This window comes from Dermacentor silvarum, chromosome 1 (assembly GCF_013339745.2).
Source record: "Dermacentor silvarum isolate Dsil-2018 chromosome 1, BIME_Dsil_1.4, whole genome shotgun sequence".
Classification (NCBI taxonomy): Eukaryota; Metazoa; Arthropoda; class Arachnida; order Ixodida; family Ixodidae; genus Dermacentor; species Dermacentor silvarum.
The window spans coordinates 267,911,875-267,983,963 of record NC_051154.1 but is presented as its reverse complement, the minus strand read 5'-3'; the positions used below and the strand labels follow the sequence as shown (position 1 = coordinate 267,983,963).

General features: G+C 48.0%; 1 protein-coding gene across 1 annotated transcript; it reads right to left on the bottom strand.

Moving 5' to 3' along the window:
- Window positions 1–21,843: 21,843 nt before the first annotated feature.
- LOC119440185 (homeobox protein B-H1) lies at window positions 21,844–56,652 on the bottom strand. Its single transcript, XM_049661031.1, has 3 exons — window positions 56,521–56,652; window positions 23,974–24,089; window positions 21,844–22,281 (listed from the first exon to the last, which is right to left on the bottom strand). Exons 1-3 carry the CDS (start codon window positions 56,650–56,652, stop codon window positions 21,861–21,863), a joined length of 669 nt encoding a protein of 222 aa, XP_049516988.1. The 3' UTR covers window positions 21,844–21,860.
- Window positions 56,653–72,089: the final 15,437 nt, after the last annotated feature.

The following is a 72,089-nucleotide window of genomic DNA, read 5'->3' as shown; positions in this document are numbered from 1 at the left end:
ACCCCTAACAATTGGTGTTTTGCATGAAGAAACACCATTATTGATGGTGGAATCCATACCATAACACTCTTAGCAACGTCAGATTTTCATGGGTGTAACTATAAAATTACGTCCTTCAGGCAGCAATGAAAATATATTTCACCGAGGTCGTAAACAAACTATCCAATCTGTGTAAATAAACTACCTTCTGCCTAAACATTTACTAAACAATAAAATAAAAAATAATTCTCGACGAAATTTGCATTCTTGCGCGAGCTCATCATAAGGATAACTAATTCAACATACGGTAACTATACCTCACAGCGCACACATGACCGCAAGCGCGGGACAAGTATCAGTCCCATTCGCGAGACATGCAAGCTAGCGTCAAGCAGATGGCAAGTAGCACAAGTTGTAGCCTACATGGTAAGAGCTACCTAATCGGTATGTATAGCCGCACATTCGATTGCACCAATCGGAACAATGAGCGTCTGTGTGTTTTGCATAATTACGAGGCCATCTGCGTACATTTGTCAAGCCTATAGTGCATACTGTTGTGTATTAGTGAGCTACATATATTTATCAATTGAGCAGTGTTCAAAGAAATATATTCGCAGAAGTAATTTTGTAGGGTCATCATCAGCTTAGCCTGCATGGCCAAAATAAAGCACCCGTAGGAACTTACATCCTGAAAGACTTAACCTGCAAAATATGCCCTTCGTACATTCTTGAGTGTCTCAAGGGTAAGGTATAGGTTTTTCCGTCAGAGTTAGGCCCTACTTTAAAAAAAAAGGTGTGTCAAGGGCTTTTTGTACGGCATTCTACCATTAAGGATGTGAAGAGCGGGTGTTTTTTATGTGTAGCCCTATGGTTCTAACAGTGAAGCGCTGCCTTACCACTCTTACTTTTTGTACAACGTGCTATTGTTGCATATAAAAATGGGGCTAATTACTGAAATAGTGCGAAAGTCAGCTTCACGCATCCAGAGTTGGAAGGGCGGAGAGCGCGTCGAAGGGTGTTGCTCCTTGACAAGAAACGTCTTATATTATTTCTACGTTTGACGCGGCAGTGTTGTACACGAGCGCACAGTGCGAGAACAGGTAGGAAATCTTGCTGGCAAGGTGGGAAAGGAAAGCGACGCATTTGCTATTGTCTTGCAATACCTCTGCGTCTACGCGTCACTCATTGCAAAAGCCTAGTATTCTTACGGCCAGCCGTGTCGAACCTCTGGATACACAAGTGATGCTCACTTCTAGCGTTCTTCTTTCGGGTTCGCTTCACCTCACGTTCACTTGATTAGCGGGCAAGCGAACTACATTGACAGCCTGCGTTTGCACACCACCTCGCAAGGCCCCTTGCTCCATGTATATAGATCTACCGCTGCAGCTGTGATATTTGCTTACCTCCCGCCTGTCTTGGGCCGCCCGGGGCTATCAGTCGCGCCCTCCTCTCCCATTCGTCGAATCCTCAACGTCGAATTGCGTGCGCCACGACCGATTTCGTCCGCCGGGGGCAAACCAGGGAAGTCGAGTGCGCCGGCGCCGCCTTTTGTGCCGACGTCTTATTCATGCCGATCGGCTTTGGCGGCGCCTCGCTTCCTTCTATATACGTACTTGCTTCTACGGGATGCACGCGCAGCGAAGAGACAGAGGAAGGGGGCGGCGAACGTTCAATTTCCCGCGTCTGAGAGCACAGCGAATAAGAAAAAAAAAGAAAAGTGCTTCATTCTCTGCGTTTATTTTTAAAAATCTTAATAACCTAAGGGTACTGAGTGGTGTTGGTATCTGTATACACGGGGCCGGCCCACTATTCTGAGGTGATCCCACTGTCCGGCAGCGTTAGAAGACTTGACAAGGTTCGACAACTTTAGAGGTTGCTCGTGTGTCGTTGGCAGGAGAGCGGAAACGCTTATGGGCTCTGAAATATGGTGAAAGCAGATTAGATCAGACTGATTGAGTCGGAATATATATGACCTAGATTGACTGAGTAAGCGACCAATGCTCCTCGCAGGTGTTATACTACATACGTACGCTCAGCAAAATGAATTTTGCGAACGCAAACGCCTTATGTCGTACTGAGCAGGACCTGCATTCACGATATAATTGTCTTACCTAACTGTCGTCTGCTATTTGGACACGGCCGTGGCGATCGTCTTGTTCTGACGCCGATCGCTATTCAGTGAGTGGTGGGCACCCGCGCACTGACCATTGAGGAAACGCTCTTAAAGGGCCACTAATGGCAAATGCTAAGTTGACTTGGACTGTTGAAATAGCATTCCATAAACCTCGCAGCGCTTTCGTGTGCCGAGGAAAGACTTAGTTTAAGAGGAAATTGCATCTGAAGAGTCCGCGTACCTTTAGCGTAATTCAAATCGCCCACCCACGAGTGGGGGAGTGGTGACGTTGTATACACCATCACCGCCCTTTACCGCCATCGGCGAGTAAAACGGCGCCCGGCGGACGGCGCTACGGTATTCAGCGCAAACCAGACGCGCGGCCATGGAGGCCATGGGGATACCGCGCCAAGACAGAGCGTTGGATTCACTGCGGCAGCTGCTCTTGGTCAAGTGGCGTGGAGCGTCCAGGAATCCCGCGACATCCCACGGACGTGACATTCTCTGCCACTTGCAGTTTGTGTGAGTCTCGCGAGCCAGCAAAACCAGCGCAGCACTATGTGATAACGAAACTAGTGAAACTCGAAAGCGCAGGCGGCGTTTGGTGGAGAAAACGAAAACGTTGTCAAGGCTAAGGTCAATGAGTTCTTTTTTCTTAAACCCAAATAGAAGTAGACTAGTAGCATTTTATATCGTGTTAAAACGCAAAAACAATTATATTTTTATCACGAGAGGCTGAGTAGTAGTGACAGAATTACAATGAGGAGTGCCTTCGTCATCGAGCTAGTACTTGAATGTCCCGGGGTAGTCTCTAATCGTGCCCTGCATTTACCTCAACTTATCGATTAATAAAGCTCTCTTCGCGATAATAATGACGCCTTAGACGTTCTTGAGCACTAATCTTTCACTTTAGCTTGACTTAATATTTGCCTTTAGTGTGCCTTTAATGCAGGTACCGATGTTTTGTTTTTTGTTTCTGGTAATTAAGGCCACAAAGATGTTCCGGGTGTGTTCCAGTGACTCACATGTGATTCCAACTGTTTTTTCAATCCAAATGACCCCTACTCAATATGACAATGTTCTGTTTAGAAGAGGCGTTAAGCCTTTCGGTGAACGCGCTCGACGAATGCTTGTACGCCAGTAGTTGTGCGTCTCGACGCGATCGGGCTCATCGCGCTCTCCTTACTTGTCTAGAAGTAACGCACTTAGTTTCACGTTTGCAGGTTATTTGTGTTTTCAAGTGACAAGACCTCAGACACTTTTTCTTTGTGTGTGTGCGCGCGCGCGTGCGCGCGTGCGTGCGTGCGTGCGTGTGTGCGTGCGTGCGTGCGTGTTCTTTCTTTCCTCTTCCCCCCCCCCCCCCCCTTCTCCATATCTTCCATTTATATGTTTCTGTCTCCTCCTTTCTGTTGAGTAGGCAGGCGTTGTGCCCCTTCCGGTGGAAGTTGCCAGCCTGCTTCTCGATTTCTTCACTTCACTTTATTACCTTCAAGACACCTGACTTGGGGGTTTTGCATAAGGGGGGGGGGGGGGGTGTACATGTACAAGTAATCGCTTATACAAAAAGAAGTTATTGATTAAATATGGCAGTTATACAATCAGAAAATGTATATGAGCAGGTGGTTGCAGTGACGTCGTGTGGAAGGCCATTCCAGTCTATGGCTCAGCGAGGAAAGAATGATGCAGCAAATGTTGTAGTGTGAGCACGTGGACAGGCAACTTGCAGGGGATGACCAGTGCGGAGTGAAATGCGTACCGGAGGGCTGATGTATTGGGCGGAATAAGAAGTGAGCTGAAAGAGAACTTATGGAACAAGCACATACTGGCGATTCGACGACGACAAGCAAGATTTGTTAGGCCGGACTTCGCTTTTAAAGCTGCTATGCTGGTATACGGCATGAATAGCTCGAGGGGGAATGAATCTAAGGGCTCGATTTTGTAGTGATGCCAGTGAAGTTATCAGATAGATTTGGTAAGGGCTCCAGATAGGGGATGCGTATTCAAGTTTTGTTCGTACCAGGGATCTGTATGCAAGAAGTTTTACATTTGGTGGTGCGTGGCGCAAGTGCCGTTTTAAAAAAAAAACCAGGGGTTCTGTTAGCTGATGATAGGATGTTTGTGACATGCGCATTCCAGGTTAATTCTTCGCACAAGGTTACGCCCAGGTATTTGTAAGAACTGGTTAATTCTACTGTGTTAATTTCCTTTCCTGTCAGTGTATATATGTTTTCAAATCAAATGATAAATAATAATAACCTTTCGGTGAATCTGAGTCGATGATTCCGGCGAATCTGAATGATTGCAAGTGAGTATGAATCCGTGAACCTGCGAGGCTGAGTGAGGCTGTCGGATCTGATTTAATTTTGGCAACCTTGAGTCTGATTAAGTATCAAAGTGAGTGAATTTGGGCAAGTTTGAGCCCTACGCAAAGTGCCTCGAGCGGCCAGTTACGCGGTAATCTTGCGTGTATTCGCGGGCTTCTTTCACGCTCGGAAAAACACTTTTATGTAGCCCGTGTTGAGCAACAGAAAGCTGTATCGAGAGTTTTTCATGTTGCTCTACAATTATCTCACTGATACTTTTCGTCTAATTATAATATTTGAGAAGTTGATTAATTATTTAAGAGTAATTATGTAATTAGGCCGAGTACAAAAATAATCTGAGTGCGACGGCAAATAACATTACCTTGGTTTTGTCCAGCTACGTGGCATTTGCATATTTTTAAATCTTGGTGCATGATAGTTGGGACACCCTTTATACTTAATCGTATATGCCGTTGGGCAAACTTTACCCAACAGGATGCCAAGGCATACTGCAGCGGGGTAGTCTTGAAGGGACACCAACGAGAAACCATGATTCAGTTTAGACTGGTAAAACATGCTTTCAGAATTGCATTTTAATTCATTTGGACAGAAAAAGATTTGGTTCTTACTGAAGAAAATGAAGGTGAAGCTTCGTAGTTTTCAAAATTTCGCGCTGGAGCCAGTGTGCTGGTACTTACTGCGACCGATCACAGATTTCTAAGTATTTTCTCGCCTTTGGGTCGTTTATAGGCGCAGCTGCAAAAGTTCTCTGAATTCGCTTGGTCGAGTCGTTGGTTCTTCCCGAATATACTATACACTACTTTACATATAGACTAACCCGACTAGGTGCTGTCAAAACGACACGGCAAGGTGGTGCTAGAACTTCGGGGTGGCATCGGTCTTTCGTTTTCTGTCACCGAAATATAGCTGATCAAGCCTGCTATCCCGTTAACAGTGGCTGTCTTGCTGCCGCAGAAGCTTTATTTAGAGGTACAGATTACTGAAAGAGCCCTCAATAAGCCTTTTGGAAATTTTTGTTATACATGATGATGATGATGACGACGACGACGACGACGACGATGATGATGATGATTTATTAGGATCCCCTTTGAAACTGGGCGGTCATAAATAGTCATCTAGCCTACTTGAGCTAGTAGTAGAAGTAGAAGTAGTAGTAGTAGTAGAAGTAGAAGTAGTAGTAGTAGTAGTAGTAGTAGTAGTAGTAGTAGTAGTAGTAGTAGTAGTAGTAGTAGTAGTAGTAGTAGTAGTAGTAGTAGTAGTAGTAAACTTTATCACACCTTCCAGAAGGTAAGGGGTCGGGGGGAAAACGCGCTTTTCACCTGCCGGTGAGCAGTCTCCTCAGTCCAGAAGCAGCAGGTGGAGCGGGCGCAACGGATCTGGCAAGCTCGAAGCTCGAATTCGATAGTTCTGCTTCTCACTGGTCTAGGTATATATAGGATTAGGAAGGGGCTGTAGGTTGGGAGTGTTTTGGCATGGTTCGCACTGTTCACCGTCACTGTTCACCGTCAGCGTTGTGGTGTTTAAAACAACCTGAAGTGGGCCTTTCCTTTACAGGAATAAAAAAGAAGACTGACCTGCCTACCTTGGCCTTGAAGCAAGCAGCTCTAGATTGCTTTCAGACCTTCTACTTTGACCGAGTCCACATATATACGGATGGCTCTTCCACTCAGACCAGCTTCACCGGCGCAGTGGTCATACCATCACGATCAGTTAGCATCAGATACAAGATTTCTCATGTCACATCATCGACCGCTTAGGAGCTTGTTGCCCTCCGAGGTGTCGTTGATTATATTGTTACGCGAACGAAGGATTGAGTACTGGAGACTATTTACAAAATATATTTACACAGGATAGCTGCAGCGCTGGCCAGTTCAGCCGACAGCTCGAGAGCAAAGCGCAATTCGTCTTCTTCGTCTGGGCGCCCGCGCGCATCGTCCATAAGAAACACGCAATATGCATGTATCATTATCCCCGGCGGCAGAAGCACCGTCCCGGTGCATCTAAATGTCAGTGGGTACAGGAGGGTAATATGGTTTTAGGCGTGCGACATGCACAACGTCAGTGGAAGTCGGGGCAGATGGGGCACTGGTACTGACTGGGGCGATTTCATACGTAACTGGAGTCACGGCACGCAGCACTCGATATGGGCCTGTGTACCGAGACAGGAGTTTTTCAGACAGGCCAACGTGACGAGTCGGTGACCACAGGAGTACCAGAGATCCAGGCGAAAAGTGAACGTCTCTGTGATGTCGATCGTACAAACGCCGCTGGTTCGCTTGGGAGGTCAGGAGGCGAGCGCGGGCAATTTCGCGAGCTTGGGCAGCCCTGGTGATGGCGTCAAGTGCATATTCGCTGGTCTCTGCTGCGGCGGTTGGAAGGGATGTGTCCAGTGGCAATGTGGGTTCTCGGCCAAACAACAGAAAGAACGGGGAATAGCCGGCAGTGTCGTGGCGCGAAGAGTTATATGCAAATGTGACATACGGTAGGACGAGGTCCCAATCAGTATGGTCAGACGAGACATACTTTGCAAGCATGTCTGTCAGGGTTCGATTGAGACGCTCCGTGAGACCATTGGTCTGTGGATGGTAAGACGTAGTCAGCTTGTGCCTGGTTGAGCAGGACTGCAGTATGTCGGTGATGACTTTTGAAAGGAATGTCCGACCACGGTCAGTGAGCAGTTGGTGTGGAGCTCCATGCTGCAGAATCACGTCGCGTAAAAGAAAATCGGCGACATCTGTGGCACAGCTTGTTGGAAGCGCTCTGGTGATGGCGTAGCGCGTGGCGTAATCTGTCGCCACAGCGACCCACTTGTTGCCAGACGTTGATAGAGGGAAAGGGCCAAGTAAGTCCAAGCCAACGCGAAAGAACGGCTCCAAAGGAATGTCGAGCGGTTGAAGGCACCCGGCAGGGAGCGTCGATGGTGTTTTCCGCCGCTGGCATTTATCACACGCCGCAACGTATTTCCGTACGGAGCGGGCGAGGCCTGGCCAAAAGAAGCGTCGACGAATCCGGTCGTAGGTGCGGGAGACGCCGAGGTGACCTGCCGTTGGAAAGTCATGAAGTTCTTGGAGAACAGCTGACCGGAGGTGCCGAGGAATGACGAGGAGTAGGGCAGGACCGTCGGGGCGGACGTTGTGGCGGTATAATACACCATCCCGGAGAACAAACAAATGAAGGGACGAATCAGAAGGCGAAGATTCCAAACGATCAATGATGGCGCGCAAGGTGGCATCACGGCGTTGCTCGTCGGCGACTTGTGGCAGCCGAGAAACCGAGAAAACGCAAGCGTCGGCATCGGTGTCAGGGTCGGCGGGTGGTTCGTCCACTAGATAGCGTGATAAGCAGTCTGCGTCTTGATGTAGGCGGCCCGACTTGTAGACTACCGCATAGGAAAATTCTTGTAGCCGCAGAGCCCAGCGACCAAGCCGGCCGGTAGGATCCTTGAGTGAGGAAAGCCAGCAGAGCGCGTGGTGGTCCGTGATTACAGAGAAATGCGTGCCATACAAGTACGGGCGGAATTTAGAAACCGCCCAGACGAGGGCCAGGCATTCACGCTCTGTAATCGAATAGTTGCGCTCCGCTGCTGTGAGGAGGCGGCTAGCGTAGGCGATAACACGATCGCGTCCCTGTTGGCGTTGGGCTAAGACGGCTCCGATACCGTGACCACTGGCATCGGTACGGACCTCTGTAGGGCAGGACGGGTCAAAGTGGGCCAGAATAGGCGGCGTGGTGAGAATGTTGGTCAGGTGGGAAAACGCGGCAGTTTGAGCGGGACCCCAGGTAAACGGCACGTCCTTCTTCAGAAGATCCATAAGTGGTCGGGCAATCGCTGCGAAGTCTTTAATGAACCGTCGGAAGTAGGAGCAGAGTCCTACAAAACTTCGGACGTCTTTGACAGACTGAGGTACAGGAAAAGACGTGACAGCACGAATTTTCTCCGGATCTGGTTGAATACCGGAAGCGTCGACGAGGTGGCCCAGCACTGTAATCTGCCGACGACCAAAGTGACACTTCGAGGAATTTAGTTGGAGCCCAGCCTCGCGAAAGACTTGAAGAACAGCTGATAAGCGCTCGAGGTGTGTCTCAAACGTAGGTGAAAATACGAGAACGTCGTCTAGGTAGCAAAGGCATGTTGTCCATTTGAACCCTTGAAGCAAAGAGTCCATCATACGCTCGAATGTGGCTGGGGCGTTGCACAGACCGAATGGCATAACTTTGAATTGATAAAGACCATCAGGGGTGACAAATGCGGTCTTCTCTCAGTCCCTTTCATCCACAGAAATTTGCCAATAACCAGACCGAAGGTCTATTGATGAGAAGTAGTTGGCACCGTGGAGACAATCGAGGGCATCGTCAATGCGAGGCAAGGGATAGACGTCTTTTTTAGTAATTCGGTTTAGATGACGATAATCTACGCAGAAGCGCCACGTGCCATCTTTCTTTTTAACAAGCACAACGGGCGACGCCCAAGGGCTCGACGAGGGTTCAACAATGCCTTTGGCAAGCATCTTGTGCACTTCATCTTGAATAACCTTACGCTCTGAAAGAGAAACTCGATATGGCCGGCGATGAATAGGACTGGCATCACCAGTATTTATGTGGTGCTTAACATTTGAAGTCTGGCCCAACTGCCGATTGTTGAGGTCGAAGATGTCTTGGTACGAAACCAAAAGGCGACACAGAGCTGCTGCTTGCTCAGGCAATAGGTCCGCAGCAATCATGGGACTAAAGGTTTCGTCACGGCAAATAGCATCCTGTGGACATGGTGAAGACTCGGAGCAGCCGTCTACGGAAAACGCCGTGACGTGGTCATCTCCTATAGCGCGCAGCGTTGCAACCGATATGCCTTGGGGTAGAACTTGCTTTGTTAGTCCAAAATTGACGACGGGAAGGCATGTCCGGTTATCGACGACGGTTACGACGGAGTGGGGCACAGTGATATCGCGCAGCAAAAGGACATCAGGAACAGGAGTAGCGACGTAATCACCATCGGGCAGAGGGAAAGATGATAGCAATTCGACGAAAGTCAAGGTTTTAGGCGGCAGGCGGACGAAGGCGGTCGGACTAAAGTTGTTCAGCACGAATATGCGCGAGTAGAGGAAGTTCGAGGCAAAGGGTACCGGTAGAACAGTCGATCAAAGCTGAATGCGCCGTAAGGAAGTCTAGTCCGAAGATTAGGTCATGGGGACAATTGGTCAGCACTGTAAAAAGAACTGGAATGTGGCGGTCGGCGATACTGATCCGGGAAGTACACATTCCAGTGACGGCAACAGTGCTGCCATCGGCGACGCGTACAGCTCGTGTAATAGCAGGCGTGAGAACCTTTTTCAATCGACGACGGAGGTTATTACTCATTATGGACACCTGGGCTCCAGTATCTATTAACGCCGTCAAAGGGACACCGTCGACGTGGACATCAAGTAAGTTCTGGTTCGTTGGGAGCGTCAATGGGGGATTTTGACACGAGGAAGATAATGCAGCGCTACCCCCAGGAGCTGCATGGTCTAGTTTTCCGTCCGGGAAGACCCATAATTGGTCGGCGACGAATAGCGGCGTGGCTGGGGCGACGGGGACCGACGGCGCAGAGGTGATGGTGAGCGAGCGGGACGACTGTCATCGATGGATACGTCAGAGGTAGAAGGCATACGGCGAGGCGAGTAGCGGCGAGGGTCGGCATATGGGCGCGGAGACGGGGAGGAGTAGCTCGAATACGGCGATATCCAGGAGGTGCGGCAGTGGCGAGCGACGTGGCCAATGCGGTGACAACGGAAGCAAATGGGCTTGTCATCCGAAGTTCTCCACTCTGTAGGGTTGCGGTATCTGGGAGGGGAATGCAGATTGGTGCTAGGCGCAGCTGTCGGCACCAGTCGGGCGTCAGGTCGCGAGACGGAGCAGGCAGCAGGAAAACCGAGGTTGGCAAATTCTTGCCGCACAACTTCCTGAATGAGGGAGATCGCCGGGGCTGGTTGGTCAATGGTGGGGTCAACTGGGCGTGGATGGAACGGGGCAGGACTTACAGCCTCGAGCTCGCGGCGAACAATACGTGTGACGGTCTCATTGGACGGGGGTGAAGCGGTAATGGCGACGCAGGAGGACGTCGCAGCCGTGTTAGGGAGCCGGGAGAACTGCGGAATGACGCGGCGGCTTTTGGCGAGCTCAAAGCGGCGACATTCCTTGATAATGACGTCGATGGTGGACACATTGTTGAATATCAACAAGTTGAACGCATCGTCCGCGATCCCTTTGAGAACGTGGCCTACCTTGTCAACTTCGACCATGTTCGCGTCGACTTTTCGGCAAAGAGCGAGCACGTCCTGTATGTACGAGACATACGATTCAGTAGAAGACTGCACTCGAGTAGCAAGCTCTTTCTTTGCAGCCAGCTGCCGACCGGTCGGATTTCCAAAAAGGTCGCGGAGCTTCTCCTTGAAAGTATCCCAGCTAGAGATCTCCTCCTCGTGTGTCCGGAACCAGACACGAGGTGTTCCGTCCAAGTAGAAGAGGACGTTCGCGAGCATAATGGTAGGGTCCCAGTGGTTGTTGCGGCTAACAAGCTCATACATGCCGAGCCAGTCATCAACGTCGACATTATCTTGGCCGGAGAATATGCCAGGATCGCGGGGAGTGCCAACCGTGACGTACGTTGTGGTTGGAGTCGGAGTAGTAGGAGCAGACGAGGTCTCGTCAGCGGGAGCCATGGTGGAAAGCTGGACGGTGCGGCCGCTGCGGAGCTCCGTGGCGAGGACGGGGAACGGCACGCTCCACCAAAATGTTACGCGAACGAAGGATTGAGTACTGGAGACTATTTACAAAATATATTTACACAGGATAGCTGCAGCGCTGGCCAGTTCAGCCGACAGCTCGAGAGCAAAGCGCAATTCGTCTTCTTCGTCTGGGCGCCCGCGCGCATCGTCCATAAGAAACACGCAATATGCATGTATCAATATCAACAACCAACTGGATAATCGGTGAGCAATATTCTGTGACTCAAAGGCGGCCCTACAATGTCTTTTGTCAGTTCTTCGTCGCGGGTACTGTGAACAACTCGTTTCGGAGATACGGGAAATGCACCATCATATGATCGCGAAAGGACACGACGTCGTGTTTCAGTGGGTGTCGGGTCATTGCGGTATCTCCGGCAACAACCTAGCCCACCTAGCCGACGAAGCAGCTAGGAAAGCACACGAAGGAGCAAACCTTGTTTTTGTGCCTTTAACGAGGACTGACGCAACCCAACACTTTAGCGCACCGTATGACATGGAGAAGTGGCACATACCTGAATTCACCCAGCATCGGTTGCATTCTCTCGACTCATCTACGCAACTGCGGCTGTTACCTGGACTTCCGCGAAGTGAGGAAACAATGCTGTGCCGCTTACGCTTGGGCGTTGCATTCACCAATGCATATACGTGTTTGATTGGAATGGCTGATAGCGCCGAGTGTAATGCCTGCGGTGTCGAGGTGGCTATACTGTGCCCATATTTTGAAAAAGAAAGATATGACCTCTGCACAGCTCTAAATAAGCTGCATAGAAGACCATTCACCTTGAACAAGATCTTGGGACCATGGTCTCGCATATTGCAGCTACAAAATGCCACAAAAGCGCTGCTGCGATTTTTAAAAAGTACAGGATTAAGTGACCGTCTTTGATCCGGACTGAGGAACTGTCAGTGATATAGAGCAGAAAAATGTTACCACGTCAACGATATCCACAGTGGACTTCCTCTTCTTCTCCTAATCTTTCCCTCCCCTTTTCCCTCCCACCAGTGTAGGGTAGCAAGCCGGGCTCAGTCCTGGTTAATCTTCCTGCCTTTCATTTATAATTTTCTCTCTCTCTCTCTCTCTCTGCACTGAACGCTATAGGGAGGCGAATTCATTGCAGTGTGGGCATTTGTATGGGTAGACGGCAGGATGAAGGGTAGAATAGTAAGGCGAAGGTAGGATGGAGGGTAGGGAAATTAAGGACAGGTAGATAAAATTCTAGACTGAGTAGCATGTATACCATACCTCGAGCAGGACCCAATGCATCCTGGTTGAGCTAATCAGGCGTGCTATACATGCTTTTCTGTCTAGCATTTTATCTACCTCTCCTTAATCTTTTTCCTCTTCCTTAAAGCTTCTATATCTGCCTTAATTTTGCCGTTAGCTATGCCTGTAACGTATCCAGTAATATCAATCTATCCCCTGCTTTCTTCCACACCAATACTCTAAACGTCTCTTGCTTATCTCGACTGCTGACCGGTTTAATGCTTCGTTCCACTTTAAATCCCAGCGCTCTTCGAAGGCGTATCTTTACCTACGGGTCTCACTGGGTGAATACCTCCGCATTCCATTAGGATGTACTGAGTTGTCTTCGGAGTTGTGCTGCAGGATGACACATGCCCCATCCTGTTGCGAATACTTACTCTGGTATGATCTCGTCCTTTGGAAACCAGCTCGAGCCTCAAATGCTCTCAGACGGCAGCTGAAAAGGGCACTGCCCCTTTTTGTGTTATCATACTGACTTTCCCTTCTAATTCTTTCTTGCCATTCTTGTAAATATCCATGGTCCTTTTTGTTTCCATTCTTTGCATCCAATTCACTGACTCTATTTCTCTAACTTTCTGATGACTCCTGGTTGTCTATTTACAGTTTGAATTATCCTGTACTTGGTTGCCAACTTTCTTGACCTATCCTTCATTCGGTGCCCACGCTTTCGAGAGAAGAGAATAAAACATTTATTCGTGAAAATTAATAGTCGTTTTGTGGTCGGACCTCCTAGTCCGGAAGACCATTGGCTTTTGCCGCCGTCCGGGCTCGGTTGACCAGGGCTTGTTGCTGTTCTGGGTCCGAGCTGGACAGGGTTGCCTCCCACTCGACTATCGTCGGATTATGCTTGGCCGATATTTTCGGATTCTGTTGGCACGCCCAGACCATGTGATACAACGTGGCTGTCTGCGGACAGAATTTACATTACAAATTGTACGTCGTTGGATCTATCTTTGATAATGCATAAGGATTTGGAAAAGACAATGTTTGTAAGCGTCTCCATGCTACCTGCGTTGCCTTATCTAATTTGGGATCAGGCGGGGGTAAAGTGCGTCTACTGAGCCGGAGGTGCTGTAGGATCTCAGAATATGGAAGGAGAGGCTGGGGATCGTCCTGGTCAGCGCACGAGGCACAGATGTTTGTGCACTTTAGCCGCCCATTTAGTTTCAACAAGCTGGTGCGCTCTTCGCGCCACCCAGTGAACGGAGCAACTACTTATTCTTCTAAACAGCCTGCCCCGCGCAAATTACAGTGTCTGAAAGCTGATGAACTTCCAAGTGGTAGAGGGGCTTGTTAGGCCGTTGTAGCTGCGTTGTGTCTGCAAATCTTATGGTGCGTGATGTTATTTTTGCATCTCGGCCAGCGTGTACCTCTGTCACACTGATGGTTGCAGGGTGCCTTCAAGAAGCCCGACATCTCCAGTCTTTACTTATGAAGTTGCCTTTTGCTGACGGGATGATAGCATTTCCGGAATATATTAAGCGTTCGCATTAGGAGTGTCAAACTGGAAGAATCCAAGTATATGTGTGTGAAGTGTGCGAAGCCAGTCACATGGTAGAGGTGATGGGGGAGCTTAAAGAGCGTATATATATATATATATATATATATATATATATATATATATATATATATATATATTAATCGTGACCATATAAAGCCAACAGACGGTGAATCTAAGGAAAGCATCAGGTAGATAAATTAGCTGTGGTGGAAACTGAAATAGAGAAAATAATGAAGAAAAGGGAAATGAAAGTGGACGAAAGATAACTTTGCAGCCGGTGGGAGCCGAACCCCCGACCTCCGCATTGCGCGTGCGTTGCACTACCAATTGTGCTATGACGACGGCTATCAATCTGTCCACTAACACAGCTGATTTCCCCGATGCTTTCCTTGGATTCACTGTCCGTTGGCTTTATATGGCCATGATTAACAAAAATCAAGCCCCTCGATTTCAAGTAATCATGCATGTGCCCGTAAACAATGTCTCATTTTTTTTTTGTCTCTTCCCTGCCTTTTACTCGTTTACCTCTTCCATCGTGTGTGACCTGTACTGCGTGCTCTACTTTATTCTCTGAGATTTTTCATCTCGCTCTTTCTTTCCTCTTTCCTTCCCTCGTTCCTATCTTCCATTTTTAGGTTTCTGTCTCCTCCTTCCTGAAGAGTAGGCAGGCGTTGTGCCCCTTTCGGTGGCAGTTGCCAGCCTTGCTCCTCGCTTTCCCTTTCCTGTGTGTACGTTTTCATATCAAATAATAATAATAATAATAATAATAATAATAATAATAATAATAATAATAATAATAATAATAATAATAATAATAATAATAATAATAATAATAATAATAATTCCATCGTACAGGGTAGCCAAACAGGCGTTGACATGGTTACACTGCTTATCTCTATTTATTCATTCTTCTACACGCATGCAGTACATGGTAACTATGGGTGCTATAACATAAAATGATTCCAAACTCCTGACGTCAAATTTACGTAACTACCGACGCAAACATCGGGCGGTGACCCGCAGCGTTGTCTGAACAACCCAATCAAACACTCTCCTCGTTTATAGGAGGTCATCTTTGTTCGCTTTCAAAGCCAATAACATTGTCTACACTCAGCGGTCTTTCTTATCTAATTGGCTGACAAGAGGCGAGCAGCATGCTCTAGTGGAGAGGGTTTCGATGATGCTGAGCCAGCACAGTGAAAATAGATAACCGCATGAAGAGAGTGGTGTCGGCTTCTCCCATTGGTCCGCTTCGCCTTACTTAGCTTGCGTTGGCTGGTCGAAAATCGCTGCGGCGTGCACCGGACGGATAAGAATGCCCCTAAAACGGATCCTCAGCAAAAAAGAGTTGGCAGAGCGATGTCGTATACGTGCCGAAAGGGCTCGATAACGTGTTACTGCCACGCAAAAAGATTTATCATGCGCAAATAAATACATGCTCACTGGCAGGTGCGAGTAGCGAGGGCCTGAGCGATCGGCGCGCAGTCATCTTCTATTCCTTTCGGAACTTGGCAGTCCGTGGCTATTTAGAAAAATTTTCAGTTTTGTTCGGCAGATTAATGAATTTTTTTTCGCGTACACGTCACTTTGACGTGTGAGTTTTCGCGGTTTTGTGAGGTTGCGTGACAGACACGCGAAGTGGGCGTAGCCAGAAAACATTGGACCAATAGCAGAGGGCTAATGGTGAAAAGGCGTCGAATCAGGAATGATTCTTTTTCTTTTGTGCGGTTTGATCATGCATAATCAGTGTGTACACGTTATATCAGATGGGTAGCGATCGCGGTTTTCGTGACGTCGCGTGACTGACAGGCGAAGTTGGTAGTGGCCCGAAAATGTTTTGACCAATCGTGGAGGCTGATTGCAGAAATTGGAATAAAAACAGTTTGGGGAATCATTTTACGTTATAGCGCCCTATTAGTCAATTAAGCTTTTAGCTCTATATATTACCCTATTATACAGCGCAAGACAGGGGTAATTGGAGATCGCAGGGAGAGGCCTTCGTCCTGCAGTGGACATAAATATAGGCTGCTCATGATGATGATTACCCTTTATCCCTCTTACCCTGTGTATGGTAGCCAAGCGGACTTTCAACTGGTTAAACTACTTACTTTTACTTACTTTTTGTCTCTCACCTGGACAAACCAATGAATAGTCGAATGTCACTATAACGAAGCGGTGACGCGGAGGGACGGGTTGGTAGTGGGGCGCTGCTGGCTAACATGCCCGTTCCCTTTCTTGGAACATAAAAAAAAGCCCTTATTTTGGCTAATGACTGCAGTCTTTCTGGATATATCAAATGTACTTTGGACAATGGTTATGATTATTCAATTTTAAGTTTCCCTTAGAGGGCTGCAGTGGTCGGACTGAGAAACCGGACAATCTGGTGAAGGCTGGTGACCCGGAAGATGCATACCCTGGATATAGTGCGAGAGAAAGAATAATTTATTTAAACGATAGCTCGAGGCGTACTTAGAAAAGTGGGTAAGGTGAAGGGAGCCCCCCAGACCTTGTTTAATTTTATTCTAATGTGTCTTGTTTAACAACTTCCCAACGCACTCTCGATCTCGGCATACGTTCAAGATGACATCAAGCCTAAGTCGTCGTCTGATTCCTCGAGGTATCAGATGTGAAAGCTTCGAGTTCTTCTGAAACCTTTTTTTTTCAATATTAAAAGGCCATTTTGATTGCGACAACCAATTAAAGGTAGTTTCATGCCTAATATTACGACTGTGTGCACATACTAAGCCCAAAGAAGTCAATGCCGACGAAGTGGCTATGAGATGCAAGATACAGATAAATGCAGCCTGTCATTTCCTCCGAAGACCTTCTGGAGACTCGGGAGTAGACGTACTCGACGTGACAGCTCTTTCTGAAGGTTGCTGGCCAGCCTGTCTTTCACAATTGCCGATCATGCACAGTGGAGTTTCGACTCACCGCGATTACTTTCGCTATTGCCACCGTTCCAATTAAGTCCCGATATAGCGGTATACTGGAGAAGAATAGTCTGGTGTGCACTCTTTTTGATGAAATGTTATGTGTGCCATCTTCATGACCATCGTAACTAGAGAACGCACATGCTGATCAACGACTGCAGAGCTTCACGCAACACTTCTCGCCACAGATTATTCTTTAGCGCCAGCTGGAACCTGCCTTATGGGGCATTTTAACTGCTTGAAAATCAGTTCTCGCATAATTGCGCTGTTTTGCCACGTATGCCCCTAAAGCCATGTTGGTTTATATGAAATCGCAGAGAACAGAGCTAATTAAAGCGTAATCGTCAGGACATTAATTGGACCAAACTACAATCCATACCTGAACATGTCGGTATCCCTCGAAACAATGGGGCGCGCAGATATGGATAGATATGGTTTATTTTACAGAATTAATGAAGGCAGACGTAAAAGTGATGGGTACTGTTATGATCGGCAAGGAATTCGACAGGTCAAGTGGGGAAAACATCGCCGCGCGCGTTCCCATGACGAGAGGCGGTTATCGTCTTCCTGGAAACTCGGCTCCCGCAAGTGTGCAAATCATGCCCGCGCGTTTTCCCGTGACGAGAAAATGGCCTTCATCCCCGAGAAAGCGTCGCCCCTTTTACGCTCTGAGCAGACGCAAAGGCGAACACCCAAGGGAGAAGGCACGAAGGGGAAGAGGTCGTCGACTTGACAACGTGTCAAAGGCACTGATTCCACAAGTTCACGTCCACAAGGGGGACATCCGCTACTACAAGACCGCGAGTGGTTATTTAAGGCCGTCCTTTCCCCCATGTTAGGCAGAACCGCTCGAGACTCGGATAGAGTCAAAACCATGTACCAATGAAGTGAATACAGTCTTTTCTATTTTTTTTTTCATCCTCACGATGCCCACCTTCATCGCCGTCTCCTGATTCTTGCGGTGACGACCCACCTCACCCGGTCGAGATTGTATCAGTACTGCAATTCGGAAAGCCTTTGCGTAAAGTGTAATACTTTCATGAAACGTCAGTGAACAGTCTTTTATACAGAGGGCATGTGCATCTACGTTCCTCGAAATATATAAATGATGATCGTGACATAGGATTCTTTGATTCATTGGCTAACTGACAGAAATGGACATATACAGGCAGTGATCCTTACCGTGTACTCGTGCACCTTGACCTCGTTGCGAATGTGTTCACTCATGGGAAACCGTCGAGAACCTTCTGATAAGTTCTCCTCGATGCGGTTCACAGAGAAGTGTTTTGAAAACAGCAACAAACCGACACGATGGCCCATCTTTTATTATACAGAAAAGCTTTTTGCACCGTGGAATGACGCATCAGCGCAACCACCTGCTCTGAAGGGTTTTAGTAGTGTTCCTAAGCGGTAGTGACACGTTTCTGATTACATTATGTACAGCGAGCTTTAGTCTTCATTCTTTGGTCGTTTCTTAAATGACTGTTTATTTTTGCGCTTCATGAGCGTGCAAAGAAGGAAGGGAGCACTTTTTATGTTGTAGGTTCTTTATTTTTGTGGCTCCCAATTGATTTTGACCGCCTGGGGTTCTTTAACCAGCGCCACATGCACTGTACACGAGCGTTTTCTTGCCTAGCTGTCCCCATCGGAATGTGGCCGCCGGCAGCTGGGATCGAGCCAGCAACCTCCGAGCTCCGCAGGCTCGAATTGAAACCGTATGGTCCTTGGTTCGATCCCAGGTACACTGGCTCAGTCACCCGCTCACGTTCGCGCCGGCCCGTATATCTTGGGCCGAATTCCCAGCGCTTTTCGTTCGCAAGAGCTATTTACCACTGGCCAGCCGCCTTCGGTGATCACACGTCCGACGTTCCGATTGGCTTTCATCCGCTCTTGCGAGCAGTTCTAGCGCAGCAGCGCTGTTGTTAATGCGGGCCCTGATCTGCATGTCTTAACCGATGAGTGGCGGGCGAAGGTGGCGTATGTGATCGGCTCATTTAGAAGCCCTCATGATGGCTGCTCGCAGTAGAACTGCTAGTCGCTTTGGCGGAATTGTGTTGAAATAGCGACACGGAATTCTATACGCATACATACGCGACCATGTGCAAGCAACCTCACAACGAGTGGAGTGCAATAGCAACCCCGTGGCATATGGTAAACGAAGCAAGTGACACGCATAGCAGCTGAAAGGTGACCTGTGGTCACCTTGCTGGCGGCTAAGATGCAAATGTAGCCTGACACCGTTATAATGCCGGCCCGCAGCTGCTGTGTCCTGGAACGTATTCACGACCTTGTGCCGAGTGCGAGGTCATCCCTTAAATCGCTGAGATGGGACTATACAAATGACCTCTAGTGGTCGGCTTGCATCGAAAAATAAAACGGAGTGGTGAAGGTGCAATCGGTAATAATCAGCACGTGATTTGGTCAAAGCTGAATTTCCTTGAAGCCTGGGCACATAGCCTCGAATTCAGTTTCGGTGCGTAGTAGCCTTTGCGACCTACGCAGTGATTAATTAAATTAGCAGTACCATGTCTTACGAGAGCAGAAATTAACATTCGCCGTAAAACTAGTGTCCCGTAAACTTTTGTGGCTTTCTAAACACGAGAAGGTGAGAAACTAACTGCAGTGGGAGCACAGTGCTTTCTGGATACAGCGAACACTGCGGTACTTTCGTAACGTTTGACTTTGGCATACACATAAAGCAAACCTAAGGAGTGAAACAAAAACGCACTGCAGGTGTTTTTACACACGGGTCTTATTAAAACCCATCTACTACCAGTCTAACACGACGTACTTTTTTCAGCGTCGCAATGGCTTATCTGACATTGTAAATCTCAAACTATAGCTGCTGATTGGTCAGCATATTGAGTCGTTAGGGCTATTTAAAAGAATAAACAGTGGTTAAAAATTGTCCGAGTTCCCTTTTAACAGTGAGTGTTTCTACATTGCACTACCAAGCACCACCTTAGAGCTGCGCTCAACTTACGTAGTACGCGGTGTACTCATGTTTTCATGCTCGAAGCGAACGTCTGGTCGGTAAAAGTAGACACGGGAGCTGTTTGCTAATGTATTCTTCAAGTCATCAACATTTAATAATAATCTGTAATTGTTGGTTTATCTTTCCTCTAGACTTAAAATAACATCATTAGTGAGCGCTGTGATCATTCAAAACAAATGCTTTTCAAAAAAGTCTGCAGCATTTGGCTCTTTAAGCGAGTTGTCAATTTTATTATTGCAACTTTTTTTTTGCACAAGTTTCGCCAACAGTAGAAACCTTCTTTCACTTTATTGACAGCAGCAGTACGTCGCAGCATTTTTATTCTACACGAGAAAAAGAAATCGAAACAAAAACAATCACGGTGAAATATTGCCTAGAATATTGATGTTTTGCTTACTGAACTCACAAATGTCACATGCAGAGCGGCGGGCTTCGAAATACAAGGCGGGACGTTGAGATCTTTAAATGTTTGAGTTTGCTTGCCTTCAATAACACCATTGGTAACTGATCAGCACGAACCGATACTTGGTCTGACACCGTATAAATAAAAACAATGAAACAAGTGACAACTCATCGGAACTCTGAGAACCTCGCGAATGACAGTGGTGCCTTCTTATATCCATCGAACTTTCCCGGTTCAGTAAGTTATGCACAAACCATCGCCTGCTATACACTCGCCGTATTTCAGATTCACGAAAACGTACATGAAACACAGTAGACAAGCACTCATGCACGCATGGGTAAAAATAAAAATGACCGAAAATTGTGTACAATGCAGCACGAGGCGATGCAAGTGTGGGGATAGTTTTAAACCACACACGTGACATGCATCGTAGGAAAATGAAGACACTGAAAAGCATGGAATCCTTATTGCGCGGCTGGCTGGATCTTCCGTGAATATTTGCGCCCCTGCCGCGTTCTCGGTCTCTCTGTCGGTTTTGTCCGCGTGTCCACAAGATCGAAACAGTGGAACAGTCGTCTGTAGGAGGTGCACAGCTGCATTCGCCGGGTGTGTGACGGTAAAAAGTAGACAGCACAGCAGCGCGCGGCTCGTCGCGCCTGTCACAGCTCATGCCACCACTGTCGGGACACACCGCGGGCGGCATAGAGTGGCCAGCCACACCGCGACCAAAGACGCGGACGCTGCGGAAACTCGTGCGAACAGGAGAGTGTATAGGAGAGTTCTTTCAGGAAGACACAAACTGCACTGTAATGCAGTAGCGCATGCTGAGAGACAAAGCAGAGTCTGCTATCTCGTTGGTGTTCGATCCGAGAAGAGGGCCCGCGCTTTTTTCTGTGTCCTGTGTCCAATGAGGTTACGAGTTACGCGAACGCACTGCTCCCACACACACGCACAAGAACGACCCTGTAAGAAAAGTATGCTTATTACGCCGCCTCTATACAAGAGAAAATGGGCGGGCAAAGCCTGCTACAGGATGCGACGCTGCTTTCTCCTGCGTGTCGCCGTGGGAGAAATACCGAAATGTGTCAACACCAGGTTGAATAAACGGGTTCCATCCGTTAAGATTAATGTTTTGTGTCGGATACGGTCTCACCACGGAAAATTTAGGTCGGATTAGGTCGTACATAGTCAAATGAAAGTACCGGTCCGGTGTTTCTCGGCAATAACATTGCTGATTAAAATAAGACATCAGCGTAGAGCTGTTGGTTAAGGGCAAGGAGAGCAGGCATGGGGCCGCAGATGTAATATTTTTGGTGCGCTTTCTAAAGGGTATGCAGTGCGAACGCCAGAGCACACAAATATACGCCAGGGGCACTATACATGCGTTACTGGTCGCAATACCGAACCACCAAGCACGTCCTTGGACTGTCACTTTAGGTCGATGAAATAAGATCACACGCCCCAGTCAACGAGCGAAATGGAGCTTCGTGGTGGGTCCAAGTACATCGGTGTCGTAGCACAACTTCGGAAGCCGTGGTCCGACACACTGTAGAGAGAGAGTTTCGCAGAATGCTAAAACGTGTGTCACTGCTTCTGCTCGTTGCGGAGCTCGGCGTCGGCCTTGGACGAGCCAATCACTATGGACCCGCTGTTGTTGCTGATGTTGGCGGCGACGGCTGGCCGAAGCTGAGATTCGGCCCCGAGGAACGCTTGTGCTCCTCTCTGCTGGTAGAGGTCCAGGGCTCGCTGAAGGCTCTCCATGTTCCCGCCGACGGCTGCGCCGCTGACCGAAGACACCGGGAAGCCTCGGCCCATGGCCGCGGCGGCCGCTGCGGCGGCAGCGGCGGCGTTGAAGTAACCGCCGTACGGGTAAGGCCAGAAGGCTGCCGGAAATCCAGAGCCGAGGCCGGCCGCACTGGCGGGCCATAGGCCAGCAGCGGAAACGGCACCGTGCATTCCCGGGAGCAGCTCGATGCCGACCATAGCTTGCCTCTTCCATTTTGTCCTGCGATTGGGTTGCGCATGTACGAAACTGGTGACCGCGCCTCTTCAGAACCTCTAGCAGATTACAATTTGCACGCGCTTTACTCACAAATACTGCACCGTCAGTGTGATGTATGGCGGTGATTTTGTGTATGCGCATGTGCGCAGTAATAGCGCAAGGAGACGTCAGTAATCACGTGTGCGCTTACATTGCAAAGCAGCATGACCGCTCTTAACAAAACGCACAAGCTACAGTACAGTAGAGGTCTCGAGTATGATTTTAACAAGCGAAAGCAGTAAGCTGGAGGCCAAGGAGCGATAGACCATGGCGTATACAGTGTATACACATAGCAGTCAGCAAATTTTACACGATAAGGAAAAGCGTCAACAGCGTCCTCTAATGGCGAATGGTAGGCTTGACACAAAGGGAAACTTAAACGCGTTTAACTAACTTCTGTTGAAAATGAGTTTTAGAGCTGTATTCGATCCAGGCACGCAAGTGAGTCGTAAGAAGTAACTTGATGGGAAAATTAGCATCGGGTGTTTCTGAACGTACTCTAGGAATTTTAGAATAAAACTTGTGATAACAAATAAATATTTAAACATTGAATTATTGGAAATAACTAATTAGATAAATATGAACATTATAATTGCTGAGATTTACCCTATAGGTGAGCGAAAAGAAAAGCTATCACCTCTGAAATGCTATCACAGATAGTCATCAGATATGAATACTGCCACACTCTTCGATCCTGCTCTGCGATCTCTTCTGCCAACCCGCCGTGGTGGTGTGGTTGCTTTGGCGTCGCGCTGCTAAACCCGAGGGCGCGGGATCGAATCCCGGACGCGGAGGCCGCATTTCGATGAGGGCGAAATGCGAAAACCCCCGTGTACCGTACTACATTGGAGGCACGTTAAAGAAACCCTGGTGGTCAAAATTAACCTGGAGCCCCCGACTACAGCGTGCCTCATAATCAGATCGTGGTTCTGGCACGTAGAGCCCCAGAATTTAATTTTAATTTATTATCTTCCGCCGGGGGTAGGTGCGCTTCCACTTTGGATCCATTGGAACTATGGAGGCGGCTTGCAGTTTATATTGCGCATGTGATGATATACAATGAACACGCCGTGAGAACATGCGCTATTTCGCTTAACACATTCGATGATCCGACCACGAAACTGCACAGGTCTGCTTTAGCGGTACAAATTAAAGCCAATTGAACACTGGCTTCAATTCCACAATAACAGCATGATGCATAAAGGCAATAATAAAAGGCAATTGATGAGCTTAAAATAATGAAAGACTTTGTTGATGATCAGAGCACATTTCTCGACTACACCGGGCTAATAAAGACACTCAGACGTGAGCCATTTCGGCCGTTATAGACATGAAGTAAAAGGCTACGATCCCGCTGCGCGCATGTCCAGAAAACTGGCACCCTGGGCGCTGCTATAGGTTGTCACGCCAAAGCCACGCGTGTCACACAAAGCCCTCCATCGCCATATGCAAAACACAGCGCGCGTGCGTAACCCGCCAAGTTGCGTTCGGCCGCACGCGCACTTTCGACTGGTCAAGGTTTATATATAAAACTCTCTATAGTGTGCACATGTGTTTATCTCAATGCGCTGTTTGTAAGAATTGCCTAAAAAAGTATTCGTTAAACAGCAGTACGTGCTCGGCCAACCACTTCCGACTCGCTGTTTGGCGTATTACCTTCTGTTCTGGTACCAAGTCTTCACCTGCGTGTCCGTGAGGTTGAGTTTAGCCGCCAGCTCCATGCGGTCCTGCACGCTGAGGTACTTTTGGCGCTCGAAGCTTTTCTCCAGAGTCTGCGTAAATAAAGAGTGCGGTGTCGAATTATTTCGCAATGAAGAGAACGGCCATGTCAGAATATTATCCCGGGTGAGGCTAATGTGGTCATCGGTTTCGTGCCGAGGAAGTGGCGTAAGAGAGAGAGAAAGAGAGAAGGAGAAAAATAGGAAACCGGGGTTAGATTCAGAAACCGCTTCCACGCACAACAGCGTATCGCCCGTTTGCCAGAGCGTGAGCGCCAAATCACTGCGAAGCATTGAAGAAGAAAGCAGGAAAGGTAATAAAAAAGAAAAGCAGGGAAGACTAAAGACAAAAAAGACAAAATAAAAATGAATTTTATAACATATACAGAAGCCAAATTGATCTCTCACCCTCATCCATTCCTGCGTATTTGTGCATGCACAACGTTCATATTGCTGTATATAAATGTTATTTAATATAATAAGGCATTTCGTTAGTAGTGCTCGTGTTCTACCCTTCCTCGCCGTTTCGCGCTTCCATGATGAGTGCACCCGCCGCGGTGGCTGAGTTAGCATGCTGAGCACGAGGTCGCGGGATCAAATCCCAGCCGCGGCGGCCGCATTTCGATGGAGGCGAAATGCAAGAACGCCCGTGTGCTTGCGTGGTAGTGCACGTTAAAGAACCCCGGGTGGCCAAAATTAATCCAGAGCCCTCCACTACGGCGTGCCTCATAATCAGAACTGGTTTTGGCACGTAAAAACCTCGGAAAGAAGTCCATGATGAGTGCGTACCAACATGTCCAGTTTTTTTTTTAATTTTATCAAGATGGCGCCTTTGTTCTGCGCCACGTGATGGTTTATGTATCTCCTCGTGGGTGTTGCCAAAATCGAGATTAAAACAAGGTCGAACTGTTACTTCACGCTCTAACTGAAGTGTCGTCAATCTGCGACAGCACACTCGTTCACTCACGCAGTCACACCACACCACAAATTCAGTGCCCTCGCTCATTGCGCTCGTTTACACCACACATTAACGCATCCTGTATTGCGTCACGATTGTACACAATGCACACAAATTACATGATTATCAACTGAATGACCACATTGATTAATAATTAAACTCGTTCACTGTGCTGCAGATTCCAGCAGAAATTCCCTGGAGATGTGGTTTAGGCTCCCCCCGGCGGCAAGTTGTCTTTTAGTCCACTTTCCTTTCCCTATAGCTAATTATTTCTACATTTCAATCAAACATGACAATTTACTTCCCCTATGCATTAGTCTGACATGACTGCCTATTTCTTTGTGTGGTGGCCAGTATACGTTAAACCATTCTTCCAGTTTGAACCATTGTTTTTCCGTTACTGAGAGTTTACACATGCAAAAAGTTCCTTCTGTAGCCAGGATTAAACTTCGAGGAAACCTGTGGTGTCACGGGTACTCGCTCCGAGATATTTATACGGTGACACAACTGGTATGGAAGGGGTGGGGCATACACAGTTTTGTGCTTCAGGCCTTCATATTTCTGGTCCGGTTTGCGCTCCTCAAAATAAAGTACAAACGCAGTATATGATACCAACACGAGCCGTTTATGCACCGTGATTGCCGTCTCGAACCTTATGTCGTCACCCTCCACTCGCACGGAGGGTGGTGCTAGAGGTAAACAAGAACCACACGGGTCAGACGCTATATAAGCGCGCGAGCCGTTGCTCGCGGCGCACACCGAGCCGGCCTCCACGGCCGATGTCAGATAACGCGTATAGAAAAAATATAGTTCATTGCTTAGCGATGTCAAAGCGGCGGGCGTCATAAAAGGCCGCTCACCAACCGATCTCTCATTGGGAAACTCGCTCATAAAAACACGGATTCCTTGATCGCATCGATTTCAGGATCACCAGCATACGGACGCCGTGTTCTGTGGTACCTTTAACTCTTGTAGCTGTATAGCCGTGTTTTACGATTGATCGGCGTGTATGGGCCGCAAAACTGCTCGTTCCAGGCATCATGACGGTACCGCGACCTTCGTGTATAAGGCGCGCGCGACCTGTGACTCGGCGCTTGGCCCGACGCCTGCTTTACTTGCCAGGGCGTTTAGATCGGTATCCTGGTCGTTTGTCGTTGCACCAGCTTTTATATACTCTAAAGCGAACGTACACACGATGCCCGAGTGTTCTCTGGTATGAGGTCGTCTCTGCTTCTATACCGGCGGAATCGCTCTGAGGGGGTCCAATCGCCCGGCGAATATATATCGAATCTGCGCCGGACGGTTGGATCAAGTTCATCAACATCTTCGAAACGGGTTGGCGGTTGATGCCAGCGAGCTCATTCTTTTGCTGCGAACAGCAGTTATGTGCTAAGTGGACGGATTCTGTTCGCTCGTTAGTTCGTGCGGTATATTTTTTAGTTGGGAAACGGCACAACGCGACGCAAAAAAAAAAAAAAAAAAAAGTCGAAAATACATATCTGACCGTAGGTATAAAACCAAAGATCTTGCATTTGCGCTAATATAGTTTGCATTAAAATTGCATGCAACAAGTACACTTTACTGAAGGGGCAAACGAAAAAAAAAAAATAAACACGAAACTCAGGCAAACAAACACACGCGTCTAGCAGCGGTAGCCACTCAGCTGGGAACGGTATCAAAGATGGTAACCAGGCGATACGCGTTTCATCATCTTCTCGGAGTGGTTGCACGCAGTATTTTTCTCCATTTTTGTTTCTTTTTTTTGAAATTTACCCTGAGCACACATCTTTAGTGGGGTACATATGCATCTTAGTAACGATGATTTACCTTTAGACGGCGCACACTATAGCAGCCACAAACTTGGAACAGCAAAGAGTGAAAAGCAACCACATTAATATTCAGCGAGCTTGCTATTGCCGATTACACATGCTTCAGAAGATTGTCTGAACAAACTTGTTCGAAGAAAGTATAGTACAGTGCTGTACTACATAGTAGCAGCGCAGTTAAGAATGACTGCTGACGAAACTGTCCAGTCAGTTGCTGGACAGCTGACTAAACCGACTGGTCAACTGATTCTTGGCAACTGATTAGTCAACTGATCAGTATTAATACCTGCTGGCCAGCTTACGTGATTTTTTTTTTTTTTTTTGCTGCACCGCGAGTCAACCGGCGCTTAAATACGCTATCCAGCCAAATATTTTTGTTACATTTTGCAGAAGTGTTGCCCTGGGTGTCTCGCACTTCGAAGGACTCGGTGACTTGCGCAGGACAGGCAACGATTGTAGTACTCGGCCGCGTGTGCGTCACCACGGAGCGGTTATATTACGCGACGTGTGTGCGAGGATTGTTTCTCTCTTTTTTTCTTTTTTCTGCCCATCGTGGTTGTTGTGGCGTTCTGGTGCCGAGTACAAGGTCGTCGCCATATGCGACGAATGTATTCCTATGAGAGCGAAATGAAATAAATAAATAAATAAATAAATAAATAAATAAATAAATAAATAAATAAATAAATAATATTGTTAATAAACGTTCGCGTGAGAAGTTTTTGGTGGAGCCACCTGGCGGCGGTGGCTCAGTCAGCTAAGGCGTTGCGCTGCTTAGCACGAGATCGCGGGATCGAATGCCGGCCGCGGCGGCCGCATTTCGTTGCCGACGAAATGCACGAACGACCGAGTGCTTGCGTTGTAGTGCACGTTAAAGAACCCCAGGTGGTCAAAGTTAATCCGGAGCTTCCAGTAAAGCGTCTTATAAGCGAATCATGGCATTGGGGCCCAATTTTGTTAAATTTCTTCTCTTGCAGCAGCAAAATCGCCAAATGGTGGCACTTGATGATGATGATGACGAGCCTTCAAACTGTTGCACGTACTTTATCCTGTCACTTCATCTTTCAATGAAGAATCAGGTGTCTGTAAACGTGGTGAGCGTTTAAGAGGAGTGCAGATAGAAGTCTGTCCGTATACACTGAATGCGAGACCGACTCTATATAGTCGGCGCTTCCATCAATCTCAGGGAAGGCAGCCGCAGTGTCTCGTATTAAAGGGTGTTGGCCTACCTTTAACAGAGCGATGAATTGGGATAGTTGGTGTACGTTCATTGACTAAGAAGGAAGACAGAAACTGACACGATCTTGTTGTCAGTTGGTGTTTTCCTTCCTATAGTTGGTGCTACTCTTGTTCCCGTTAGTTTGTGCTGTACATATAGCGCATTAACAAGGACGTTGACCTACTCGCGTGACGGCAAAACGTGCGAGAGTCTTGCGCTATAAAGAGATGTCACTTGCATGTAGACAAGTGGCAGAGCCTGACGTCACGAAGATGCTGCAGCGCAGCCGCCACATTTTGTGCGGGTAAAAGAAATATTGAAAAATTCTTCTGGGCGTGTACTAGGCATGCAAGATTCATTGTCGTGGCCATGTTTTCTAGTTACCTTTAAGGATTGTTGTTCGAAGCGAAGAACAGTCAAGGTATACAAGTGGTGTACGCAACTTATCTATACAGTGGTGCGCGTTTGCTCAGTTCATGGAATTGCCCTTGTTTCTTTCGCCCCGCGTTCATTCTGCTATCGGCGCCGGCGAGCACTCGGTCGCATGCAAGCGAGCGTTCAGCGTCGGCAGCGTGAGGCCAGCGGCAGCCCTCCGAAAATCGTCGGCCCCTTAGTGCGTTTTTCGGCCCGCGGGGTTCTGGGAAATCGCTTCTCGCCGCGGAAGCAGAGACCCGCAGCCAGTGCAAACGCCAGCGCCGCAACATCGCCACCTGGGCACTGCCGTCCTGAACGTATAATATATACGCGCTCTCTATATCGCTGCACTTAATTGGGTGCAACAGAACCGAAGCTGCGTTTGCGTCGCTTCTCTATATAGTGTTACTGCACGCGCGTCTTGCATTCTTCCGGCGTTACACTAAACAGACTCAGCAGCATAATCGTCGTGGCGTGGACGCTCAAGTTGCTTGCCATATATAGTGGGACGAGTGCCGTTTTGCCATGTAACCTTTGCAACGAATTTAACCCTTGCCCGATTATCAGCTCTGGGGCGCCAACATCTCTTTGAAAGTAGCTTCTCCTTTCTGAGGTTTTTACGTGCCAAAATTAGTTCTGAGTATGAGGCACGCCGTAGTGGAAGGCTCCGGATTAATTTTGACCACATGGGGTTCTTTAACGTGCACTACAACGCAAGCAGACGTGCGTTTTTTGCATTTCGCCTCCATCGAAATGCGGCCGCCGCGGCCGGGATTTGATCCCGCGACCTCGTGCTCAGCAGCGCAACGCTTTAGCCACTGAGCCATCGCGGCGGGTTTTTGAAAGTGACAAGAATAATAATAACAATGTAAAAGAACGAGCGGCATAGCGGTTTACGTATACTTGAAGTAGCCTGTAGGTCCAGGTCTGCAGGACTTTCTGCATTTAGCAAATCGGCCAGCTTTTGCGTATGGTTTGGGACTACGCTATAAGCCTGAGAATTTTCCCGGCGACTATATAGAATGGTTCCGAAATGACCCGCCTTTGCGATGAATTTGTCATCAGTGCTTTTTTTTTTTTCCTCTCTCCTCCTTGTCTGCCTCATTCCGTGGCCGGTCTTGCGGTATAGAATGAGACGGGCGAGACGGCGCTCATGGGGGTCTACATTCCATTGCCGTGATAGTAAATAGACTGGCTACCCGTTGTACGCGCAGCTGCGCTACAGCATGTAACCTAGGCCATGTGTCAGCGCTGCGCGCAACTGCAGCGAGACGGACTGCGCGCGTAGTGAGTAAGCCATGAGAGAGGGGGACAAGGGGAAACGAAATAAGATGGCGCCGCGGCCGTGCGTGCGAAACTTAAAAAGGGCGGGCGCGCAGAAAAGACGCGGATGTCGGCGATTTTCGTAAAGAGGCGCGAAGATAAGGGACCGGTTTGTTGTATCACGGTGGCGGCTCTATAGTCTAGCGCCGCCGCCCTTTTCCTACTCTAGTACGAGTTTTTCTCCGTGGAAACAAGCGGGCTCCGGGTTCGTGAGTGATGTAGGCAGCGCAGTGAATGCTGCGCAATACGTCGCGAGATCCGCGCAAGCGCAGTTTATGTTTGTATAAGCGCTTTGATGTTCCTCTACCATGACCTAAAGGGACGCGCTAAAGGAAATAGCAGAGAGAGAGAGAGAGAGAGAAAATTGAGCGACAGAAGTAGAGGCGGTGCTTGCCATACGACGGGGTTCAAAAGGCACCCGCCAATGAGTTGTTGCGAGAAAGTGTTCGAAAAAAAGAGATGCGAGCGCAACGTAGCTGTTATAGTACGTGCGCCGCTGAGGTTCTGGCTCCTCTTCGCTGGCGGGGTGTATAGATTATTGGATTAGTTAGTAAAAAAAAAAAGACAGAATATTTCGAAAGGCTTCTGTTACGTGAGTCGCGAAAAACAGGGCAGGATGAATGGGGCAAGATGTGCATGAAGTGGGAGCGGAATTGCATTGCGTAACTCGACACACGTGGAATAATAAACGTTACCCACATACGGCCTGACGTTCACAAGAACCGGACGGCGACAAAAATAGGAAAAATGAACCGAAATTCCACACGTAGGTTTGCCCAAAACACACCAAAGCGCAGTTCTTTTGTTTCTTCTTGCTTTCTTTTCTGATAGTATGATAGTATACATACATAGGCACTCCTCGGGAACGGAGGGAACGGGGAGGGGGGGGGGGGGGGCGAGGGAGGGGTAGTGGCTATCTTTTTTAACAATTATGAGCGTACCTTGTGTGTGCAATCAAGTCAAAGTAAGCGTCGTCTCAGATGCACAGGGCAAGTAAGCTGACTGTTACAGTGTCACTTTCGCACTTATTGCTCAAACTGCAGTTATCTGACGAACTATTCTAAAGCATATGCTAAAGCCGAGAGAAAGTACATCATCTGGACAGCCCTAACCCTGTTCCGGGTGCCATAGTCTCGTCTAAGGAGAGAGAGAGAGAAAAATACGTTTATTAATTAAAAAGTATGTACATATATTAAAACGCAACCCCAGTGGTCTTTCCGGCGTGTTTATGTACATGCAACGCTGCTGTGGGGCTCTTTGACTTCTTCGTCTGCGCGATCGAGGCCTCTCGAAAAAAAAAAAAAAATTGCACTACCGTTGTAACACGGTTGTCACCGGTCGTCAACGACGCTATTACGGGGGAATCTACCGCGGTATGTTTTGTAGAGGTGCAAGCCAACACTGACAGGACAGTCTTTCCAGGGGTTTAAGAACTCTTAGAGGCAAGGCCCATTTTCGGCACATTTGCTACTCTGGACCGCATACCCCGTCTCGACCGCCCAGGAAAAGTTATACGGCAGGGAATATGCAGGTTATACACTATAGGTTCCATAGGTAATCCTCCTAAGCAGCATTCTATTTTCTTGAAAGGTAGGCTGACGCAGCCTTATTTTCTTCGTCTATGTGTCTCCCTTCCTGTTTTTTGCACGCTTCGAAGCGAACATTACGGGGAGGAGTGCCTTCGTTGCGTTAATGATGCGTAGATATGGCCTAAAAAGCCTCGCCTACTGCGTGCGCAACGGTCTTTCATACGTGGCACACAGCTGGAAATGTGCGCCAATACAAGCCTAACGAATGCTTCGCAGTGTGAGCGCATAGGCTTCTTTCTTCGCTTATGCGTAAGCAGGGGCCACAGGAGATGGCTTGAATTCTGCATGCACAGGCAAGGGGTCGGATACATAAAGTCAAGCGAAACAGCTCGTGCACTCTTCACCTGGTGCGCCGGTCAAAAGGCGAGGCCTCTAGCATAAAAGGGTACTCTCTGGGGCCCGCTTATATGAGCAAAAAAAAAAAAAAAAATGCCGACAGACCCCCTAAGGCGTCAAGCACCCCCTGTCGACGTGCAGAAACAACGTTGCCTCCGCTTGCGCGTGAAAACGGTCCTTGCGCAGAGTAATTGGCGCAAGCATCTGCCACACACCGGTCTGTGCATATATAGACATGCGCGCGTCCAACCATTGGGGTTCCGTGTACCAAAAGATAAAGTCGTTACAAGTACTCAAACGGCGCGAATATGCTTAGATTGCTTTATAAAGCATCAAGTCACTTCCGTATACCGAATTTCTTGATAGGAATATGATAACGAATTTAATAACAGCCTTTTACAAGCGCCGCGTCGATGAAATTAAGGGCTTCGGTACCACGTGGGTAGTTTTAGGAGCCCGGGAAAGGCGAGCAACGAGCGACAAATGCGGTAAGAAAGCAATCGTCTGGACGATAGTTGGATAAGCTCCACGAAAACGCACAGTACGCGATCAGCGCCGTTCATTTCGGCCTGTCAGTCCCTCCTCAATATTTCGTTGGCTTCTCGACGTTTATAGAGCAATATTTAGCTCTCTTATTCGACTATACATCTACCTGACTGCGACTATACGGACTGTACCGGGCAAGTCAAGTTGTACACATACCTGCACATTCTGGATATAAATTTCAGGTGCGAGCTTTTGAAATGGACAGCCTTAGCGCATTTAGCTACATTAGAAACTCGCAACCGATGACTAAGCTGAATGTTAAAATTTAAACGGAAGCCTCCTCCTCTCTCACTGTGATAAAAGGGAGCGCACGAGCAAAGAGCACCGGTTCTTAACAGTGAGATCTCGCCGCTGATTGCACTGTCAATCTAATATAACGAACACCGGGCATTGGCACGACCAGAATTTATTTCTCTTTTTTACCTGATAGGACAATTTTCGAATCATTGATACGCACCTAAGCATTTACTGCACAATGTGTCTCATATCGTTCTTATAAACGCCCTCCATCAAGAAGTCACTCATAAGTGACACCTGAAAGCGCTTCAATGCAGTGCGTATTAAATTGGTTTGCATGGGATTACGTAAGCAATCTAACTAAAAGTCGATGCCTTGCCCTTCGACCTCATTCGTATATAGCGCGCCTATCTGCCAAGCGTATTCGGCTACACCAGTTACGTACTGTCCAGACGTTACAAGCAAATTGTCCTACCTTATTTCCAGCGTCCCGTGTCGAACGAAGATTCCAATAGTACATTTCTTTCCTTCTTTCTTATTCTTTATTTACCTATTTTTTTTTTTACATGAAGTAAGCTGAGCCAAAAATGCATGAACGAAATTTCGAGGCCTCCATGTTTTGCGTCCCGAGTTCCCAAACCACCATGGAAAGTTTTCGTGCACTACCAAGTATAAATGCCTCTTCAAGTTCAATGTCAACGTGGACGTCGCGCGCTCGTTTCATTGTGCCTTTTTTTCCTTTGCTTCTTCTCTTGCTCGAGAGCTTCCGACAAACGAAAGTTGCTTCCGCATTGTTTGGCCCATGGGCCCGCGTTCACAAAAAACTTTCCGCACGATGAAAAAAAAAAAAAAAAAAAAAATCCGCACGCCTGCAAACGCTCGTGCGCTCTTTTCTTCGGGACCAACCACGCTTGCACCGCAAGCAACCTTGCAGACGGAGCGTGGATAGCAAATATCTAGAGCACGGCGCCGTTCAATGCCGCCGTTCACACAGCGTTCTGTATGGCCCGTAGGCGTCTCTTTTCAAGAAAGCGTCGACGCGGCAGTAACAAGCACGGCGGTGCTCTAACGCCCTATTAATGAGCCTCGCATGCACCCCCTGACCTCCGAGGTGGGAGTCCCGCGCAAGAGTCAAGGATGAGCGACAATGGCGGCAGCGGACTGGTCCGAATGCTACACGGCGCCCCCTCGCGGCACGCGCTGCGTGAGTCGGCGCCTGTCCCCCCGCCAGAAGCAGCGGTGAATGACAAAAGGACACTCCGCGCTCTTCATTTCCATAACCATAACGCGTATTATTACGACTTAGCGAGCACGGAATCCTCACGCTGACGGACCGTCACCCACTTTAGGAGCGGTCACACTGCATTTCGAAACAAAAAAAAAAAAAAAAAAAAAAATGGGGAAAGCATGGGGAAAAAAAGAAAAAAGAAACGCAAGCCACGGCTGATTGAAACGAAGTTTTCTGTCCGTGATCCACATAAGAATTAGAAAAAAAGAAAAAAAGGAAACGATACACGTGCGATCACGAACTAAGCTCAGCGTAACAAGGACACGAAACACTTCCGACGCATTCTTCGCTCCATGCAGACTCGCAATACGCGAGTCCGTTTTGGGAAACGACAGCCGACCGAATTAGCATTCGCTCTCGCTGCTTTCGTGCAGGACCATCACCGAGGCTCGACGAATGGTTGTGAAAACCGTACCCACTTCGGCCACCCGCGGTGAGGTTGGCTGTTACTATCCGGGACAGTGCATAGAAAGGTCTCGTGGCGACGAGTTGCTCCGCTCATACGTAGGAGCGCCGTGCGTGTCCAACACACAGAGTGTAGTGACTCGAACAAAAATGAGTGGGCTATTTGCGCGGGGCTTTGTGCTTTCGCGAGTGAGCGCAAGGAAAGCGAAGCTCCGCTGTATAATGAAGCTGCAGCCACCGTTGTCCGCGTCGTTTGATTTCTCGTGCTGCGTGTACATACAGAGCTTTGAAACTCGAAGTGTACCTTATAGCGAAAGACCGTATATAGGTATACGTTGCTGCGTTTGTGCGGCTCAATTTGAATACGCAGATGAAGGTGCACCGACGCTGCGGTGGACACGCAAGCGCACGTGACCAATTACGGTGCTTTCGAGTGTGTCACAGCTCTGTGCAATCAGAATCAACGCGTTCACTATACTCAAACAGCGCCGAAAAATCCCCGCAAACTTCAGTTAAGCATGACATAACTCATGAAGCATGACTAAGAAACGCTCTTCGCATCTCGCATGTGGCTTTAATTACCACGTGCGAGAAGAGCAAAAGATGCCTATGTAATATCGTCGAATTAGCAGATAGGTTGGAGAACCTAATCTACGCTATCTTTTTTTTTTCTTTTCTTAGCGTAGCTTTTTCTTACACGTATAGTTAACATGATCTTGGCCGCCAGCACGACCAGATTTCGCAGCAACTATATTGAGACAGCTTGTTTGTTGCTATGAGCTTTAGTGTTCTGTTCAACTTCCACTTCCCTATAATAATGGATGATAGTTGCAAAGGAAACGATTAAATGAGCCTACCTTCAGCTGCTGCTCGGTGAACGCTGTCCGCGCTTTACGCGGTTTCTTGGGGCACCTCAGGGAAATGGATGGCAGGGAGTCCTCGTCTGCGGAAAGAAAATGACGAGGTGAAACCAGCAGGACATGAACTGCAAGTAACAAGACTATTGCGGAGGAAAGTAAGAAAACTAACATTAAAAAAAAGCTTCAGGAGACAGTGAGCGATTTCTCTGTACTCATTTATTGGCGACAGCAGTAGGGTCTCACAGCGGACACTGCCACCTATACTCGAGAACAAGTTTATTGCGATGCGCACTACACATCGCCTTCGTTCGCTGCAGTACTTACCAGTGCGGCGTCTGAAATACATGAACAGACGTCACCGGTCTCGGAGCCTCGAGACCTCGAACGAAGTGCCTAAGCGCGAATGCTTCGCGACAGCTCATGTGGTAGTTAGCCCGTCCGCCTCTCAAGTGCATCATTGCCGCGGGCGCGTGACGGTCGATCCACAGTGGCGGTGTCGTCAAAGATTTGTTTTTTCACCGTAATATAAGGAGGTTGCCCGACGACGACGGCGTAATGGAAATGACGGCCGTACACAGAAAACCCAGAGTCGAGCTTTTCACCCCATACGGTAAAGTTAAACATTTGTCATCAATACTGCGAGTGAAGTGATAGATTTGTTCGTCTCTTTACTATCAGCAGTGGACATTTGCGTGCAGCTTCGTCAGCCACGCAATATATAGACAGATATATATCGTACGCGCGAGTTAATTGGTCTTCGTTTGTGAATAAGACGCAGCTGCAATCAGGGCGTGCCATGCCGCTCAGAGCATGGCTATATATAGATTCGTAGAGCTGATGCTTAGATGTGTCGCGAAGTGCCGGGTGTATTGGCGCCAGACGTTTTGTCAGGTGGTCACACCTCATATGTTCAACGTAGCGTGCTTACGTAAGTGTATGATCTGTTACAACCGTATCTCAGCATTTGACTATTTGGTACTACATGAAAGCAGCTGCAGTGATGAGTTGAGCAAAAGTTACTCCCTTAAGGGAAATGGAACAAACTAAGAATTTCTTTTCTGTAAAATTAAAAAATAAGTCAGTAAGATTATTTTGGTGAAATCACAGAAAACAAGGCTACTGAAAAAAAAACAGAAAAATTATGTTAGAAAAATTCACACTTTATTCAGTAAAAAAAAATAAACTTGATGTTTTTAAGAGTCTAGGTTACGCAGCGTTCTAAAAGCGCCTACTTTATCGGGAATTGAGCGAAGTGGGGGTGACATGAATATGCCAGAGGCCATCAGGCTTTTTGAAAACACAATGTCCCTCTCGGTATAATGGCGCGCACAAAGCGACTTAGAATATGTTACGAAATTGCTCTTTTCAGAAGTTGGGCAGGGATAATGTAACGATTCCATTCTAATGCTATCCCTTTTCGCGCTTTGATACGAGTGGCGATACGCCCACGTTATCAACGGGATCAGTCGGCTGTGAACGGTGGGTGAAAAGGCCAGAATAGAATCAAGTTGAAGGAATCCTTACATTATACCGGCCATATAGTCACAATACAGTACCAGTAATATATGCAGATAAAAACCTCCTTGTGAGATGCAATGCTCGTTAAGGCTGCTGCTTCTGAGCGGCTGTATGGGCCGTATATCAGGAGCCAAATACGCAATGCTTCTGGTTCGCAAGTACTGCTTACCACTGGCCGGCCACCTTCTCTAATATTATGCTCGCTCCCAAAGATTGGCTGACTCTGCGCTGACGAATTGCTCTAAATGCGAATGGCTTCGCCAATACGCGCCGATATTATCTGATAAAGACAACTTGAGTTCGCTGCATGGTTCAATTCCGGCACGTGTGTGTTATTTTCCCCCGTGTATCTGCTCCATTCACCGATTGATCACGCGCAGTGGTTTATGTCACTGTTTTATGCCATTGTGCGAATTTGTATATTGAAGGTCGCGCTGTGCCGCTTAGTAGCGGTGTGAGCAAGCTAGATCAGATGTTTACAATTAATCAGGTATATTCTTCAAAGGAAGATTTCCAATACTGTGCGAAACATTGTTCCTGAGGTATATTATACTTGTTACGCTGCACTAACAAGGACGCAATCCCGATAACCCATACGATGATGATGATGATTTAGTGCCATTCCCTTTGAAACAGGTAGGTGACACATAGTCACCTATAGCCTGCTTGATTTAATAAGGTATACTATACATGTTTTTTTATCTAGCATTTGTGCATACATCTAATTAATTTCCCCCCTCAAAATCTACCTTGTACCGCTACCTATACTGTAAGGGATCAGGTCGTATCAGTATCTTCCCTGCTTTTTTCGCCCCAATACTCTAAACGTCTCTTGCTTATCTCGACTGCTGCCCGGTTGATGCTATTTCAACGGTTCTCACTAGGTGAATCACTTCGCATTCCATTAGGATGTGCAGAATGGTCTCCGGTTCTTTGCTGCAGCATGCACATGCCTCAAATTGTTTCGAGTATTTGCTCCGGTATGTTTTGGTCCTTAGGCAACCGGCTCGAGCCTCATATAGCAAGGCGCTGCCGTTTCTGTTATCGTACAGATTTTCCCTATTAATTTCTTTCTTCTCGTTCTTGTAAATCTCCATGGTCCTTTTTTGTTTCCATTCTTTGCAACCAATTCACTGTCTCTGTTTCTCTCACTTTCTTTCTGATGACCCTTGGTTGTCTATTTACAGTTACAATTATCCTGTACTTGGCTGCTTATTTACAGTTACAATTATCCTGTACTTGGCTGCTAACTTTCTTGACCTCTTCCTCCATTCTGTGTCCGCGCTTTTCAGGTACAGTACAGATACGTGTGCACTTTAGCCACCGATTTATTTTGATTCCTTTTCCTGAGTCTTTCTTCAAAACTAATTTTGCAATGTGCTTCTCTGACTCCAAAAGAGGCCCAACCCATGTCACCCTGCACTACCTCATCTGTGGCTTTACCGTGGGCTCCCTAAGCGAAGCGGCCTACCGATCTTTGGTTAACTTACAACCCAGACAAGATATTGGATTTTAAGCATAGAATGGCATTTTCGAATGTTAGCGCTGGCACCATTACTCCGTTCCAGATTCCACGCACCACCTCATACTTATTGTGGCCCCACAGTGCTCTGTGTTTCATTATTGCTGCATCCCGCTTCCCCTTTATTTTCAGATTATCTTGGTGGGTGCTTCAGTAAGTCTTCCCTTCGTTTAAGTATACACCGAGGTACTTATATTGCTTGACTATGGGTATGACTTGTTGTTGAATTGGCACCACGAAGTTACTCGTGTCTTCATTAAAGATCATAATTCCTGATTTCTCTGTGCTAAACTTAAGGCCTAGATTTGTCGCTGCATTCCCACAGATATTCGCAAGTATCTGTAAATCATTTTTATTGTCCGCTAGTAGCACAATGTCGTCTGCGTACATCAGTCCAGGGACCTTCTATTGCACCATTTGTCGATTACGCATGTTGGATAAATCAAAACCTAATTCGCTATTTTCTAGTCGTCTTTTTATACCCTTAACGTAAAGCGTGAACAACAATGGTGACAGAGGACATCCTTGCGTCAATCCTTGGTGAATTCCCACGATTTCATTACCTTTTCGACCTTCCCATACAACTTGTACTTGGTTGTCTCTCTATATATCCCTCAGCAGCTCCACGAAATCGTCATCTATGCCTTCGTGCTTAAGATTATCCCATAAAATTCCCTGTATACGTTGTAATATATAGGCTCCTTTAATATCTAGAAATGATACCGATAAAGGGATATTCTGAACTACTGAAATATTCTATGCACTGAGTTAGTACAAACATATTATCCTCTAAGCGTCTGCCAGGCCTGAACCCATTCTGTAGTTCCCCCAGTCCATCATTTTTCTCCACCCACTTTGACAGTTCTAATTTTATGGCTTACATTGCCATTCTATATATCACCGACGTCACTGGTACTGACCTGTGCGAGCTCGTTTTATCCTTATCTCCGTTGCCTTTGTAGATTAGGTCCACCTTGCTTTCGCGCCGATAACTCATGCGGCATCAGCTGGTGGGCCCGGGTTCACACACTTTTTCGTGCGGAACAACGAGTTCAGGCGAGTCGCAGCCCCGTATACGATGGCCCTGCCCCACGACGAACTGTTCGTACGAAGTAAACATCCGGGTTGCGTGTCGTCTGTTACTTTAACCTTTTGTCTAGCGCTGTGTGCCGTACTATGTCGTCACACCATCAAGCTCGACTAACAAAAACCACCCGGGCTGAGGATTCTCGTCTTCGCCCGCTGTTGGTAAATTCTATAGTCTTCATCTCCCCGTGACTACTTTGAGTCTGTTTGGTGTTATATATATATGCTTTATAATATTACGCCAAATATGCGGCATTTATCAGTGCGCAGTTGGAGATGCACTTTTTCGCTTTGAGTTTGTACTGTGCGATCAAGAACAATACTACTACATGCTCACCGATTCGGCAGAAGTCCAAGCGAGTATTGCTTAGGACGACAGTTCCGGTCTTCCGTTCTCCTGCCCTCACCTCCTCTCTGTCTTCGCACTATCTGTGACTCACGTACCTTTAAAGCCTGGCACTAATTTGTATGAAACAAGCATTATAACATCTTATGTTTAAACTAGAGGTGGCCGAATATCTTATCTTTTGAATAGAAATCGAATACCTGTAGTAATAAGTATCAAATATCAAATAGAATACCGAATAGTCATACGACGATGCATACATTTACAGCAGGACAGATCCTATTTTGGTATAATTAGTTACCACGCCTGTAGTGACTAGGGCATAAGAGTAATCGAACTCTCAGGAGCAATTATCAATTTTAAACACACGATCACCGAGTGTCATTAAAAAACTGCACGAATAACCGCACAACAAATTTAGAGCCTGGTTACAAACACGCTTTCCAAGAAATAATGGCTGCTTTATGACAAGCTTTCCAATATCGCTAAATAATTGGTTGCGAAAAAAGGTCCGAGGTTGTCTAAAAAAGAAAAAAAAAGAAAAGCTATACTCAAGGACACATGTGCCATAGACACATGTAAAAGTTTCCGTTGCTAGGAAAACATCTCAAGTTGTAGCATAAAAGATAAAACTGCTACATGATAGACTGCCAGAAACACAAAATGACAGACTACAAGCAAGAATCACAGATTGTAACGTAGGTTTCCACCGCGAACCCGAAAACGAAGCTTGTATTACCCATTTCGCTTCGGCATTACTGCGAAAGCCTCGTTGTCTCGCTTCTGATAATTTGCGACACTTTGTTTAGCAGACGGAGAACAGTAGTTAAACATTCGATTCTTGCTTAATATTTGGTTAGTTTTGAATATTCGAAAATATCGAATAGTTCCTTTTCGAGCACGAATAATTAGTACGTAGTACTCAATTCGTATTCGAAGCTTCAAATACTCGCTCCCGATTTCCAAACTTGTACGGCATGGTTGCTGCGAAACGAAACCACGATCTCCGGCCGAGCACAGTGCTGGCACCAACCCCTATTTCAAGCTTGTTTCGGTTTCTTAAAGAAAAAAAAAAAATGTCACAGTTTTGCCCTAAGGGCGAAGCAATGAATGCGATAACAACACAGTAATGCCATACGAAGTAAGGTGAGCGGCTTTGGTAGCAATATGAATTGTAGTAAACATGAGCTGATTAAGTAAGCAGGTGTGCTGCGGCGTAAGTAGACCGACATGAAGAGAGACTCGATGACCACGAGAAGGCGCGTGTGAAACGGTGGTGTTGATGAGAAGCGCTTCCCGTGGGCAGCGCGTGCGAAGGGACACACCTGTAGCGCTGCACTGCCGATCCGGGCAGCATTGCATGTGTAGCGTGCGTTGGAAAATGTGGCCCGACTATTACTAACTGAATGAACAAGCGTGGTGTGAGCGCGCACAAACAAACATGAATAGATCACACTGAATGACTGCAGACAACGACTGTCAAAACGCTGGCAGCAAGCAGCGGGCGAAGGTACGTGAGGTCTATCGCTTCAACGGAAACTGAGCGCAGAGTAGAAGTGCGCCCCCCCCCCCCCCCCCCCCCCCCCCCCGCTCCCTCCGGCGCTGGCTTCCCGCTTCCTTGCTTGCGCGTGGGAGATTGAGTGCGTTCGCTCTCCGTGATAGCGCGCGTCCCCGCACGCTTCCGCTCGGGCATACGGCGCGCGGCGAAGATTTTATCTATAGGGAACCTGACAGCGACGGCGACGACGACGCCGACGGCAGAAATTCGGTTGAAGTGTCCATATAATTGCTATCGCAATAAAATACCAGACGCACTGCGTCATCCACTTTGTACCGTTCACCACAAATACACAGAAGGAAGATCTGCGGAATGTTTTCTCTATTCGACTCTCTTGCACTCGTGAGAAACGTTTCCCAGGACTCATCACTAACATCTGTGAATGATGCGCTTTTTTGGCACGGAACAGTTCGTAACACACCATATTTATTAAGCTACATTGTTTCGTTGTTTGCCACACAAGTCATAAGAGAGACGCCAAAGTGTTCTTGTATGTGAGCGGGGAGAGGCGAGGGTGTCTACGGATCCGGATCATTATTGACCACGTCCGCTTCTGGGCTAAGAACACTGTACTTGAGTGTTTTTGCGTTCCGCCCCCATCTAAATGCGACCGGGAATCGAACAGGCGACTTGCTTATCAGCATCAGAACGCATGGATATAAGCTCGAGGCTCTGTTTCTCTGCGCAGTGAGCAATGCACAGTACTGTGCATTGCTTCTCTTTGAGAAATAACTTGCACCTCAAACGTGGGTGTGTTGTTTGGAGAAGCCCATGGGCCAAGATATATGGGAGCAGTGTTAGGAAGCTTAATTCGAGTGACGCAGGAAATAAGACCGTAAAATGCGCTGTGCATTTGAATGATATACGATTGCTTTCAAGAATTAACGATAACGCTGTTTGAACATTTACTGATCTTCTGAAAAACCGTTGACAAGCTACTCGTAAATTTGTGGCCTAAAGAGAAAGTTGACACACTCCATTGACTGGGCGATTTATAGAGTTGTGAGCTATCTGTGAGCTTAAGTACATAGTGGTGGCGCGCTTGTTCTGCACTGGAACTACCTTACAGAACTTTAAAAGAGCTACTAAAGACGTGCATTCAGTAAGCGCATCACAGAGCACCACCCCGCGTGAAATAACTGCGCGTCGCGAATGCGGGCATGCACAGCGAGAGTCGCCACACGCATCTATCTGTTCAATCTACGCGCGCATGTCGGCAGCGAAGAACAAGGAGCAATTAGGCAGTGGCGAGACTCGCGAGGCGTGACTCACGCTCGCAAATGCATATAGTGAGCAGCATCCGTCGCAGCATCCCCGTTTCCCCTTCCTTCCCCTGCGCGCCACCTCATCCGTCACCTCTCTGACATCACGTCGCGCGTGCCGCCCGCAACGATGCCCGTCACCGCGCCACCTTCCTTGGCGGCGGGCGAGGACAGCGCGCGGCTCTAATCAATCTCATTAGCGGCTCGCGCACAACAAAATGGCGGCGAGGGGGAGGTTTCGCTTCGTCTTCTTGCGGCGCCGAGCATGCGTACAAAGTCACGGCCGCGACCGACGCAGGCCGACGTTTCACGGACCGCCGACTCCCCTCCTCCGTTCGCTCGTGAGCACCAGACTCGGTGCTCAGGACCGAGAGCCGGAATGGCTGCAGCGGCGGGCGCACGAACGTGCGCGTCGCGCGTTTCGAGGCCCTAAATACGCGCTTCGAAGCGCAGCAGCAGCAGCAGCAGCAGTTCATTAAAACCCCCTCGAATTGACACGGCTCACTGGTCACGGGACAATCCCAGAAGCACGCGCCCAGTGCACGCTCGGATGGACTGCCGCCGCTGCCTGGCCGTGGCTGGCTGGCTGTCGGAAGCTGCGGAGAGAGGCGCTACGCCGAGAGAAAGCGCGCGGCCAGTCGTGAACTGTTCACGCCGTGTTTAGCGCGGCCTTGTCACAACGCAGGAGGGTTGCAAGAGGGCGTAGCAGGGACTGGGGGGGAAAGGGGGGGGGGGGGGAGGTACCATTGTCGCAGTGCTGCGATAGTTCGCAGACGGCCCGCCAGTCGCCGCCACTGGTTGTCCTATCGAGTGAATGCGACTCTCCAGTTTCCCTGTTGTGTTACACATTTCAGTACTATATTGTCAACAAGGGTCGTGTTTGACTTCATTGGTAAGCAAGGTTTCATGAGTACATGCGTCCGCATGATTACAGGGATCTACGCGCAACATCGTTGCAACGCTAAGCTTACATTACGCCACGTGCATGTACCACGATAAGTACTTTGCAACGGCAGCGCAGAAAGGAATGCGGAAAGGACTCTCGAATCAAAATGTATTAAATTTGGCTGGGTAATTAAATAAGAAACAACTAGCTGTTAATTAACAAACTGTACTGCTAATATTGTACGAATGTGTGTCTGTATTGAAAAACAAACAAACAAACAAACAAACAAACAAACAAACAAATATCTTACGTAGGAGTGTTTCCCGATTGGTTGGCATTCGGGCACCCACCACTGATGCTATACAATCGGCGTGATAAGGAGGCATTCGCCGTGGCGATGGCCAATCTCGGACGGCGCTTACGTAAAAAGTTTTGTGAATAAGGGTTCTGGATCCATAATTACTAAACATTTCATACTTTGAACTGAAACTCTAGAGCAAGGCGTGAATCAATCGTAGTAGCGAACACTTTATTAGCGCAGGCGACCACTCAATGGCAAATAGTTCTCAAAAACAAGATTTTTTAAAATTATGTCTCTGTTACTTCCGATATATTCGAATCGAATTAGAAGACTTTTGCGCAATTGTAAGCCCACTGGACTCCCGTCGTCACCCGACTGTACTCGTTCCTGCATGTCATGATTTGCATGAATTTCACAAAGGTAGCGGCTGAGTGTACTTAAGCCAACGTCCGTGGCGTCTGTCGCAGTTCTCACCGCAGAAGTCGCCAGAAAAAAGTTCGACTTGTCCCCCTGCTGTGATTGGATCCCGGGTTAAGACACGTTAGCCATCATGCCACCTTGGAAGTTGTCGCCATCGTGCTCCCTTTTCTTCCTTACTGGAAGTTTGTGAAGTGAGGTTGGCGCCTGTTGCTAGAGCCCACTACTACTCTTATGCTTCGAGTGATAAAAAAAAGAAAGAAAAAGAAAGACCCCGAAAACACTCAACGAAGAATAAAGCGAGAGCGACATGCAAAAAGCAGTCAAGAGGTCATGCTATGAGTTCACAAATCATCACGTCCGCACAACGCGTCATGACACAGTTACCGCGCCAAAACACAAGTGCAGTTCAGCCATTAAGGGGGGGGGGGGGGGGGAGAAGAAAACGTAGAAGCAGCTCGACGAAACGAAACGAAAACGATAAACAGCAGCGCTCACACAACAGACATCACACGTACGTCGCACTATCATCATATACACACTGAGGATGTATGAAGACATCTCTGCAATCGTGGGCTTGTGTTATCGTCCTTGATCGTCATTCCCATCGGGTCAGCTACCACTGTTTTTGATGACGCTATAGACGTACGTACTTCCCTTTGAGGGGCACTATAAAATTTGTTTAAATAAATAAATAAAAAAAAACAGAGGTGAGGATGCAGAAGAAAGGAAGGAAAGTTAAACTACAACATATTATTATGGAAACGCATGTCATGACGCCAGCTGTAAACGTGTTAAAAGTACGACGTGACGCCTGCGGTCGAAAGAATGTTCTACATCCGCCGCTATGACCGTGAGTGGCGCTGGCTAACACTCCAAAGGCTAGATCTTCTACACAAACACAAATACTCATAAACGTTGAATAGAGGAAGGCCGCCGCGGCCGATTCATGTTGGAGCATCGCACGCGTAACGCAGATGTGGATTTTGGTCCCACCCGAGGAAAGTTGTCTTTTCGACTGACCACTTTCGTTTCACTTTTCCTTATTATTTGTACTTTTCCATTAAAAAAGAACAGCTAATTTCACTCATGCTTTTCTTGGCCTAATTGTGACTTGCCTTCGTGTAGGTGTAACTTGCAAATGTCATCAGGAGGCACACAAGACACCGATTTTCAAATTACGCGCACTAACCTCCGAGCGAAACAGACAGGATGTAGCGATACATTGAATCATAGGAAAATCAGTTTATCAGCTCGGCAGCGCGCAGTTCTGTAAGGAATCTTTCTTCAAAAACACCAGACTTCGCCAAGTACAAAGACCCCTGTTGGTTTTACCAAACGAAGGCCTATGCACAGCAACAGGAAATACGTGGTAACTAAGGGCAAACACTGCAAACACTGAGCAAGCAGTGCGGAAACAGCTGCGAGCAAATACGATGTCTTGTGCAACGCAATGCAGCGAAAGAGGGTCACCACAAAGAAACTGTCTTCCTTCTCTTGGCCTGTACTAAACGGACAACAAGGCTTCATCTCTATCAGTCTCAAAGTACGAGAGAGCTATGGAATGATTGATGCGTTTCAGCTTATGGTCTAAATACTAGCTCTCGTCATCGCGGTTGGTTAGTGTTCCCTAATCTTGACCACGTTTACCCCACAGTTAAACGCTTCGCGGAAGGCTCGCCAATTCCTAAGAGCTCGGACATCCTTCTCCTTTTTTTTTTTGCTCTCTCTCTTCACACCGCTACCTCTGCAACACCTATCTATCCATTCCGTGTGTCACCTCCGCTGCATCGCGCATCCATTGTGCGCCGTGTGACGTTTATGCATCTCCCGTGATACGTCGCGATCACGCTCAAAAGCGGCTACGCGGCTTCCCTATACAGACGACCTCGGCGCGCGAAGCAGCGCACTGCCTCCTTTCCCGTCGCGCGGAGGGGAGAACGGGCTGCGAAGGAGAGGGGCCAGTGATCCCGCTCCCCATTCAGATTAGGGATCTTTTGTGTAAACGCCTTCGTTGCCGCTCGGGAAACCGAGAATAATGAGCGAGCACCACGCTAGCGCGGCTAGCGGCGCCGCGTGTTGGGGCGGTGTGTGACAAGCCGCATTAATTGAAGCACCCCTAGACGACCGTTGGAGAGAGAGAGCAGGGAAGAGGGAAAAGGGGGTGGAGGAGTTCGAGCGGGATGGGGAGAAGTGAGTGGCTTATGGGGGTCGCTTGGTCCCACCGAGAGTAGACGGGATAGTAGACGGGAGAAAAGATAAATATAAATGAAGCCCCTGAAAGCTGGCGCCATCCAGCGGCTTCGATGAGAAACGGGGTCGCTGGCAAGGTAATTAGGCTGAACTTGAGAGCGTTGAGTGGAGATCGCAACTTTTTTTTTCCCCTGATCCTACGTATTCTTATGTGTTGCCTTAGGTAAGAGGAAGAGTAAATCAGTGGATTTTTAATAGCTCAAAAGAGCCGCAAAACAGTTTGGCGTTCTCTGGTGTGTAACTGTGCGAACGTAGACACAATAGGTGAGTAAGTAAACGACTCAAATACTGCGGTAGATCGATTAGCAGTGCAGCAATCCTCTAATGAGATAAGCGTGATCAAAACCCTACGCGCGATGATGGAAGTACTGCTAAGTGAAATCACAGGGAAAGCAGAGAAACTAGAAGCGTCGTGCCTAAACTCAGAAGGAATTACATTTCTCGTGGAACTCGTGTCTCGTAAACATTTGTGGCCGACCGTACGTCAAGCGTAGCTGATTTGTAGAGCTCTCTTTTGAATAGATGTGTAGCTAATGAAAGCAGTATACCTAAGCGGAATACTCAATATAAGCCACGGTGTGTCTCGTTTCTTCTACGCTAACTGTTGGTTTATAGACACCCGAACTATACATACAGATGCACTAAACAACACAAGAAATGCTATTTTCATTCATATTAGCGAAAAATCATATCAACTTGTTTCTCTTTTTGTCTTCAAATTTAACAGATATTTAAAAGCTCGCCTGACATACTGAGTATTTCCACTTTTCCAAATTAATTATATGGAGAGGTAAAAACAACTTGAACAAAAGAATGCGCAATGAGCAATTTAAAAAAATTATAAATTTTTAATAGCTGTCCCATATTTTTATACAACATAGCTGAAACTTATTATTAAAGCATTTGGATCATTTGGAAACTTTGAAAGTTGACGCGACGGCGCGTTCAAGATGACCGTCACCAAATACTGTACTCTGGATACTCCTACTTTTGCACGACGTAACGTCCAGCGGGACGCCTCACTAAAGTGACGGGCTTCTTTTCCACTGGCTGATCCAATCAACGCACATGTGAAGTGATCGATTTGAATTAGCGCCCTCGTTTCGTTGAGAAAACGTCACGCGTCTTTTCGGAGGCATGTACAGAAAGAAAGAAGATAAACGAAATGAAAGGCAGGTTAACCTGGACAGAATCCGGTTGGCTACCCTGCACCTGTAACACAGCCCCGGCATTGCCGCACAACTTGCGTGTACCGCCATCAGCCCAATGACCTCACTGAACTGCACACATGTTCATGGTCAAGTTATAAGTATTAAACATGACATGCTTTTAGCTCCCGCTGTCAGTGACCTTCAAGAGACCTTGAGCCAAAATTCAGAGCCGTTATCCGGGCACTCAAGACGAGAATGGGGGCGAGAACGAAACGAGAACACCCGGGCATCGTTGCGAGAGCAAAACGAGATCATCCGGGCAGCCAGTCAAAACTTTAAAAAATGCGGTCTCTGGCCCCCAACCCCTTGTACAGGACCGCATTACATACGCTACTTACTGCCCAAATAAGTTACAAAAGACAACAACATTGCATCCGATTTCTTTCTAATGTTTGTTAACGATATCACTCGAGCTGTAACTTCCCCTCTGGATCCGCCCCCCCTTCTATGCCAAGTTGGGCAAGGTGACCTCGACTATGCCAAACTACTCACGCCTTTGCGCTTTCGCATACCATCTCGTAAAACAACTGTGTGCGTACATTTTACCCTGACATTCGTTTACCGTGCTCAATGTCACGACTGCAGGAAAGATACAATTCTAGGTTTCTGAACAGTGATCTTTTTCTATGACTTCACATGAAAGTTTGCATGTAGTCTTCTTCTTCTTCTTTCTGGGGTTTTACGTGCCAAAACCAGTTCTGATTATGAGGCACGCCGTAGTGGAGGACTCCGGATTAATTTTGACCACCTGGGGTTCTTTAACGTGCACTACAACGCAAGCACACGGGCGTTTCTGCATTTCGCCTCCATCGAAATGCGGCCGCCTGGGCCGGGATTCGATCCCGCGACCTCGTGCTCAGCAGCGCAACGCCTTAGCTGACTGAGCCAACCCGGCAGGTGCATGTAGTCTTGTGAGATTGCGAAATCGTATTATTCATGGTCAGCTTTGCCATCGCTTTTTTGCTTGTCCGCCGTACTGTTACTCACGTGACAAATGTTTTTCTTTTTTGCATTATTCTCCTCCCATTGTGCAAAAAATGTGATGTATATGACATAGTGAGCTGTCGCCACAGCCGCAAGGCCGTTAATTGGCAGCCACTTGAAATAAATAAATCAAATCAAAATCGAGTTGCTTGCAATTCACGAGAAAAGTTAGATGAAATGCCAGAAACTCGAGCGGGAATTTTTCTTTCTTTACTTCCTTGGACTTTTGTCATTCAGATGCACGTAATAGAAAAATTTTCACTTTATCAAAACAATTTGGACAATCAATTATTAAATTCTGAAGTTTTACGTGGCAAAGTCGATCGTGACCGGATTATGAAACACGCCGTAATGGGGGACTCCGGATTAATTTTGACCACCTGGCGTCCTTTAACACGCAACGAATGCATGGTACACGCTCATTTTTTGCATTTCGCCCCCCCCCCCCCCCCTCCGCCCCCCATCGAAATGCCACCGCCGTGGCCGGAATTTCAACCCAAGGCCTCGTGCTTAGCAACGCAACGCCATATACACTTCGGACCAGAAAAAGTAAGACCAGAAAAGGTTAACAACGTACGCACGCTCTTTCTTCTTTAAATCCCCCCCCCCCCCCTCTCCCCACCTTGTTACATGGTATTGCTCATAACCGTTGGCTCGAATTCAGAATACGCGCCAGCTGACAAACAAAGTGACAGACCTCTCAGTGGTCATATCCCTCATGCCAAGAGAGCATGACCCTAGAATATCCATGTGTTAACGGGTTAAAACAAAATGGAAGTGCGCGACAAAGGAGCCGCAAACTCCGGCTCCAGATTTTGCTTAGCGCCCCAGAGTCTGTGTACGAGAACGCCTATGCGAGACACGCGAGCCGCATGCATGTAGCCGAGCACTAAAAAGGAAGAAGGGACTTCGAGGGGCGACAGCTAGGCATGCCAACGTTCGCTGCCGAAAGTTGGTACACGCCCATCTCTATACAGCACCCGCTCAGTGCTCGATGCGAGAAGGAAGATGACCGTCCAATTAAGACGCGACAGCGTTGTCGGCAAACCTGCTGGCTGCTCCTGCTGCGGCACAGCAGCGCTGCAGTGTAATAAGCTGCGACGACGGGCGATGAGTGGCTCGAAAGGGAACGTAATCGCGGGCTGTCCGCGCTGCCTGTCGCTTGCAGACGCGAGAGATATATAGCCGAGCGTCTTGTCGCGCGCGTTGTTGCGACGAGGCGCAGTCAATTACTATCTGCAGGGTGCACCCGTGCACGCGATGGCTCCTTAGGCCACCACTTCTGCTCTGGGGTGGTGCTCCTGCATGCATTGCTGTTTGTTGACTGGCTTCGATCGGCACTCCTTCCTCATTGGCTGTATACGCGTTGTTTGTCGTACTCCGCTCGGCCGCTGCCCCAACTGCACCTCTCCCCTCTTCACGCAATGAAGTGAGCAAGAGAGAAAAAGAAAAAAAAGAAAAAAAAAGGTAATCAGGCGACTTCAATGACTGCTGCAATTCTGAATTCATTTACTGCGAGAGCAGCAGGCTCTCACGGCTGACATCGCCATCTTGTCAAGCGCAACTTGCTCTTTACGATGCATACAACATCGTGCTCGTCCGCAACGGTATTGCCTGCTGTAGCCGCCTCCGAAATACCGTGCACTGATGCCACAACTCTGAAACCTTGTATACGGCGCGCAATATCCCAGATAAATTTTCCAAGTGCCAAAGCCGCGTGGTGGTTTGTGCGTATACACAGCTATATACCAAGCGCACGCTGTTGCAGGGGCACTGATCTGGAATCCCACGTTGCCTTCGTAGCCCACGTCGCCTTTGTCCGCTACTGTATACTTCCAACTGCGGCCTCCGAAATACACGCAGAAACACCACCGGTCTCAGAGTCTGCGGAAGCGCTAATGTTTCGCGATAGCTTAGCTTGGCTTAGCGATTACAGCGTGCGGCTATTAAGTGCACATTGCCGCAGATGCACGAGGTCAATTCCCAGTGGTGATCGTCAGTGAATTCACTGACTAAAGCTTAGTTTTTCTTAACCCTGTAGCGAGGGTGAAGCTTAAGGTAAGGGGGTGGCCTGGCAACGACAACGGCGTAATAATGGAAAGGACGGACGGCCAGCGCAAACCCAGTTATGAGCGTCTTGGTTGCGGTCGCAGCATAAAACTGTAGCAGGCGGGTGAGAACTGTATGTGGTGCTGTCGGCCATGCACAGTGATGTTGGTACAAAAGCGCTAAAATCGCGAGTACGTGTATATTTCGCCCCATTGTCCTGCGAAGAACGACAGGGTGTGTTTCAGCGAACACTTTCAAAAAGTGTTTAAACGTTGCCTGTGACAATTCTAGCTCATGAGCTGGTCTATACTCGAAGGGGCGGGCACTACTTGTACAAAAAATTGAAGTACATAATCGACTAATTAACAAAAATTCACTATTTATGTTTTTGAACAATTTCCTTATGACCCGTGCTGCAATTTACAAATTCTAGCCGTGCAGTTCGCAAGGCGGATCCACTTGGAACGAATTCTCGGGTGATCCCAGTTTCGAGATACTAATTCCCGGCGTTCCAATCACTTTCTTAACAAAACGTTGTGTTATGCGTCGAAGCGCACAAGTTAAATGGCCAAATAAATGCCTACTGGTAGACGCCAAATCTTCAGCGGAAATACCCGCTGGTGTGGCCTCGGATCTAGTAGTCTCATTTGACCTACAACGTAGGTCAAGTTAGCAGATGTTTGTTTTATGTATTATTCCAATGTATTATAACAAAACAACAGCACACATTCAGACTGCCGTATACAAACGCACAAGACACATGACTTTTAACATAACGTTTCGAGAAACTGAAAATTATGACTTTAAACAGTCAATCTGGACAGCGTCTTGTTCCACTGTGAGTACTACCGTGCGTTTCTAATTTTTTGCTGTAGGTGCTGGCATCGAGCCACCGTCCTCAGAAATGCATTGGCGTTCCAGTTACTTTTGTGCTTCAATGCATAAAAGGACGTTTTCGTAAGAAAGTAACTGGAACGCCAATGCATTTCTCCGCAGAGTTCGGGAAATAATATCTCGAAACTGTCGTCATCCTGAGAATTCGTTCCAAGTGGACTCGCCTTGCGGACTCCACGGCTACAATTCGAAATTGCAATATGGGACATAAGGTAATTAGTCAAAAACTTAATTAGTGAATTTTTGTTATTTAGTCGATTATGCATTTCAATTTTTTTGCGTATGTCCGCCTCTTCGAGTAGACCAGCTCACAGTGGGGGACTCCGGATTGGTTTTGAACACCTGCAGGGTTTTCTTTAACGTGCGCCTATAGATCTAAGCTTTGCACGAGCGTTTTTGCATTTCGCCCCCATCAAAATGCGGCCGCCTTGATCCAGCCCGCAACCTCGAGCTCAGCAGCGAAACGCCACACACACACACACACACACACACACACACACACACACACACACACACACACACACACACACACACACACACACACACACACAAACACACACACACACACACACACACACACACACACACACACACACACACACACATACATACATACATACATACATATATATATATATATATATATATATATATATGGTGGCGTGGTGCAGAGGTATAATATATATATATATATATATATATATATATATATATATATATATATATATATCTCCATTAAGCTACCGCGGGTGTACTACAGTGTTGCGAGATAATCAGAACAATCTTCGACAAGTCTAGAAAACTTGAGCGAACAGAGTCTATAGACTTTTTTTTTTATACATTTAAGAGAGCCCTGGAAGTAAAATGGGGAGGTACGCGCCAAACATTCGCTGTAACACCTCCGATCGCTTATCACGACGGAGGCGAGGCGTGTCCTAGATGTGAAAACGACAAAGTGCGCATGCTCCGCATGCGTGAGTGGACATGTTTTCGATCGAGGGAAGAGGCGCGAACGTTAGTTAGCTTGAGATTCGCAAACATCTGCGCTGAAAGGGGAACTAAAGAGAGAAATTATTTGAGGTGTATACGTAAATTATACCCTTCTACAAAAACAAAATTCTGGGGTTTGGCGTGCCACAATCACGATATGATTAGGAGGCACGCCGTACTGGAATACTCCGGATTAATTTCGACCACCTGGGGTTCTTCCCCGCGCACCCAATGCACGATGCACGAGCTTTCTTGAATTTCGCCCCCATCGGAATTACGGCAGCCGCGGGCGGGAATCGAACGCGCGACCTCGTGCTTCGCACCACAGTGCCATAGCCGCTAAGCCTCGCGGCGCGTGAGCCAAATACTGAACTTAACAACTTTCAAGAACTTTGAGTCACAGCGACCCAAACACAAATACCACTTTGAAATCCGTGACATCACCCTGACAAACCGGTTATGCGGTTTCGGTGCGAAATGAAAAAAAAATGAAAAAAAAAAATTGAAACGTTGAGCTTAATTTTCTTTTGCAATATAATCAACATATTATTACCAAATTAACGAAAATAGAGTTTTCAGGAAATATTTTATCAGTCTAAACTGATTTATTTTTTATATTTAGTGTCCCTATATAACACTCATACGAGCCATGACGCGTGGGTCGTTATCGTGTGGAATGGTGTCTCATTTTCTTTGAGTCCCTATTGGCCGGTGTCGGCGACGCTGGCCGGTGCAACAGCGGGCGTGAGGCTAACGTTGTTCGGAGGGGCAACACCACCTAGATAGCACAAGGCCTACGCACTCCGATCCATGACGTCACGCTACCTGGCCCGACTGCCATAGAATCTAATCGGGATGCTCCCGCGTAAGCAACAGTGATTTTGACGTCACCGCTTTCGTCACGCCAGCCTTGGCAATGGAAATTTCGGGTCAGGTAGCATGACGTCATAGATCGGAGTGCGTAGGCCTGTGCTATCTAAGTGGTGTTGGGAGGCGCCGAAGATGTGATTCGTTCACTAAGTTGTACAATAATCACAGCAAGCCTATACGCAGTATAAGACTGCGCGGAATAAAAAAAAAGAAAAAAAAAGAAAAAAAAAAGAAGGCCCCCCAACACGATGTCCCACAAACTCAGTTCCACTTTCACTCTGATTAAATACCCGAATTCCTGCACAGCCTGGCATTCCAAAGCAACATCAGCGTTCTCGCGGTATGCGCGCACTTTTCACGCGCCCTATATCATTATACCACATGACGGAGTAATCGTAATTTCCACCGGTCAGTGAGCGCTGCCCAGATTTTCAAAGCAGACGCAGGTTGCACGAATTGAGCTGTCGGCGAAGGCGTTGTTCCGCACATATGTCCGACAGTCAGTATTCTGCCACACTCTGGAGGCAGATGTATTGCTCCCCCGGCCACGGACCTCAGGTATACTCGCAGTAGTACCGACGCAGGAATGAACACCCCGCAAAACGATCGAGGCAGCCGTGATGCAGGTCCTTTAAGGAAGGGGGCGTCGCACTATATAGCATATAGCGACGCGCTTAGGCGTGGCGTGGTCGTCGGTCCACGTAGTTCCCGTCGTCGGGCGCGCACGTTCTCTCGGGCGCAATTTTCACAGGCGGCGATGCAGATGAGCTCCATGGCGGCGAGAAAAAAAAAAAAAAAAAAGAGAGAGAGAGAACTGGACCAGAACACCATCACGCGCGTGTACCCACACGGCTGATGCGGCTCGCCGCCGGGGCATATTGTCGGGTTGTGTAACGGTAGCCCGCCGCGCATGCATTCACTCACCGGGAGAGCGCGCGGCAATCGCCATCATTTCCTCGAGAACGCGCGGCGCGAGTATGCACACATAATGACGCGCCCTATCAGACCCGTGCGTGAGCGCGTCGACCAGGTTCGGCGCGGGCGACGTGTATCTCATGCACACACGAGCGCGTGTATGCGTCGCTTGGTCATTCCGCGTTGTCGGGCGCGACGGGTAAGCGCGCGCTCGTTTATGTCGGGGAAGAAGCGGAAGTGACATGCCGCCGCGGTGTCTATACGCCCGTTCGTCCGTGGCGAATAACCTGCGCCCCGACGGGCTCCCTTTGACATCCGGTCATTTCGGTTCGTCCGCGCTGGCGAGCGGATAGGCACACTGCGCTGCTGCAGCCGTTCTCAGCATTCGTTTCGTTCTCGTGTAACGTGAGTGACGCGCGTTATCATTTTCGCGGAACGTTCTTCTTCCTTCGTGCGTACGCTGTTGGGGAGCTCGCCTACATAGTGCGCGTTAGATGCCTCGCGGCGGGCGTGAAATAAATGGGGCGTGCTAGCTCAGCCTTGTTTCGACTCGCGGGCGCACGAAATGGCAAGAAATAAAGAAAAGCGAGAGGTACACGCTGCGTGGCGCTCGCGAAGCGCAAAATGCCCGAGTCCCCCCCTTTCGTGCTCGTCACCCACTTGTCTGGCCATCGTCGTTATGGGTCACCGCAGAATGGACGGAAGTGACGGCGTATGGGCAATCTTCTCACCGACGTTTCGGTAGCATATGCGAGCGGTCACTTTTGACAAACGAGCGTATAGCGATCAGATATGAGGACGGGACTGTCCATCACGTTTGGATGGGCGAAGACAACGAGGCATAATATAAAGGACCCATGGACCAGACATTTATGCCAAATCATACCGCGCCTCTTTCATTTGCGAAGGTGTTCACTTGACAAAGCGCACATGCAAGACACCGAAGGGAAAATCAACGATCTGATTTTAAAACTTGGAGGACGCTTAAGCTTCGTCTTTAAGAGTGGAACGAGCTAGCATTCAAACATTCCTGAATGCTTGTCAGGATTCCCGGCAACTGCAGCTTTCTTATTTCGCCACCTTCGCCTCTGCACGCCGCTACCGTTTTACGCTGCCGAGGAGGCGAGCGCCATCTGGATGGTGGTTTCGCAAGTAACATACCCGGGCGCGCCGCTGTTGGTATGGTAGAAATCTGGAAAAGGGGTTTGTGTTTGAGTTTCCTCGTAACAGAATTATGTTTTCTCGTACATTCATATTACAATCCGACGCTATCATGTCTGTAGGTAGTAGTTAAGTCGTACTTTACGATTTCTCGGACGGATTTTACTTTTAGGAATTCAATTTTGTTCCCTAACCCCTCTGCGCCACGCGGAGGGCCTGCGTGGTCGGGGTGGTGCGGGATGATTTTCTCCGCCACCGACGCCGACGCCGGATTTTCTGCGACACGGAGCCCTTAACGCTGTCGCGTTAAAATAATTGCTATCTCAGCGTGTTAACTTGTCCCCCATAAGAAATACCGATGGAGGAGGGGTGTAAAGAAATGTACTAAATGAACAGGCACCGGGAGAAAACTTCATAGACCAAAAGGCAAGGCCAGAAATAATTTAAGAATATCGATAAAGATCACTGTCGAAATTACAGCGTAGACGACAAAGACACCATATTGCTTGTAACGAACACTGGGAAATAACTAAGACGCCCCATAAAAGTAACTACATGCCATGTTTATACGTAAGCGCTTATGAATACAAAAAAAAAAAGTTTCATAATTCCATCTTATGGCTACATATATTGCGCAATCTGCAATAGCCTTTCAGTATTATGCTGCTTTACGACATGATTAATAAGTTTGCATTTCTTTATTGCTTCTACATCTGGTGGCGTTTGGGATGATTCTGGTTCTCTGCAGATCATTCATTGCCACATAAAAACAAGCAGGGGACAGTAAGTTAACACACGACACATACCATGTGTCCCACGTAACTTGTGCCAGAAGTTTAAAATATGCAAGTACCACGTAGCTGGACTGAACTAAGGTATAATGTTGTTGGCCGTCGCTTGGAACAAGTCAGACAAGAGCTACTCAACCCGTGAGCTCGCCTCAGCCGATGGGCGCTTGCTCTCGGCGTTAAATTCCCTCAACGCTTCTCAAGGCGTCCGCTTGGCCACAATACACTCTATCGAAACTGCGCCGTTATTACCTCTCGTTTTTATTTGGTGCCGCTTCATCACTGCTTGCAACGACGATGATAAATCCTGAGCAAGAAGAGGCACTAATGCTAAGCCTGCTGGCAAGCACCTTTCTGGCGATGCATGAAGCGGAGAGGAAGCATTCGCCGAAGAAACGATGCCAGAGGCGGTGGTGGGTTCATCCTGCTCTGCTATAGAGCGCGAGAAGCTCTGTCACTCCACCTTGTCAGGTCACGTTGTCCTTGTGCTTCACGTGGCGCTTCTCGAAAAGGGCTGGGTGGTTGCGCACCACTTCGATGAGCATTTCAGATGTCGCGACGGGCATTGAAGACTGCGACATGACGAGCGCGTCGCGCTTGGCCGCCATCTTTCGAATTTCTGACTCGCACTCCGATGGGTCCGCGATGAAGGACTCCGGCGGCAGCTGCCGCAAAAATCGGTCCAGGACCGATCGGCGCGGAAAGGGTTATTCCGGCGGATCTCGCCACCGCCGAACTGGGTTCCGCACCGCTCCAGCGCCGAATGTCTCAGTGTGAACGCGCATTAAGTGCGACAAGATCGCGGCCGCACGCCCTATGCCGTTAGTTTTTTTAAAATAAATTTTATTCTAATTTTTGTTAGTTTAGGTGGGAGGGAAAGCTTCCGAGGGTGAGCCGAGAAGGATGGTGCCTTGGTACGGCGGCGTATTCTCGCGCGCGCTAGGCGTGGGGGGGGGGGGGGGGGGGCAGGTTAGTTCGCATCTCTTCACCGGCTGCGGCGGCTGAGCGCGGCCACTGGCGCCCTATATTGGAGGTAGTCTGCGCTGGGTTCGAAGGCTAGGCTACCCGAGATAGCTGATGGCTTCGCGTACGCTGTGTTCTCGCGCGCCTATAGTTCACATTCACATCGACTCTGCTGCCGCTCTTCATCACGCCAGCGTTCGGACAGCGACTGTCCGCAGTCATCGAGTGAAATGTGTTCCCGTTTGCCTGTGCATGCGCGCGTGACAACGTGCTTGTTAATTTAGTTAGCGACTATTTACAGCAGTTTATGCCAGCCGATATAGCTATAGTAACCTTACTTCGTATAGCTGCCTAATAATAATTTGCTATCGCTCTCAATGCTTCGCATTTCGGGCGAAACTGCGTCTTATTTTTAATATAGCATAACGAGGGGTTTATTTTGCCTATTTATGACGCAACGATTACGATGCCTCTTTGTTTCCCTGATGCCTTATTCCAACACTTCTCAAGTGATTCAGGCTCCATGTCGGGTATTACGAATAAAACCGACAATCACGTCTAGCTATAACGTCCCGCGAGCTTCAACACCTCGTCCGCAGCATATACTTTCTTGTTTTCTGCGAAGAGTAGATTGATCGGGCACGCAGCGTCTGCAAGCGCCGCGCTCTCTCGTCATTGCGTGGGTTGTGGGGATCGTTTAGCGATGCTGTTCGTGACGCGCAGAGTCCACAGAACTCCACCAATCTGCTTCATCCCCGCCCCTGCATGTGCACCGACGTCTTGACGTGTGCTGCTGGCTCTTTCCTAAGTCGCGTTAAACACCTGGCGCTAATTGCTGGGGCTTTCTTCACGCATCGTTAGGCATCGTTGCGCGAGTGTACTGACCGTTCATTTTGACTTCTTTATTTTCTTCTTTGCTTCTGAGGGCGATGCGCACGAATCTTCTACATGTCAGTCTTTTTGGCCTGCCGACTCGATCGACTCCTGCCACACGCATAGCAACAGGCATGCTCTGCTTCCATGGCTTGTCCCGGCCACGAACGCTCGAGCTTGTCTTCTTCGCTAACAGATGTGCTTCTACGCTGAATATTTGTGCGTGCTGAATGACTATTAGAAACAGTCTGAAACCATGCGAATGAAGTCACGCCGAGCGTCAGCAGCTGCATGTACAGTGTGTTACAGTGTGTGCGTTAAGTCACTTTACTCAAGTCCAACGTCTGTCTCGACGAAGCTTATACGGACAGTCAACTTATTGGAGAACAGCAGACAATGGCTCCTGCAGCGATGTTGCCGTATACGCATGAAGCGCGGCACAATTTGTGCAGAAAGACAGTGGTCACTTGAAATTGCGGAGATTTATGGCGGAAATGGAGCTTGGTCAAGTATTTCGATGCCATATATCTACTATACGAAATACAGACAGGTTGTGTCGTTTAACTGCGTTCTAAAGGCGATCACACCTAGAATGCCACGCCTTGTCAGCCATGTCAAACGCATGCAATGCCTTCACAGGCGGGTGGTCTATTGAAGACATACTTTTCATCACCTTAACCTGTTCTTTGGCACTGTAATAGTGGGCCCCGCACTCTGTATGGGCCATGAAGCGGAAGCTTATATAGTCGTCATTTGCAAGATAAGGCAACTATGCGTTCTAGGCATACTTGAGATTGGTTTCGCGTTTTTCGTCTTACGACATGCAATGGTCACAAGGTTGCGCAAAGTGAATACATCTAATGACTTGAAATTCAACAAGGTACTCAAGCTGATGGAAACAACGCTCCGGGGTTTTGAAGCATTCTGACCTTGTGCAAGTGTAGTTTAAACATTCTTATGTGTGCTTTTTTCGCGAGCATGCAGGACACGTCTGATATGTCTATCAGGCTGCTAGATCCTTGGCCCGTATTCGCGAAGTGATTCGCATATGCAAGCGCAGTTCCTTAGGACAGGCGCCGGCCGCCCACGTCGCTGAACATTGCATGATATAGGGCCAGCTATAGCTATGAACAAGTCTCACGAAGGAGGAGTTTTTGTACATCCTTTCTCTCAATCTTTGATAAGGCCTCAGTTATTACGCAGTGTGATTCTATCACACGATTGCATTCCGCTGCCTTCGCCGTCCACTTTTCTGATGTCACCCAGTTTTTTAGCCTTCCTTCGGGCGTTTTTTTTTTTTTTTTTTTTTTTTTTTTTTTTTCAGCGTTCTTGGAAAATTGCCCGTGCACGTATATGGCCTCATCGCGACTTGGAGCAGATTTTCCGGCCCCAGCAACAGTTTAGTCGCGATGCCTTGCACAGCCTCAATGAAGAGATCCTTCGCGCGCCAATCACGTTGCGGGATATGACACGTGAAATGCCTTTTTTTTTTTTTTTTTTGAGTCCGTGCTTAAATACCGCTCCGGAGTGAGCAAGCCGACTGAGAGGTCGTCATCGATAAGAGCTCGCGTGTCCGCTTGCCCCAAGGGGGTCTTTTGCGCACGGCACACACGCACATGCACGTGCAACCTTGCGGAGCCAGTCGAGCGGAGAAAGAGAGATCCACAGTGGGCGTGTTCGGAGACAGCCCGCTTGGCAGGCGCATCAGGCTTCTGTTCCTCTGTTCTTCTCGTTCCTCTTTAAGGCGTCCATTAAGGCGGTGTCGGCAGCAAGCGCGCAGCGTGCGTGCGCGCGAGCATCTGTCACCGTGCGCCAGATGCGAGACGAGGATCCCGCGGAGACGACGACGACGGCACGCGTCGCCGGCGTCTTTAACTTTTAGCTTGCGCCGACTCTCTCGATCGAGCCTTGCCGCCGCGTGCGCGCCTTGTGAACCCGCCCAACGGCGCGCTTGAGTTACCCCGGGTCGGAAGGGCCTGCGCGTTTACGTGCTGTCACCGTGCTGTTATATACTCTACACATGCACCGACTCCGTCGCTGCTCCTGCTGCCGTGGCGGCGAGGTCTGCAGCGCCCGCTGACGTGACGCTGCAGGCCCTGCTCGTTGTTTCATGTGGCCAGCCTATACGTACTACACTGTCGGTTTACGTGGCTCTCACCTGTTCGCGACTGCATGCGTACGGGACCGAAAATGTGGCCCGCCGCTGGCTCTTTCGAATTGTTCGAAGCATTGGCGAGGACGCCCCTTTAAAAAGAACGCCGGACTGGCAAGAAAACACTTAAGCCTTTGGACCGTTAGGTGGCGCCGTATTTTGCGAGGCGCTTTTACAGACCGCTCCGTCGAGAGGTCCCTGGGTGCCGCCATGATTGGCTCCGGAATGTTGTGAGCGCACGAGAACGTGCACTTGCTTGAAAGCATGTACTATATACATGAAAGCGGGAAACACCTGCCTCTATCAGCCTCCATCTTTATAAGCAGTCCAAAATTGCAGATTCTATCGCCCCGTGAAAATCTGCATATAGTACATGGCTAGCTCTGTGCGCCCCAACGGCAGCTATACGTCCTTCTCTGAGCAGCGGCAGCATCTTGTGAGCACCTTGTTAGACCGCGACTGCTTTATACAGAGACCACGCTGCGGTATGCAGATATATCATGCCCACTGTGCTCTCTGAAGGGCAACATGCACTCTGGAAACGCGCACATGCTTTCGCCGGTCTACATTAGCACACACATCGAACTTCTATACGACTCTCGTTTTACTTCAACTGATTTTCATGCGCCTTTCGCTAACACTAAAACAGTAAACCGCACGATTCACGAACGTAAGGAAATGACCTCTCCACGGGGTCGTTGATCACATTTTCCCAATGCACGATTGCAGTGAGGGGTGGAGGGAGCGCTTCATCGTTATGCCAGGGATCCCTTATTTTTTGCATATTCGAACCAACTTTTTTCTCACGGCTATTCACTGTCACTTATTTCTTGTATATAGCCGCGTGCGGATCATGCGCGCAATCGACCGTGTACGCACTCCACACAAAAGGGGTAACCGTGGAACTCGTGCGCTTTCTTCTAGGATGATTAGGGACGCGTCGCCCTTTTCAGCTGCTTCCCAAATTCCCTTCCAGCTTTCTTTATACCTCCGGCCACTGGCGCGTGCACCTAAAAGCTCAATGACGGTACGCATGACTCGTCGTTGCACGAGGACCCTCGAAACGGACCCCGCGCTACTCGGGACCGCAGCCTGCCATGAAACCCGAGTTCCGGCGCAGCGCGTGCGCTTTCAGCGCTTCCGGCCGAGGGCTCATGTATATAGCCAAGAGGTTCGGGAGGGACACTTGTCAGGCAAACAGAGCTCTGATTTCACTTGCGTGCAGTATGGCGCGAGGCTATAGATCTTCCAGTCAGCGTCTGTGGAGGACGATGCTGACGTTGGAAATGGTGACGAACAGGCATATAAACGATTTGGCCGACAGGAGACAAGTAGTTGTCGCTAAGATGAGTCGTTAAGAACTATGAAAAAAGGGCAGCAATTCTCTGCTCCCATTATGAAAACAGGCTTTGGCGCTTCTATCATGAAATTTATCGCAATTCGATGTCAAAGAAGAGAGCGTTTCTTCAATCCCGTTTTTTTTTTTTTTGACGTAGTAGAACCCCAAAAAGTTTAACACTTTACTAGTCAACGTTTGTAAAGAGTGCATATATGTGCACATATCCTTCAGGTTGTATACGGGAACGTGGTTTAGTATCGCGTTACACTTTGCCGCATCATACCATATCATGAGTTTTCCGTGTAATGGGAATGGCAAAGTTACGCAAAAGTGTGGCCATAATATTAAAGATACAATATGAGGTTGAGAGATATTATATAATATTTGACAGGTGCATTCAAGATTTGGTCATCTGGCAGATTGCAATGAAAATATGACAATTCTAACGGTTACGAGAGACCATGAAGTACAGAAGTTTGACAATCGCATAGGAATAGCAATGACAGGCAGGGGACACGGACAATCATAAACGCGTGCATATATAGAATATTTCGTTACTTGCGAGACGAAAAAGAAAACAGGCCAAAAAAAAAAAAAGTTAGACATGAAAGAAAAAGCAAGGAAAGGCGCGTGAAATTGTACAGTGCTAGATGAGTACATCTTTTGGTAAGTACGATCAAATACACACATTAACTGGTGGCTTATAAGAGAAAAATAAAGGACAAACCCACTTCACAATGCAAGAAAGAAAGAAAGAAAGAAATAAAGAAAGAAAGAGCTGCCCGTCTTATCTATAGGTACTGAGACCATAGGTCAAAGGTTCGGGGGTTTGGTTGATGCGGTGAGACATATATAGTGTTGAAATTGTGAAAAATAAACGAGTGTCTTATTTCTCGGTCGTGATATAACTTAAAGCCCGATTCTAGTATTGTTTATTCTAGTGTATTACCAAAAGTTAATTACCTGTGTCGGCGACATGCCTGGAAGCTGGCACCTATAGGAAGGGAGAGCGCATACGATTTGCGAATGTTGAAACGTTACCTAAAGGAAGTTTCGGTTTGATTAATGTATTGTATACGGGGCATCTGGAGCATTCTATCAAATAAATGGAATTTCCTGTATCGCAGGTCGAATTACTCCCGATCTTTAACCTAAAGCTACTATAGGAGTGCCAGTCGCCGAGGTTGCCGGCGGCATGTGGACGCATACGCCTTACATTGAGGTTTTTGACAAGGATGGTAACCGATAGTTAGGCCATTGCTATAGCTTACCTTTTAGATGGAGTTAGCAGGCCACGTGAAATTCTGGTATACAGCCTGTATATACACAACGCGTGAAGGGTGCGGAAATATATTTGTAAGACGATCACTCTGATTACCTGTATACCTGATTATACGCAATACTGACGGTCACCTCATTGATAGTTAGGGCTCAAATTATAGGTAGCATAGAGATTACCTTTACTAAGAACGTTTAGCATTAAAATTATCTCCAGCACTATCCAAAAAGTGCATTCAATACTGTAGCGGCAGTGCGCTGACTGGTATAATGACCCTGCTGGTATAGATGCCAGTGAACTCGTCCGGCCTTCTGTCTTTTCAGGTCTCAGAATACTGCAGCAATCTGCTTAATTTCCTGTTAGCCAGCACCTCGAGGAAATGCGTATCGAATTTATTCTCGACCCGAGTAGAGTTACTGTACATGCATGCATATACAGCAAATCCACACCCGAGCGTTGCCGCCCGACTTCTGCGGCGCTCCAAGAGCATACATCATGACCTTCTGCGCGTTTACGATACACACTGTAGTATGCGTTGTAGTATACGTTTACAATACCGAGTGTAGTATGCGGGCCAACAATGACATGAACACAGACGCGGTTGTCGACAGTCCACCTTGAATGCAATGTTCAATAAGAACATTCGCCAAAAACGAGCTCTTGCTTTCTCCTGCGTGCAAGGTCACATTTCTGACAGTTTCGTTCAGGCCAAAACCGTTCAGCATAACCGATAACGGCGTGTGCACTGTAGCTTATGTCGCTTCAGCAGGGCTGCATCGAAATACTGCGGCGGGGGGTGCGGCGGCTCGTTTGGCGCGCGTGCTAGTTAGGCCTAATGGAGGCTCTTTAGCCACGCGCGGCCTCCTCCCGACCGCGCCGCGGGCCGGAAGGAAGGAGCCGCAGTGACGGCGGCGGCAACCGCCGCGGCCTCCGGCGCCGTCGTCTCTCGTTGAGACGTCGACAAATGAGGGGTACACAGTGCACCCGATGAGAGGTCGCGATGAACGGCCGAACGAGCCCGCACGTTTTTACGATCGGACGGGAACGCGCCGGCCCACTTCGGGGCCGGGAATGGCTCTCTCTCTCTCTATGGTGTGTGCGCGTTCCGTTTACACTTCGAACGAACCAATGGGTTCCGGCGATATGTATGCACACTCGGCGCATCTGCAGTGTATCATTAGATGCGAATTATGAGGTTCCGTGTAAGGCATGCATTTGACGTCCTGTGATGAAGGTGAGTATATATAGACAGCCATGACATGCACAAAATGCATATCGTGGGATCTCAGGAGATAGAGGACAGAGGTGGGGGGGGAGTAGCCAGGAGGTGGCTGCTTACCAGGCTCACTGAGCGTTCCGATTGCGTTAAAGAAAGGAATCGCTGACGCATTTCATGTAGGGCTGAATATATACCGTAATCTTCAAGCAAGAAGAACACAAAATCTTTAAGCAAGACACTCGTGCAGCGAACTTGAAAGACGACACGATCGGCGCAGACAAAATTTTTGCGCAGCATTCGTTTTAACATTCTCGTGAACCTGTTGATTCGCGTTTGATTTCAGAAAATAAAAATGGGGCTTGAGCAGAGTTATCTCACCCCGCTTTCGTGTCGCTGAAGTTCGGCGTCCGGTCGGCGTGTGATTGTTTGGTCGCTGCAGCAATGCGGAATGTTTCGTTTCGGCAAACCCACGCTTGCGCACTTCAAAAGCAACTAACTGTCTTCGCTTTTGTCAAAGGTTTTCTTGAGTGGCAGAGTGTGGCATGCAGGTGCAGAATGCAGGTGATGTACTTTCAAAAGCAACACGATACTCGTGCAACAAAATTCAAATCAGGAAAGTAAGAAAAATGAAATTGAAGTAAGGCGCGCAACGTATTGCTGTGTTTTATTAGAGCTCGACGGGCGATACGCTGTCTTTGTCGGGAATTGCTAATTACAAGCTCATAAACAAATTAGCACTTCTTATCACCCTTTGAATAGCCCAGTCCGCGGTTCAGTTGTCCACGACAGTGCACATCGCAGCTGGAGGTAGGACGTCGAGGCAATATATGCTCTCTCGTGTACGTTTGTCAGATCCTTATTTATAAATGTGCATTGGCCGGGAGCAAGAGCGCAAAATGGAAGCCGCTTAAGAAAGGCTTTCTCGGGAGAAAAAGGCAAAGCTGAAACATGGCCTCTCAGTATGACTTGTTCACAGAATATTCGCTTAGAATATACGTCACTTCTTCAATAAAAAAAAAAGAACAAAAAATATGCCCCACTAGCGATATTAGCCTCGTTTGCATTTTGCTTACCACGTCGGCTTTAAGCACAAGCCTGACCCACCGTTCAAGCCAATTAGTAATGTCGTATGTATCCAAATCAACTTCACTACATGAAGTGGGATAGCCCATACGCGAACGCGAGCCTCTCCTATATATAATGAACAAAAGAATCGAATGCTCGAAGCGTTCGATATCGCGCATGCGTGTCTTGCACGTAGTATAGCATAGCACGATACAATCACCACCCACGCCGTATCTCCGCGTTGTGGACGCCTCGAACGAATGAATGAATGGGTGTACGAGACATTGAGAGCGAAAAACCGTGCTTCGAGCCCCATTTTCCCTTCCTTCTAGACATCGCACATACACAAAAGCGGCGTATAGTCGCGCAGGCGTCCCCATTAAAGGCGACGCTGAACGAATCGTGTATATACGTTCGCGGCGCATGCGCTAAATGGCCGTTCCTCCGCGTACTTCCCATCGGGCGCACTATATATAAATACGTATCCACGGTCGGCGTGCGCTCTCGAAGGGGAGCGGGTGCATACGCAATTAAGGGACGGTCGCACATCCGCCGAGCTTTCAATGGGGAGGGACGTCGGGGACTTCTCCTGTATGAACGAGACAGAAGGAGCGCGCGCATGGCAGCTTATACATAGTGCACGCGCAGTTGAGCGCAGTGGCCGCCAAGCATGGCAATGTATAATAGTGTGTTAATAATAATAATAATAATAATAATAATAATAATAATAATAATAATAATAATAATAATAATAATAATAATAATAATAATAATAATAATAATAATAATAATAATAATAATAAAAAACGTTGGAGCAGTCCGCGCAAAGCTTTATCCTGCCACCAAAAAGATATCGAACCACGATAGCATAATAAAGATATGCAACTTCGAATTCGTAAGGCACCAACCGCGGCTCCCACGTCGTCGCTTTGGCCCTCTCAGGAGAGCGCGTTGCGTCCGCGAATGAAAGAAGAGCGTGCACGTTCACCCCTCGAACTTGTATACACGGTGCTGGACGAGACCACATTGAATCTTGCGGCCTGCGCTTCCGAACGTGCTATCAAACTCGTGCGAGCGTATATACATCCATAACCCCTGTGAAAGGAGCAACAGGCGAGCTGCCGACTCTCCGTCCTGTCACGGTGACTTTTACGACTGACAGCAGTGCTTGAATATGGCTTTTTCCTTTGTCCACCCGGCCTTTTTCTTACGTAATTGTTGGGCAACCTCATCATTCTCACCATATCGAAAAGAAAGATAAATCTTTTCCTACCACCGCTATCAGTGCGTATCGCAGTGCAGTTGTAACGTGCTCTTAATAATAATAATAATAATAATAATAATAATAATAATAATAATAATAATAATAATAATAATAATAATATAATAATAATAATAATAATAATAATAAAATGCGGTGTTTAACGTTCCAAAATTGCACACTGGGTCATGAGAGACGCCGTAGTGAAAGAAGGCTGTGAATAAATTTTGACCCCCCCCCCCCCCCCCCCCCCCCCCGAGAAATATTGCTGGCTACGCCACTGGCGGAAAGGGGTCTTTTCTTTTGTTATTATTCATGCAAAAGCATTAAATGACTCATGAGGCAGAAAATCCGGCTTTGGCGGCGTGACCAACAATAGAACAAAAAGGCTACGAACCGCGACCTTTGGTGTTAATTAAGGCTACGAACCCTCGACGTTTGGTGGAAGTCGAACACACGACTTTACGTTGTGGCATATATACATATATAATGTCTGAGCATTGCGCGGGGGTCGCAATGCTTTCGCATTCATCCCCGTACTGATAACTAAGTGCCCATTGAATGTTTTTTATTTAAATTGTATTTATCACTTTAACCCATTTAACGAATGTGCACGTAGGCTTCTGGTATCCTACAATGTCGCGCACGTTCGCAGGCTGCCATCGGTCAGGTCGCACTAATAGCACAAAAGTGGTAGCAGCTTCCGCGTCCTTTTCCTGTTTCTCCGCATGCATCTGTATAGCTACAGTTTCTATCTCAAGTCTTACGCAGGACTGCCCTTCGCAAGGGCGTTTTCGGCGAGGCTGAGAAAGAGAACGAAGTCACAGAAACGACACAGAGACGAAATCTGTGAAACACCCGCTATTCGTTGGGCCTTCCTCGATACTGTACTGAACTTATACAGTGTGCACAGATTAGGAGTAGAGAAAGAGCAGAGAGAGAGAGAGTGCAAGACAGCTTTGAGGTCTCGTAGGATCGTCGGAGGCAACGCGGTCTGTCCCCTGCAGGCGCAACCGCTCACGTGCGTGCGTGCGTGTGTGAGTCACGTTGAGCGCGCTTCCGGTGGTCAACTTCCGGTTAGGGAAGTCGGGGGCAGGACTGCTGCCGTAGCCGGGGCTGCCGTACGGATGAGACGCGTTCCGTCTCCACTTCGTGTTCGTGCGTGCGTAAAAGGGGCCCCTGGACCGCGCGTTCCCGGCGGCGGACGCAGTGTTGGACGGAGGACTCGCTCATATTATAGCTATGCGCCTTGGACTTGGAGGCCCCGACGAGCGTGCCCATCCATCCACACGCGCAGACGGAAGAACATGATTCTCTCCGAGAATGGATGTATCGAGCAAAGTTCCCGCGGAGGGGCCAGCTGGCGATTTCAAAACAAGCTTGCCACTTTCGCCGTTAGCAGCGCAAGCATGGCACAGCTATAGGTTGCACCTACGATGGAGCGTGGAAATTACGGCAGAACCCATCTCAAGATGACGGTCGACGTTAATGCGACTATAATATTGAAGCAATGACGCGACAATCCACGTGCCGCTCCGCTGCCATTCGCTGTGCGCAGTCACGTGGGACTCCAAATTGCTGCGGAGATGCCGACCCTACGTGATTTGTGTTGCATGTCAAATTGCGCTCCAAGTTCTTCATCGCGCTGTTTTGCCAAATTGCACTTGCATGTACTGCATGATGTCATGCAGGTCAATGCTGCATGTAAAATTGCACTTCAAATTCATGTCATACATGCGTGTCATGTCATGCACGTCAGTTCATTCATGACATGTCATTCATGTCATGACATTCATGATTTGCGGGGCAAGTTTACGAACAATGATATATCACAGCCCGAAAAATCATTACAAGAGACATGTGAAAACGTTGATACTACATAAATAACTAAGAGTACACAAAAGCGCTTGACTTTCAACTGGAACTTTGTTGAAACAGGTATAAGGGAAGGTGAAAACCATTTGACGGCGAGTTGCAGGCGCAGTGCGCCTAAAATACGCGCCAATGGGTTACCTCGCGGTTCTCCATCCGTAACAAGCTATGTAGATCACTATACAAATAAGTGAAGTCCCTCTCGACCAAAGCCAATAGAGTGCTAGTTAGAACGTTCTAGCAGATCATGACAGCCCTGCGACCCGGACCGTGCCCCAGTTAACGTTAGCCAAGGTACTTAAAGAAAAAAAAATATATATATATATAATAATAAGAAATCACGGAGCTAGATACAATTATAGGACCTACGGTGGACGGTCGTTAGAAGTCTGACGACTGAACACCACATCGTCAGTCTTAAAGTCGCATCTTTCACCCTGTTGTTTAACTTTTTTTTTTCTTCCTTTGAACACCTCGGCTAACGTCAGCTAGGACACTCTATATAGGCGAAGCGGTCCTGCTAGACGTGTGTGGCTTCGTTTACCTCACCATGATTGACGCTGATACTATAAGACACAAATTTGAACCCAACGGCAATAACACAGTGTAAAAAGGTAGGTAATTGGTAATTTACGTGCAATAACCACACACAGAAGAGAATGCGCGTATTTTTCACAGTATTTCTTTCACACGTGAATCTGAATTGAGCACGTCCTAGTGAGATTGTTTCACTGAAAAATGAATGAATGAATGAATGAATGAATGAATGAATGAATGAATGAATGAATGAATGAATGACTGTAGAAACTGAATACTCGTACGTCCCTCTCTCCCCTTCCTTCTTTTAACTCCTGCAGGGTGCACGGGGTGGTGATGACAGCCGCTCCACGTGCGCAATCCGATGCACAACCGCACCACAGCCCGCGGACAGGCGTGGCGCTAAGCGTGAACCCGGCCTGCCGCGCGGCGTTTGCGTTCGCACACGCGTTCGGTGCCGCTGCCGGCGCGACGCACGCACACACGCACGCACGCGCAGCTCTCTCGTATCACCAGAGTGGCGCGCAAATGCTTCTGCAACGCGAACACAGAGAAAGCGAGGAAAGAACGGGGGTGGGGGAGGGGGGTCCTTTGATGTCGGGATTGAGTCCATTAGCGTGGGTTAGCGGGGGGATGTCCCGCTGATGGGTCATTAATAACGATTTCGTACAGTGCTCCTCTTCTCCCCACATAGTTGTGTGTGGTGTAGTGTGTGTGTGTGTGTAAGGGGCGAAATGTTACGTGTCCGCAGCCGCGTGGCCCCCGGTACGCACTCCCGAAGCAGCACGGCCGCGGCCTCGTCTGTGTCCCCGCGTCGCGTTGCATCGCGCGCCTTGCGGGACGTGACGGGCGCCGCGATAAGTTGATTCTGGCAGACGGGAGGGGGCGAGAGATGCTCCGCGGGCCTTCCCTCTGTACATACACACATACACACGCCAACAAATGTATATGAGTAGAGCGTATGGAGGGGAAAGCTGCTGCCTATATGTAGAGAGAGATGAAAAGGCGGCGAGAAGAAGGGAGGGGGGGGGGGGGAGCTGCGGGAGGGCTGTGCGTGTCGTGGCTTGCCTCAATGAATGTCAAGTGCCTATACTGCGCCCACTAGCATTGTCTTCTACGCACTCTCTCCATTTCGTCCCCCCCCCCCCCCCCCCCATCTCTCTCTGTTTTCTGTTCCTCTGACCTGAAGCTGCCACAACTGTCGCTTTTTTATATTTCCGGCCTTTTTGATATTTGTTCATGTTCTGTATTCTTGTCTCGTCGATGTGGCGGGCCATGGGTCGTCTAAATGGGGTTCGCTCTGCGTGGCTTGTAGAAGAGGCGGTGGCATGTGGACACGCTTTATGCGTTCTTTCTTTTTCTTTCTTTTTTTTTTGCATGGACAAGACGAGAAACACACATTAGATATATTTTTTTCTTTTCCTTTTTTTTTTTGCATGCTTGTACGAACACGCGTTGCTTCAGTGGCGATGATGCTGTTGGTTGCCCAAAGTGTAATTCATTAGCCTTGAGGGATAAACACTTTGCTTGTGTCATCCGATTAATGAAGACTTTTTTTTGACGTCACGCTCCAATTAATGATGGCGGCTTACTTCTGTTATGCGTCGGACGTAGCACAAGCAGGGAGTTTGTCGCTTTGTCGGCAATCGCACGCCGTCCGCATCATATGAAGTCTGCGGTTCACACAAAAAGAAATAAGGAACAGTCCTAGCTGCTCCTGAAACGTCTGAAACAGTTCGAGTAATGAATAGAACACTGTCGAACTTCATAGGATATCAGAGCCTTCGGAATAGCCGGAATATACCTCAAAGCTTTTGCCGTGTAAGCAGCATATACCGGCAACCAATACCACAAAATGCAATGGCGAACCGTACATATTCGTATGTTCGCTGATGATTGCGTGATTGACTGTAGCAAACTAATAACTCTTGCCAAGCATTTTTACAGAACAATCTTAAACAGGCACAAAAATGGTGCAACGTCTGGAAAATGTCCCTGAACCCCTCTTTGGAAATAAAGTTTCACCACCACCACCACCACCTAACAAATGTAAGCTCGTGTCGTTTTGCGCGTCGCCTCCTTTGTTTTACTTACAAGATCGCTAACATTGCGGTTGAATCCGCTCATTCATATAAATACTGAGGCGTTACATTGTTTCCCGATCTCTCATGGCACGCTCACGCAACCAATACATCATCCGCTAACAAAGCACTAGACTTTACAAAACTGCATCTGCGCCATGCCTCGCAACATGGAACATTGCTAGTATATAAATCATTGGTTAGGTTGAAACTTGAGTCCGCGTCCACCATTGGGTGCCCGCATCAAATATGCATAATCAGTGTAGTTGCATCTGTTCAACATCGCGCCACGCGGCTCTTTCATTCCTCGTATTCATATGACGTTATCATTTCCTCACTGAAAACTGAGTCCGGCTTAACACCTCTCGTCATTCGCCGTGAAATCGCCACCTTCTCTCTCTCTCTCTCTCACGAGTTTATTTTTATTTTTTTTTTATTTTTTTACATCACTTTTAGTCACGCACCATCTTAACAAAACGTCTTTTTATACATTCAAGCACAAAAGCAACTGGAACGCCAGTGCATTTCTCCGCAAAGTTCGGGAATTAATACTACCTCGAAACTGCTGTCATCCTGAGAATTCGTTCCAAGTGGATCCGTCTTGCCAACTCCGCGGCTGGAATTTGTAAATTGCAATATGTGCCATAAAGTAATTAGTTAAAAACTTAATTAGTGCATTTCTGTTAATTAGTCGATTATGCATTTCATTTTTTTTTGTGCAAGTAATGTCCGCCTCTTCGAGTAGCTATATATATAGACCAGCTCATAAACTAGAATTGTGCTATCTGCCACAGGCAACCTTTAAAAACTCTTAAAGTGTTCGCTGAAACACCCGGTATACTGGAAGCAACGGAAATCTCAGAACGACCACTACAGGTTCTAAATGAACGTGTCTTCAGCCATGCCATCCGGTGCGTCGTTACTTTCTCGAATGCTAATCGCGTTACCGTCGACAGTCATTGTCTCTACATCGGAAAGGTCTCACCTAGGACAGTTCTTGGTGTGCCAAAGACAGCTGCTAGCAACAAGGTTCTGCACGAGTCACAATCGCCCTCTATCCCCCTTCTTGCGTGCTGTGCCGCCTCAGCGAGACTCGCAAGAGCGCTTCTCCAGAGATTTATATATGAGGCGGACGGAATCGCGCGTCTTTGTGGCACTCAACACACTTCGTGTACTTGGCCTGCAATTTACTAAAAAATTAAGCCCCCAGAAACCACAGTGGTCCCATGAAAGGATGCAACGTCAATTTACCATTCCGCATATTCCCACCGAGCGACTTAGACCTGTAGCAGAGGCAAAGTCTTTGGAGGTATATAACACCTCGACAGAACGTATGACAAGACATCTGTAGTTGTACACCGACGGCCCCGTTGACAGAGAGAATGGAGCCAGCGCAGCGGCGTA

What these genes read in the sequence shown, in the direction of transcription:
- LOC119440185 (XM_049661031.1), bottom strand. Translation starts at nt 56,652, where the DNA reads ATGGCGGCCAAGCGCGACGCGCTCGTCATGTCGCAGTCTTCAATGCCC. An exon ending in ACGTGAAGCACAAGGACAAC is followed by an intron (nt 24,090 to 56,520) that starts GTGACCTGACAA and finishes TTATTTACGCAG; the next exon opens with ACTCTGGAGAAAAGCTTCGA. An exon ending in ACTTGGTACCAGAACAGAAG is followed by an intron (nt 22,282 to 23,973) that starts GTAATACGCCAA and finishes ACCCAATCGCAG; the next exon opens with GACAAAATGGAAGAGGCAAG.